Source organism: Alosa sapidissima, chromosome 2, assembly GCF_018492685.1.
Source record: "Alosa sapidissima isolate fAloSap1 chromosome 2, fAloSap1.pri, whole genome shotgun sequence".
Classification (NCBI taxonomy): Eukaryota; Metazoa; Chordata; class Actinopteri; order Clupeiformes; family Clupeidae; genus Alosa; species Alosa sapidissima.
Window position 1 is genome coordinate 34074501 of NC_055958.1, and position 61194 is coordinate 34135694.

At 42.0% G+C, this 61194-nt stretch overlaps 4 protein-coding genes and 1 long non-coding RNA gene across 6 annotated transcripts in view; 1 reads left to right on the forward strand and 4 right to left on the reverse strand.

The window, feature by feature from the left end:
* The window catches only part of LOC121693084 (zinc-binding protein A33-like), a 10715-nt gene extending 5653 nt beyond the window's left edge, over nucleotides 1–5062 (reverse strand). The window contains exons 1-3 of the mRNA XM_042072259.1: nucleotides 4542–5062; nucleotides 3746–3841; nucleotides 3030–3260 (exon numbers count right to left, since the gene is read on the reverse strand). Of these exons, the coding sequence (XP_041928193.1) occupies nucleotides 3030–3260; nucleotides 3746–3841; nucleotides 4542–4946 (732 nt within the window). The 5' untranslated portion in view covers nucleotides 4947–5062. The remainder of the gene's footprint in view (nucleotides 1–3029; nucleotides 3261–3745; nucleotides 3842–4541) is intronic.
* Nucleotides 5063–11159: 6097 nt separating this feature from the next.
* Nucleotides 11160–12789, forward strand: LOC121693412. 2 transcript variants are annotated; one of them, XR_006025495.1, is made up of 3 exons: nucleotides 11160–11348; nucleotides 11984–12247; nucleotides 12726–12789. It is a non-coding gene; the product is annotated as an uncharacterized LOC121693412 (long non-coding RNA). The 2 variants fall into 2 exon arrangements; XR_006025494.1 differs by lacking the exon at nucleotides 11160–11348 and adding an exon at nucleotides 11363–11895.
* Nucleotides 12790–15091: 2302 nt separating this feature from the next.
* Nucleotides 15092–18949, reverse strand: LOC121693156 (E3 ubiquitin-protein ligase TRIM39-like). The gene is made up of 6 exons (XM_042072384.1): nucleotides 18289–18949; nucleotides 17885–17980; nucleotides 17403–17633; nucleotides 16421–16443; nucleotides 16217–16335; nucleotides 15092–15763 (listed from the first exon to the last, which is right to left on the reverse strand). The coding sequence occupies exons 1-6, from the start codon at nucleotides 18667–18669 to the stop codon at nucleotides 15219–15221; spliced, it is 1395 nt and encodes a 464-aa protein (XP_041928318.1). The 5' UTR covers nucleotides 18670–18949; the 3' UTR covers nucleotides 15092–15218.
* A 2799-nt stretch (nucleotides 18950–21748) lies between these two features.
* LOC121697173 (zinc-binding protein A33-like) lies at nucleotides 21749–25660 on the reverse strand. The gene is made up of 5 exons (XM_042078562.1): nucleotides 24976–25660; nucleotides 24774–24869; nucleotides 23392–23622; nucleotides 23216–23225; nucleotides 21749–23090 (listed from the first exon to the last, which is right to left on the reverse strand). The coding sequence occupies exons 1-5, from the start codon at nucleotides 25369–25371 to the stop codon at nucleotides 22492–22494; spliced, it is 1332 nt and encodes a 443-aa protein (XP_041934496.1). The 5' UTR covers nucleotides 25372–25660; the 3' UTR covers nucleotides 21749–22491.
* Nucleotides 25661–33713: 8053 nt separating this feature from the next.
* On the reverse strand, nucleotides 33714–56868 carry LOC121693358 (zinc-binding protein A33-like). Its single transcript, XM_042072736.1, has 7 exons — nucleotides 56549–56868; nucleotides 53420–53845; nucleotides 52476–52562; nucleotides 51497–51727; nucleotides 44887–44909; nucleotides 44683–44801; nucleotides 33714–34517 (listed from the first exon to the last, which is right to left on the reverse strand). Exons 2-7 carry the CDS (start codon nucleotides 53795–53797, stop codon nucleotides 33976–33978), a joined length of 1380 nt encoding a protein of 459 aa, XP_041928670.1. The 5' UTR covers nucleotides 53798–53845; nucleotides 56549–56868; the 3' UTR covers nucleotides 33714–33975.
* Nucleotides 56869–61194: the final 4326 nt, after the last annotated feature.

Consider the following 61194-nt stretch of genomic DNA (forward strand, 5'->3'; position numbering starts at 1 on the left):
AGTGCGTGGCGGGCCGCAGTTTGGACACCCCTAGCCTTAGAACTGCCACAGCGAAATGTCAAATGCTAACTTGTATAACTGTTTTCATTGTTATAGGCTACCTTGCAACACTATCTTTTTGTCAAATCGCAGTTGCGGTAGGCCTAGGTTATTTAGCTCAGCATGATATTGGTGACGTTTGTCTGTCACTGACAGAAAACACGTAGTGTTTTAGTCAGAGAGGACTGTCATCTCGTTTTTTTTAGAACACCAGTGTAACCTTAGGCCTACGCTATCAGTCAAAAATGTTCACAATGTCATGAAAACAAATGCCATTTACCTGCCTGCTAGTTAGATAAGTTAACCTCTATATCGGAAAGTGACCCATTAGGCCTACCACCCGTGCCCTATTCTTGTGTCGGCCTATGAGTCACTTAATATTCATTTAACCAATACGGCGGATTCCTAAGGAAACGCAAGCACCCAGCCCATTTGGGTATCTAACTATATTTGTACCAAAAATAACATTGTAGCCTACAGTGATTTGAAGAGCAGTAGCCTAAACAGTGTTGTAAGGCTGCATGTACAAAACCGCTTCTACAGTAGATCATCAACTGGCTAACGCTGCTTTTGCCAGCTGCCCGTCACGCCATGTCAAATTTTGTAGAATTTTATTCAGACGAGAAAGATGCGTTTAGATTCCCATGTGAACAGTTTAGGAGAAAAGGACCTATTTTGACATTTGCTTTGCCATTTTTCTGCTGTCCCAGAGTTGTCCCAGAGATCAATCTATTGTGTCCCGGAAGCATTTTTTATGGTCCCCGGGACGTCGGGACATTGTTAATTTTGAGCCCTGGCAGGGTAGGGTGGTAGAAGGTCCTTAACCCAGTAGCAGGACCAGTATCTGCTCCTTTATGCAAGGAGGGACAGTAAGAGCCCTGCTTGAGCCCTACAGAATGACCTCCAGCAGGTCACTGGTGTGAATGTCTCTGGCCACACTGTCAGAAACAGACTTCATGAAGGTGGCCTGAGGGCCCGATGGCCTCTAGAGGGACCTGTGCTCACTGCCCAGCACCGTGGAGCTCATTTGACATTTGCCATAGAATACAAAATTGGCAGGTCTGCCACTAGCGCCCTGTGCTTTTCACAGATGAGAGCAGGTTCACCCTGAGCACATGTGACAGACATGAAAGAGTCTGGAGATGTCGTGGAGAACATGATGCTGCCTGCAACATCATTCAGCATGACCGGATTGGTGGTGGCTCAGTGATGGTCTGGGGAGGCATACCCTTGGAGGGATGCATAGACCTCTGTGGGCAGGACAACGGCACCCTCACTGCTCTTAGGTATCGGGATGACATATTCTGACCCTGTATGGTGCAGTGGGCCTTGGGTTTCTCCTGGTGCACAACGATGGCCACATGTGGCAAGATTGTGCAGGCAATTCCTGGAGGATAAATGAATTCATACCATTGACTGTCCCCCACACTTCCCTGACTTAAATGCAATAGAACACCTCTCGGACATTATGTTTTGGTCCATCCAACACCCTCCTTTCATTTCGTAACACATTAACCAGTCCATATCAGCATAGATATCCAGCATGATGTATCTGAAGTGTTCCTTTAATTTTTTTGAGCAGTGTATTTTTGGTTAAATTGTTTGAACTGCCTTATTGGCCTGTGGCTGTCCACAAACTGTTTCCCCTGTCTGAAAATAAATCAGTGAACAGCATCTGCTCTTGGGTCCAGTCTCTGAATCTGACATAACCATGACGATAGACTCATCATCATTATCGTAAAAGCACCAATTACCGCCCCTTTCGTTCGAAAATTCTAAAACAACAACACTTTTTAATACTACTAACATATGACAAATTGACCTTGCATTTTTCAGTAGCCATAGGTGTGTAGATTTGAACAAAATCTGGTTTGGTTCTTACTGGGGCTTTTACTGCCTGAAATATCCGATTTTGTTTACCATGCTCAGACTTTAGTGCTGGGCTGGTGGGTGCTTATTTCCGCCCTTTCACACGGCACATCAACGGTTAGACCGAGAATTCTCGTTACAAAATCAAAATTCCACTGGAGCTCCAACCGGATTTGTACACGCAGCCTTACAACACTGTTTACAGCTCTTCGAGTCACAAATGTGGGTGCTTGTGTTTCTTTAGGAATCCGCCGTCTTGGTTTGTATAGAAATGAATATTAAGGAAATAGGTGAAGGGCGACATCACATACTGTAGACAACACCCTCACAAATCCACACCCAACCAACACCACACTCATGATCACAGCAACAAGTTAGTTAAATGTATGTAGTCCTTTCCTAGGTGCTTTACAGTGAAGGGGGGACTTAACTACAACCACCATGTAGCTCACACCTGGGTGATGCACAGCAGCCGTTTTGCACCAGAATGCTCAACACACGCTGGAGAAACGCACAGGAACTTTCACATCTGTTAGCCAAATTTGGATTTATTCTCCACATACAGTACAACTGTTCTCGCTTCGTAGTACCAAAACATCACACAACCACCACACTCATCAACGATCACCAAACCACACCAACACCACATCAATGATCACCACTCCACACTGTCACCACACTCTCCAAAGATCACCAAACTACACCACCACCATACTCTCCACTACACCACCACCACACTCTCCAAAGACCACCACACCAACACTGTACTCCTCAACGATCTTTAGCAAACAACAGCAACACCACATTCTCCAAAGATTACCAAACCACAACAACACCACACCAATCAACAATCACCACACCAAAACCAACACCACACTTACCAACAATCACCAACACCACACCCTCCCAAGATCACCAACACCACACTCTCCCAAGATCACCAACACCACATCCCCCATGATCACCACACCAACATCACACTCACCAAAGATCACCAAACCCACTGTAGATCATCTAGAGAAACATGAGCAATGTGCAGCTGCGTCTGTGTGTGTGTGTGTGTGTGTGTGTGTGTGTGTGTGTGTGTGTGTGTGTGTCAGATGTGAGGGGAGGGATCTTACCTGCAGGAATGTGATGTCATCAGCATTTATCTGCTCCTCTATGTCTGTGATTGTGATTGAAAGAGATGAGATCTCTATGCTCATCTTCTCAATCTTCTTCTTCATCATCTGACTCTTCTGCTCCTCTTCCTCCATCAGTGCAGCTATCCTGGCTGCCTCTTCATCTCGTAGAAACTTGTGAAGCTTCTCAAACTCCATGTTGATCTGCTTCGCTGTGTGCTGGGCCTGAGTCTTAAAACATTAAATATATCAAGAGATGTTAAATTCCTCATGCTACTATAGGTAGGGGATTTCACACAGCGGCCAATCAACAACCAAATCCTTTGGTATTTGCCGTCAAAACCAAAATCACTAACAAATCACAAATCACTGACAAAAACATCACCAACAGAACAGCCTTCAAGAGCATTTTACTGGGGTTATGAAGCAGATACCTTCCTTCATAGGTGTTTCAATTGAATTAGGCCCACGACACCTCCAGAAGGCTCAACAGTGGTGTCTGGTGTCCCAGACTCACCCCCCTCCACACTTATGATGGGTGGGTCCTCTACCAACAAATACAGACAACGAACCAAACCAGAGAACACAAAATCATCAACCAAGCAGCCTCTGTGTTCAACAAATAGGCGTCAATAGCAAGTGCTAATGTTATTACCATGTTTATGTTAAATAACATTTGCCACTGTAATATTCCCTCTGTGAGGGCTTATCTTTACCTTAATGTGTTTTGCTGTTTTATCACAGGTTAGTTTAGTTTCTTTATGTTTCTTCATCTTCTCCTTCAGCTTGGCCAACTGTGTCCTCAGTTCCTCCTGAAACAAGAAGAATACAACAGTTATGTTGCAACAACTCAAATAAACATTGAATTCAAATTCAGTACATTGTCAAGATGGAAGACAAAGTACAATGACAGCTTACTATTTAGAGAAAGGTAAGAATCAATTGTTTAACTCAAGGGGAGGTGGAAAATGAGTGTAATTCCCCAAATGGTTGAATATCCCTTTACATTTTGATAGTTTCAGTTTTGATATTTTTGTCATGATATTATATTATTGATATTATAAGTGCATGTACATGTGCCTGCATGTGATTACTGTACTTAAAAACATCTCACTTCCACAGCATATGATTGACAGAAAACCTCTAAAGATGCTGCAGCATTAGATTATTTTGTACCTGAATTAAAACATGTATTATCATAGACTACAGTGCTTTACACAGGATTAGTGTTTTCTAGCCTACACTATCTAATCATCTCATGAATTGGGCCAGGTATCACCCAGACAGAATAGCTCATGTTGCCTCATAGTATGATTTAGCACAGAGTGCCATTTGGAAACAGACAATTTAGAGATCACACAAATGTGCAGAGAGTGATAATTCTTTGTTTAGTAATTTTCTTTCTTCTATAAGCCTTATTCATATAAGGTTTCATGAATGAAACCCCCAGTGACATGTAATCCAATATAAAAAGATTAAATATAATAAATAAAACCATGGAACAGATCTTACCTTATAATCACTTGATACCTCAACAACAGGACTAAAGTTGTGATTCTTATGTGCTCTTGAGTCTCTACACACCAGACACACAGGCTGTTTATCCTCCAGACAGAAGAGCTTGAGTGTCTCACTGTGCAGACTGCAGAGCACCTCAGACTCTGCTGAAGCTCTCTGACTTCTCTCCTGTATGTAGCTTTCACACAGGTTCTTTAACGCCAAGTTAAGTTGTGGATTTGAATTTGTGAATCTTTTCCTGCAGATGGGACACTCTTTATGGCCTTTAGTTTTCCAGAACTGCTGCAGACAGACATTACACATGCTGTGACTACACTCCATGATGACAGGATCCTTGAAGATGTCATGGCACACAGGACAAGAGAAATCCTCTTCTGGGAGAGAACGCTTGGAGGCCATTTTCTAAGCTCACTGTAAAGTATGCGATGACCCCTAACAATGATGTCCAGATGGAAAGTAGAATCCTGAGTCCTGATGGAAAGTAGAGTCCTGAGACCTTAAGCAAAATTATTCCTTCAGTCAGATGTTCAGTCTGAGGGGTGGATTGGTCTTCTCTGGAGCACCAAACACAAGTGATTGATTCAAGTGTTTTCCTGAAGTTGAAGAAATTAAACAACAGCAGCTTAACGCTAATTTCCAGTGAAACGAGTTCAGCTTAACTTTCATTTCATCCGTGTACATCCACTCTGAACCAACAGGGTTGCAGAACGACATATGTGTCATACTGAATTTGAAATTAAATGTATCCTGATACTGTGTGACTGCCAAACATATGCAAATTAGGGACGTTCCAGTCACACAGCTTTCCTATAACTTCAAATGGGCACACACACTGTCTAGTTCTCAGGGGATTTTCTACTTCACTTCTGCCCAAACTTGAAAAAGGCCTTGGCCATGAACAGGGTTAAATCAGTTGGAATCAACTCAAACGGCTTCTTTTTTAATCTTTCTTCTTTATTTTATTTAGTTAGCTTCTCGTGTTCAATTACGACTTGTTATTAGTTAGATTTTTAAGTCAGATTAGGTCAGTTTACATCAGATTATGTCAGGTTGAAAGCCTTTACAAGAAAAGAGAAAACAAACCACAAAATACAGCAATTACTTAAAACTGCCTACCATTAAATATACAAACAAATATAAAGTTCTCCTTAACCTTACATTCATTTAATGCAACATTACTGCCATGCTACCACTATCATGCTATTACATGAGCTAACATGAGCACAAGGCAGTTTAGCTATGTTAACTTTAGCTATCTTACCATCAAAATTTGCATTTAACATTAAACTATTGACAAATATTAGCATCAAACCATTATCCTACCAGTAGCATACCTGGAAATGCCCAGCAAGTAAAGCTTTCCCCACTTCACCCTCTACCTTCAACAACAGTTCAACATGTGTTTCACAGCTTCTCACTACATGTGCTTGAAGATAACTCTGCACTTCCTGCTTTCTCAAAGTCAAAGTCAAAGTCAGCTTTATTGTCAATTTCTTCACATGTTCCAGACATACAAAGAGATCGAAATTACGTTTCTCACTATCCCACGGTGAAGACAAGACATATTTTACCAATTTAAGTCCACAGACAAACATAACATTCAAGTAAACAAAAAAGTAAGTAAATAAGAGGGCACATATAATAATGAAAAAATAAGAGCAGCAAAATTTGGTTGAAATTGTGCATAGACAGTCAATAAAATACTAGTGCAAAGTCAGGCCAATAAAAGGCTTGGGTAGTTCTGTTTGACCTAAGTAAGAAAGAAAGTGGCATAGTGGTGCAAGTTATGTAAGAGCAGCAGAAGTGTTGTGTTTTCAGGACAACAACAACAAGTTGTAAAGTGTACAAGTGTGCAAGTGTGCAAGTGGAGTAGTGCAGGCGGCCATTGTGGGTCCAATGTCCAGGATGTTATGTAGCTGAGGGTGGAGGGGGGAGAGGAGGGAGAGAGTTCAGCATCCTTACAGCTTGGTGTATGAAGCTGTTGGTGAGTCTGGTAGTGCGGGAGCGCAGGCTTCTGTACCTCTTCCCAGAGGGCAGTAGATCAAACAGATTGTGAGCGGGGTGACTTGCATCACTCACAATTTTGGTCGCCTTGCGGGTGAGGTGGGTGGTGTAAATGTCCTTCAGGGAGGGGAGTGAAGCACCAATAATCCTTCCAGCTGTGTTCACTATGCGCTGCAGGGCTTTCCTGTTGTATTCAGTGCAGCTTCCGCCCCACACAGCGATACAGCTGGAGAGGATGCTCTCAATGGTGCCTCGGTAGAATGTGGTCATGATGGCTGGTGGAGGACTTGCTCACCTGAGTTTCCGCAGGAAGTACAGGCGGCGCTGAGCTCTCTTCGCCAGTGATGCAGTGTTGGTGGTCCAGGAGAGGTCTTCACTGATGTGCACCCCCAGGAATTTGGTGCTGCTCGCTCTCTCCACCACAGCACCGTCGATGGTCAGTGGCAGGTGTTGGGTGTGACCTCTCCGGAAGTCAACAACAATCTCTTTGGTCTTGCTGACGTTCAGCAGGAGGTTGTTGTCCCTGCACCACGTGGTCAGATGGTCGACCTCCAACCTGTATTGAGTCTCGTCGCCCTTGGTGATGAGACCCACCAGAGTTGTGTCGTCAGCAAATTCCACTATGTGATTGTTGCTGTAGGTTGCAGTGCAGTCATGCGTCAGCAGGGTGAAGAGCAGCGGACTGAGCACGCAGCCTTGGGGGGCCCCTGTGCTCAGTGTGATGCTGCTTGAGGTATTGTTGCCAACACGTACTACTTTCTGTCATAAGGACTGTAAAGTCTCCACTTCCCTCTTCAAAATAAAAGTCCCTTTCCATTTGCGATCCAACAGCAAACACACACTCACACACACACACACACATGCCATGAACCTACAAACAGCTGAGTTTTTTGACTGACTGTTTTAAAGTCAGATGAACCCATGTCATGTCTGTCCTTGTAGTTCAGGGTTCAGTGATGGCCTTCTCATATCGCTGTCCTTGTAGCTCAGGGTTCAGTGAATGGCCATCTGATTTCTGTCCTTGTAGTTCAGGGGTCCGTTCAGAAATCCGTTTAGAATTATATTAATGAATAATGCAACAGAGGATGAAGAATGTAGGCTAAACTATGTTTGTTTATTCAGAATGGAATGGATTGCAAATGAATCCGAATGAAGAAACGTCACAACGTAAAATTATGTCCCTGCAGCAAAACTCAACGCATTTCTCTGTGAGGGCTTGCCTTGCTCTCAGGTGTATGCTTGGAGAAGTGACAAAAGAGGACATTGAAGGCTGGCTATCATTGTTTCTGTCATGGCAAGCCTGCTTCATGTTCATCTTAAAGTCTTTTTGCTGTCATAGGTGAACATCGTGCGCAATTAATGCACGCAACAAAGCATAGCCTACCTGACAAATGCATACCTCCGACTTTTCTCCAAACTTGCTCGAAGTTATTATGACCGCCGTGCAGCGAAGCGGCGGTCATATAGGTTTAGTCAGATTTTTCTTTCTTCTTTTTTTCTTTTTCACATGTCCAAATTTCCGTCAAGGATTTCCGGGACACTGAAAGACCGGGGTAGACGAAACTTGGTGGGCATGTAACCCCATATGGATAGCATGGAACCATCGTTTTTCGTTTTGATCTGTAGCCACCACCACCCCCCCCCCCCCCCGCTGGAGTGCACCCCCCCGCCGAAAGGAGGGTAGGGCAGACACAGTTTTCTGTGAATATCTCGAGAACCGTAAGGTTTAGGAGGACCATTTTTTTTTGTATGTTGATCTCAAGGGGCCATGTCAACCCATTCCATAACCACTCATTTCATGTATAGCGCCACCTAGTTAAACACAAAAAAGTAAAAATGAGGTGTTGTAATCGCAGGTATCTGTGACCTAACATAGTCAAAACTGCACAAAATTGGAAGTGTAGGATCATTATGACACCCTCTGTATGCACGCCAAGTTTTGTGGAATTCCGTTCATGGGGGGCCACACAATAAATTAATTTATGTTACTATACACCAACTGGCCTGTAGGTGGCCGGAGACAGTTTTCTGTGAATATCTCGAGAACCGTAGGGCCTAGGAGGTCCACCTTTTTTATGTATGTTGGTCTTAAGGGGGCATGTCAACCCATCCCATTACCACTTATATATTTAGCCCCCCCACTGGACTGGACCCCCCGAAAGGAGGGTAGGGCAGACACAGTTCTCTGTGAATATCTTGAGAACTGTAGGGCCTAGGATGACCTTTTTTTTCTGTATGTTTGCCTCCAGGGGTCATGTTAACCCATTTCATGTGCACACATGTGCACAAACAGATACACACGCACACACATACATTCACAGTAATCATACGTATGACACATACTCACACAGTAGACATGTACGCATGCATGCACAGGCACATACGCAGGCACACACACACACACACACACACACACACACATAACATAAACATGTACATGCACACATGCACACAATTCAAGAATTTCTCAGGCAAGATGGAGGTGGGGTTGTATAAAAGGAATTTTACATGTGAAATCTATGAACTAATCATGTTTTGGTATACTTGTTGTCTAGCAGATACCAGTGAGAATTGAGTGTGGATAATGCAATTTAGTGAGACAGTTAGAATCCTATAGGCCTTTCAGCGTGATTTAATTTTGTGGAAAAAATGTGCTGGACTGGGCGGCGGTCATAATTTGTACCGCTCTGCTGTACATCTAGTTAACAATGAATTGATAAACTTTTAGAATACTTTGAGCACTGATGCAGTCAGCATAGGCCTCTTACATTGTTTGCAGGTAGGCCTAAGGCGCGTATCAAAGTTGTAAGGTCACGTGACTGATGACGTACGAAGCTTCGGACGTCACTGAAAAGTTTAAATGGGACATTTGACACAGGGCCACCGGTGCTTGTATCTAATCCCTAAAGCGTTACGGGTTCGATAAACCTTTAAAGTCCCCAACACATATGTTTTGTTGCACAAGCACCCTTCTAAAATTGTAGCCCTACACAAGCACTTCCCAATCCCCACTGTACACAATGCCCATGTTTTCACAACCCCCACTGTTCACAATGCCCTTTATATGTTTTTTGTTATCTGACACTGCTGTGGTCATCTGCAGCAATTAGCCTACGTTATTTTGCAAAACATCAAATGAAGTCTTAAACACAACCACTATAGAGAAGCATGCAATATCAAATAATGCTAACGCATGGCAATTATGAACATGGCAGGATTTGAACCCCGGGCGCGCGTGCAGTATACGAACACGCTACCACCCTCCCAAGGCCATTTTGAGATTTTCATGGAAACATAGCATTATTTAAAACCAAGCACATTACATTTTCAATTCGAATCAATAGAAGCATATCAAAACTATAATGTTTATTCCAATGACTGTAGGCCTAATAGTTTTTACTCAAAAGGGAACAGAACACGTTGTCTCTCCGCTCTGTTTTACCAGTTTCAGAGAAGGGCCATTTGGTCGGCATGTGGCTTCGTCTGTGATTGTTTAATCTCTAATGAGAGCCGCCGTTATGTCTGCTAACCACCAGATGTCACTGTTTTGTATTCGATGCTTTGACACTTCGAAACACTTACGATACAATCAGGAAGAACCTTCCAAAGCCTCGTGGGCAAAGATGGTTGATTACGAAGATACTTCATGAGAGGCCATTTCCTGTCCCTGGAAATTTATGCAAATAGGGTAGCAGTACACGCCCCCATACATTTATGCAGTGATCGGGCTCTCTTTTTAACATTGAGGTCTATGGCAGAATCCAAGAATTTCCCAGAATTTGTCAAAGCCTTATTTTTCTGTGGATGTTGCAATGGATGCACATTTCTGACACAGTATCATGATCTCCAAACCCTCCTCCCTATTTCAGTAGAATGTCGTGATAGTATGACCCTCCAGTCGGGAGAAAATCAACATTAATGAAGGTGTACACCAAGTTTATTTTGTACTCCGGCTTGTCTGGCGTGGAACCGAGGCGTTCAAATGTAAGTCATACGTCAGTGACACGCCCCTGTGCAGGCGGGAACTGAACCAGAGCCCGTCTCTGACTGAACTCCACTTTGCCCTCATAGACATGAACTAGGATGACCCATCTTGCTACGCATTCATTATCTTTGTCGTGGGGCTTCATTCGCCCAACCCTACTCACAGGTCAGAGAAGAGTGTAGTTACACAAGAATCACCACTAGATGGCAGTAATCATATTTCAGACCCTTCAGGGAAGTGACATCACTAAATGTAACTCATATGACATTATATACAGATGTGCACAGAACAGGTGATACATATACATACCCAATTTGCAAATAATTAACAAAGAAAACGAAATGTATTTTATTTTAATGTATATAGCCATTTAAGAAATGCTTTTCAGCATATGTAGCCTACACTGTAAACATTCACAGTTGTTGAAGCCTATATGCCATCAAAGGGCAGAACTGACTACTAATTGTATTATGTGTAGTTTGTCAAAATCTTCAAATAGCCTATTATGTTTATTATTGTCATTTATTGTGGTTATACTGCCTGTATTTTGGTGAAAAACAGCATACTGCATGGTGAACAAATGTAGAGCAAATCATGACTGTAGTAATTGATGTGCTTTTAAAACAGAAACATAGCATGCTCTACCTATTATTTATTTATTTTTTTCTTCCTTGCTTTCTGTCTTTCAGGGAACTCTATGTCTCCAACAGTATCAGAGCTCCTCCTTAAAGCTAAGGAGAGAGAGGGTGTCCTGATAAGGAAGAACAAGAAGCTGAAAAAGGAATGGGACTCTCTTCGCAAACAAGGGGCTGGTAAGTCAATACTTTATCTCAATATGACACTTAACAACAAACACCACTTGGATTAAAACATTTTATTATTCCTTGTCTTCACAATGTAAGTAGAACGCTCCATTCACGTTCGGCTGTTAATTCTTTATGCTAAGCATAATTGACCGCTGTCAAGGATAGTGGCCTTTTTGCCACTGATTCACATCTACAGACAGTTGTTCAGCTGCTAAAGAATGTATTCAAGTTCAGTGAGTTTGGTGAAGTTTGTTTCTCATCATTTGCCAATGAAAACAGTAAAAAAATACATTTAAAGACCCATCAGGTGAAGTGTCTTCTCTTATGTTAGGTAGCCGTATAATAAGCGGGGTCCGGGTCGCCCTGTTTGGGCTTATTTTTTCGATAATGACTGGCATTCTATACATTAACCCTTAGACAGTAGAGCCCTTTGAAGACTCCATCGATAATATCAAATATCAAGTATAACTTGTTTTTCATGTTGTCACCATGTTGGTCTTGAGGATGGACACACATACACCTTTGTACCTGTGCTGTACCTGACAAATGTTATGTGAGTACTGAAGCTTCTCACTTAAACTTGATTCTTGATTAAACTTGATTAAACTTTCCCGTCACCTTTTCTTATTGTTTCTTTTCAGACAAGATATGCCATACCACAACTTCTGACCACACCACTTCATCTGAGTCATCATCTGAGTCCTCTTCCACCAGTAATTCATCTTCCTCTTCTTCCTTCAATTCATTCATTGTCATCAGACGATGAAAGTCATAAGGCGTTACAAAAAAAAAGCATACAAGGAAAGACAAAAGGCATCGGAAGGAAAAGAAGTCAGCAAAAGCAAGGCATCGCAAAAAGCACAAGAAGGAACAGAAGTCCGCAAAACCTGAATGTGGACAAAGAGGTGAGTCATAAAGGAGGGCTCCTGTTTACAAAAACAATTACATTAATACACAGGATTAAAGTTAAAATCCCTTGTGCCAAAATCCAAGGTAAAGAAGCCCCTACTCAAAATTAACTTTAAAAAGCACGCACAAATCCACCAAGAAATGGTCACAAACACAAGACAAATGACCCATCCAACAGCAGTATATAGTATGTGGCATGTCATTGGGGTTATTAAGTGGGCACCCTCATTCACCGATGTTTCGTTAAGTTAGGCCCACGACACCTCATGAAGGCTTAACAGTGAAACCAGCGTCCTGGAGACACTCCCCTCCATGCTGCCACCATATTACCACATTGAAATATCCAATACCCAAAATACTCTTAACCAGCCTAGGCATGGTCAAGTTATGGGTGATGCATGTTAATGTCAACAATATTTTGTCTCATCTCACAGTCCAGTTAATCTCTATTTGTTTTATTTCTTACTGATGCAGCTTCCAGTCCAAAAGACATCGTTGCAAGGTACAAGAAGGTTCTGCGGGCTTACAACCGTGGAAACCGTTCTGACCGTTCGATCAAAAGCAGCTATCCCAGAGTTGGCTATAGCTTCACCAGAAAAATTTGAGGAGCTATTGGCAGGCTACAACAAAAGTGGACAAATGTCTGATTTTCTAAGTAAATGTGAAGACCTTATTGAGAAAGATACACAGGTCAGAGCTGAGATAGCAAAACTCAAAAATGAGGGCAATCTCATACCCTACATTAAGAGGGTAAGCCCCCCGCCAACAACCCTTGTATGTTTAAGCAGTGTTCGTTCATGTTGCGTTCATGTTTACTGTATGCACTGTATGTCTGATTGTCTGAAGAGGCAGCAGAAGTAAGTGCCCCTCGCCCCACCACCCTGTTTTGTTTACGCTGTGGTGTTGCAATGAAGGATTGATAGCCTTTTAAGCTATTATGTTTTTTGTTTGATTTTTATTTGCTTATTGCCCTGCTCTGATGGATCAGAAGTTTTGATTTCAATAAATATCTCTTGATATTAAAGCCAATTGTGATGTGTGACAATGCTTTACAATATGTTAATCATCTGTAATTGCAGTGTATGTAAAGTGTTATTGCTTTCATTATCACTATTGTCATTTAACAATATTTGACTTTAATTGGCAAAGTCATATGTTAAGTACTTGCTGAACTATGAACACCAATGTGTTTATTGTTTGCTCCAGATATATCCCATCAGTTTGTAATATAGCATTTTTAGATCATTTGCAAATTGTTCATTAAAATATAAAAGACTAGATGTAACTTCATAATAGCCATTAAAAAAAAGTTTTGATGCAATCATTTCCCATCAATTAATTATAAAATGTACATTTTTAGATAGTTTACAAATTATTTACTACCAAATAAAAGACTACGACCCAGCTTTATCATAGCCATCTGAAAAACAAATATTGTAATTGTTTTTCTAACTAACTATTAATCAATAGAACATAATTTATAGTTCAATAGTTAATCAACGTATATATGCATAGGCGTTGTGTATATTGTAGCGGACCGCTCCATATTCTTTATAATAAAAATGTATATATTACTTTAGGCTTATCCAACCGGGTTGCTTAAACGCAATTGGGGTTGTTAACGTCACGCAGTCAGCTGACGATAAAAGGCTGCTTGGCCTACCCTGCGGGAGGAGAGCGCTAATTACAGGAAGCGCTATCGGAGAGTTGTTACCGAGGCCATGTGAGACATGGCGGGAGCATTTTAAACAGAACATTCACTTGGATAGTTACATTGGATTCCTCTGGATCGTACCCTTGTGGATTAATCCCTTTGAGGAATTGCTATGAAGCAGCGCGGATCCTGAGCAAAATAGGACCGGCTCAAACTACTTTGTTGCGCACGACGGAATGGATTGGCAGCATGGCAAGATGTTTCCCTTTCTCTTGTCGGGGTGTTGCGAAGATCCCTGGTTCAAGTCGTAGGCCTACTCTGCAGTTCGTAGTGACCACTCGAATAGCCCAGGCTACTTTGGACTTTCAAGAGGCTTTGACTAAAACGACAATTCCGACTGCAAGGTCCCAAATTGAAATGAGCGATAGACTAATGCCACATGGCTAACGGTTGCAACGTGATCTCACGAGATGGCGTAAAATAGCACGCCACTTTTAAAGCAATTTAGCGTGTCATGTAACGGCCCTCAGTCTTTTAGCGTGTCTTTTCACGCCCATTGTGGATCAATGACGGCCTGTTACGGCGTGTCATTTGACGAACTAGTAAAAAGATATCAACCCAGCTTCCATCCAGCTTGGAGGGAAATTTCAAGGTAAGACGTCAATCGGTTGTAATGATTACAATTATAATTGTAATCATTACAACCGATAATTTACGCCATCTCGTGAGATCACGTTGTTTCCGGAAATGTTGCTGCTGCTGCAGCTGGCGTCTTTAGGGGAAAGTCCGTAGGAGTCGATTGCCGAGTGTGGAGTAACACGCTCTGGAAATTCACAATTTCGTTGCCGTTTTTAAAAAAAAAAATAAAATAGTCCAGTCCATACAATTTCATTTCAATTTCGAAAGAAATACTGGACGATGTTTTTTTGTTTTTTTTACAAAAAAAAAAACGGCAACGAAATTGTGAATTTCCAGAGCGTGTTAATCCACACTCGGCAATCGCAATTAATCTCTATTGTCTACACAACCATGTACTCTATCTGCACTTGGTATTTAATGCTTCTTTGCACTTCTGGTTGGATGTCAACTGCATTTCATTGGCTCTGTACCTGTACTCTGCTAAATGACAAAGTTGAAATCTAATCTAAAAACAGCAAAACAACAAATAAAAGGGCAACTTACATAGTCACATGGTAGTGGTTTCTGATTTATTAAGTCACATGATCACATACATGTAGTGGTTACTGATTTATTAAATCATCCAGCACAATAGTTCAGCTTTAAATGATTCTGGTTAAGAGGCAGAATGGGCTCTAACTATGCTGCTTTACTGTTATTGAGGCCTTCACTGGTAGGATCCTTAGAGGAGCGATATTACAGGGAATGTTAAAGTATGGAAACACTCTCTCAGTGAAAGTGTGTGTGAGAGTGTGTAGGTGTATGTTATTATCAGGGTTAGAGAATGCCAGCTCTCCTCTGTCCCAGTCCAGCTGCACTCTGATCCTCTGGAGTTTCTGCTGCACTGGGAGGAGAGTGTCAGACTGTGGAGTAGCACGTGCCCTGTATTTACCATCTATACGACACACACGCCACACTCCACTCACATAGTCATATTGTCCCTTCCTCTGGGTCGACGCTGTCTTCACACCCACATCCCACTCTGTGATCTCTCCAACCTCCACATCCCAGCAGTGAGTCCCTGAGTTAAAGCCCTCAGAGCCCAGGACATTGCCATAGTAATCAAATCTCTCTGGGTTATCAGGAAGCTGCTGCTTCTCATCAACACGTCTCACACTGATCAGATCCTCAGACAAGATGAGTTGTGGGTGTGCAGTGTTGGGATCCAGAGTCACAGGAGCTGCAGAGAGAAAGAACACACACATGAGCTGAACACTGAGTGATGTGTGATGAGGATGTGAATGATGGTCATTATCAATAGGGCTGAGTGATGTGTGATGAGGATGTGAATGATGGTCGTTATCAATAGGGCTGGTACCAAGTATAATGACACCTGTAACTGGGCAGTTGTAGTTTATTTCTGTAACTTACATGAAATTGATTATCTCTAGTAGGGAGTGTGAGTACAAGCTTCTTTATGAGAGGGGGATCATAGAGATGTGGAGTAGATGTTCCCACTGAACTGGGAATGCCCTCCATCCATCCATCATCCATCCATCCATCCATCAGGCCTACCATGCACTGTAGTTATCATGTGATGTTTGTGTGTGTGTGTCACTGTGTACTCAATGTACTGAACAATCTCCTGCATCTTCTCTTCGTGTGGTGTGTGTGTGTGTGTGTGTGTACTTACTGTATTGAACAATGTCCTGCATCTTCTCCCAGACTCTGAACTTCAGGTTGCCCAGGTGCTTTGCCACATTGATCAGAGCTCCTGAAACCCTCTCTGGATCCTGCAGTGTGCACTGGGCTCTGGAATAACATTCAGGAGTCAGTGCTGCTGTGGGTTTGGGTTCAGAACCACAGAGAAGAGAGAGACAGGAGGCAGATCACTCACCTTTCCACTGTGCTCTTGTAGTTCTGGAAAATAAGAAAAGAGAAAGTAGGTTAAACGTTGTTGCTATAATAAGGTCTAAGGTCTTTTGCTACATCTTTGTCAATTTTGAATGTTCCTATAGCACTGTTTTTAGGAGACTGACCAATTGACAATACCGAAAAGATTTTAATTTTAAGTGCCTTCTGAGAAAGGTTATTCCTTCATCAGAACCCCCCCCCCCCCACTTCCTAGGACAATAAACAGAGTTTTGATCAACTCGCCACTGACATCCATAAACGCTGCCAACAGAGACTGTCTGTCGTCCCCAAACTCAAAACCCTTTCTGTTGTCCCAGTAGAACTACAGCAGCCTGATATCACCAGACTCACTCAGGGGCTACAGAACTACAGCAGCCTGATATCACCAGACTCACTCAGGGGCTACAGAACTACAGCAGCCTGATATCACCAGACTCACTCAGGGGCTACAGTAGAACTACAGCAGCCTGATATCACCAGACTCACTCGGGGGCTTGGCCTCGAAAGAGCTACACTACAGTAGAAGTGTTCTGCCTTATGCCATAGCATGCCTAAATGAGCTTCCTGGTTGTACCTGATGTGTGTGTGCGTGTTGCTCTTCTCCCATCTTATTGTGTTCCTGCTCTACTCTCTAGAATCATCTCACATCATATCAACAGCACACTCAATCAGAGACCACTGACACAAACCCGGCAGAATGAGACCAAAGATGACATCACACATCAGGATAATGCAATGGGGTGGGTGGCATGGGCAGGTCACCTCAACAAAACAGCCAGATGTGCTATTGTTAAATTATCACTGGTATTAGAGTTAGAGCTCTAACACCCTTACAGCCACATGTGCTATTGTTAAATTATCACTGGAATTAGACTTGTAGATCTAACACCCTTACAGCCAGATGTGCTATTGTTAAATTATCACTGGACAGATCCAACACCCTTACAGACAGTGGATGTTCCTACCTGCAGGAATGTGATGTCATCAGCTCCCATCTTCTCTTCTATGTCTCTGATTGAGTCTGAAAGAGATGAGATCTCTCTGCTCATCTTCTCAATCTTCTCCTTCATCATCTGACTCTTCTGCTTCTCTTCCTCCCTCAGTGCAGCAATCCTGGCTGCCTCTTCATCTTGTAGAAACTGGTGAAGCTTCTCAAACTCCTCCTTGATCTGCTTTTCTGTGTTCTGGGCTTGAGTCTGAATCAAATTACATCAGCTACATGAGTGAAGTTTCACACATTGATAAAATACAGAAAATATCATTGATTAATATGACTTAAATATGATTGGGGGAGGTGGCAGATAGGTAGGAAACAAAGCACCTGATGATTCACCAGCAATATGTCACCTGACAATATGGTCTCCAGGTCATGGCATTATGAAATGACTGCCAGAAGCATCCTTGGATGTGTACAAACAGTGAACTCATATGACACTAGAACACTGACCTTAATATACTCAGCTGTTTCATCACAGGTCACTTTAGCTTCTTCAAACTCCTCCAGCTTCTCCTGTAGAGGCTGCAGCTTGTTCTTGAGCTCCTCCTGAAATGAACGGATCACTTTAGCAAACTCACTCCATTATCAAACTCAACAACCACATGTTATTAATCACATACTGTATGTGCACACATGTTTGTAAGGATACTGTGAGACGCTTAACAAACATGTACTTTTCTATGTACAGTATGGGCTTGAGGTGCACACATCCCATAATGTTAAAACTGTGAGTGCTTCATTAGGGCTCAACAGTAAAGTGTAATTTGTATGTGTACAGTTATAGTGAGCAGCAGTATCTTCTCTATAGAAGGACAAGCAAGGAGGTGCTGCTATACTGATACAAAAGGCCTTACCTTCATCTCACAGGCAGCTTCCACAGTAGGACTGAAGTTGTGATGTTTGTGTAATTTTGAGCACAGACACAGCAGGCACACAAGCTGTTTGTGGTCTTGGCAGAAGAGCTCCAGTTTTCTTTTGTGCTCTTTGCAGAGTGCGTCCGTATGATCTCTCTCTTGTAAGTAAACCTCACAGAGGTTCTTTAAAGTCAGATTTGGGAGGGGAGAATCTTTCAGCGATGTATTCCTGCAGACCGGACATTCTCTGGATCCTTTGGTGTCCCAGAACTGCTGCAGACAGACTCTACACACACTGTGACTACAGGTCAGGATGACAGGATCCTTGAAGATCTCCGTGCACACAGGACAAGATATCTCCTCTTCTAGTTTAGAGGCCATTTTCAAAGAATAAATGCAATCCAAGTAAAAGTTTCCCTCTGGTTATGACTGGTTGACAATCTGTACTTTCACTTTCACAGGTTTGATCAATCTACTGAGTCTCTGAGTCCCGTTTGTGTTTTAGTTGTCAATCTGCAAACTTATCCAAATGTCTGTAAGGTTCTGAACAGAAGCAATGTAACTCTTCCTTGATATTTCCCCCAGAAAAGTCCGCATGCCTGACGAGTTCTACAGGAGTAATGTTGAGCAGAGCAGCAGTCTGTGCCTGAGTTTCACTTCCTCATTCAGGAAACGAGAGTTACAGGGAGGGATCTAGAGGAGCAGGAAGCTGATTGGTCGGTCTCACAGCATTTCCTTTTTTTCCAGATTTAAATTCAAAATACCAGAATGTGTGAATGTATTTGGCAGAACAAAAGGCAAGTTCTATTTTTTACACTGCAGCAATTAGGGATTATGGGTAACTTCTTGGTTGATTATGGGTGTACTTTCTATTTATAATGTTTGAGGTGTAAAAGTCTGGCTTCACATGTTTGTTCAAACCATTCACTTAATCAGCTGATTCTAATTAGCACAACTCTTAAGCCAGGTAGATCAGCTAATTTGTGATATCACCCGTGTTGGCAGTACTTTCTACTTTTACATCTCTGAATGTTTCAACAGATTCAAACAAGTAAAATATGCTTTTCCTCTGCTGTTTACACAATGATCTCAATCCACCTGAAGTGTATGTGAATGCATATTCTACTAAACCTCATATGAAGAGTGAAACTGTGTTTTGCATGTTCTGCTGTCTATCAGTGAATACATATTATCTGTGGAGTTTAGTCATTTACAAGCCTGAACACCGTGCTAAAGTATACATTGCACATGGTTTATCAGACTGTTACAACATACACTGTTTCTGGTTTTTAATCACACCGCAACCATTTTAGAATAATATTCATTCAGTCTGGCTGCTGTATCAGTGTGTATGTGGCTCATTTTATTTGCATATGATGCAGCGACGAGGGACCAGGTGTGAGTCTGTAGAGGTCAGCTGCAGAGTTTTGACTGTCCAGTCCCTCTGCAGGGCCCACAGCATGCTGGTCATCACAGGTCTGCCCTGCAGGTCAAAGGTCATCCAGCTGGACACACACAGAGGAAGCTGGGGGTCAGGAGGGGCAGCGCTACCTGGACACAGCGCAGTATGGACACTGCTCACCTGGACACAGCGCAGTATGGACACTGCTCACCTGGACACAGTGCAGTATGGACACTGGTCACCTGGACACAGTGCAGTATGGTCACTGCTCACCTGGACACAGCGCAGTATGGACACTGGTCACCTGGACACAGTGCAGTATGGACACTGGTCACTGCTCACCTGGACACAGTGCAGTATGGACACTGGTCATTGGTCACCTGGACACAGCGCAGTATGGACACTGGTCACCTGGACACAGCGCAGAATGGACACTGGTCACCTGGACACAGCGCAGTATGGACACTGCTCACCTGGACACAGCGCAGTATGGACACTGGTCACTGCTCACCTGGACACAGTGCAGTATGGACACTGCTCACCTGGACACAGCGCAGTATGGACACTGCTCACCTGGACACAGCGCAGTATGGACACTGCTCACCTGGACAAAGTGCAGTATGGACATTGGTCACCTGGACACAGCGCAGTATGGTCACTGGTCACTGTGTACACTAACAGATCCAACAAATGTGATGGGCACAGGCTGGGGCCTCACCAACCTCAGTCAGGTCATCTGATGATGAAGTCCTGAAACACCAACTAACCACAGGTGTGAATTACTGACCCCAGATAAGAACAGCTGACCCACCCCAGGTAAGAACAGCTTACAAGTCCAGAGTGCTAACCACAGGTAATAACCACTGACCCCAGGTAAGAACTTCTTACTCCAGGTAAGAATTACTGACTCCAGGTAAGAATTACTGACCCCAGGTAAGAACAGCTGATTCTCTCAACTGTCATGTTCAGTATTTTGAATGTGTGTATTTGCATTAAGGTCACACCATCTTCAACAGAAATCTGTCCTGAACAGCCTAGAGTCACACACAGCTCCTGGTGATGTGTGTGAATATGCACTGCAGTGAGTCTCCACACAACACCTGTGTGTGTGTGTGTGTGTGTGTGTGTGTGTGTGTGTGTGTGTGTGTGGTGTGTGCTCCCTGTACCCATTCAGTTACTGCATTTCTCTTTTTACTTCCAGTGAGCTACCTGTTAGGCAGGTAGGGTATGAAAAGGGATGAATATGAAACAGCATTATTGAGTCCTGTTGATATTTCCATAAGGGATTCATTAATGCAACTGTAATGATGTGGGTTGTAGTGTCATTATTGAGTCCTGTTGATATTTCCATAAGGGATTCATTAATGCAATTGTAATGATGTGGGTTGTATCATTAGAGCTGTTTTATCTGTCTGTGGAAATCACACAGTTCTGACTGTTTATTCCTCCTTCTCATTGTGTTCAAACTCAGCAAAGCCCAAAGCTCCCTGGTGTAGATTAGACCTTCCATCTGGTTATGAAGGACAGAGACAGAGACTCTGTCCCTGTGCTGTGTTGCTGCTCTGCTACTGGAAACTGTCCTCTGACTCTGTCCCTGTGCTGTGTTGCTGCTCTGCTACTGGAAACCTCACATGTGAGAGAAGAGTGTAGTTACACAATAACCACCACTAGATGGCAGTATACATCTTTAAATGTAACTCATATGAAATGATGTACAAGTGTGCACAGCATACTGTAGGCGTTATATATACATAACCAATTTGCCAATAATTAAAAAAGAAAACTAAATTAATTGTATTTTAATGTATATAGCCAATAATCACTTGCAAAGTTCTAAAAAGGAGAGACCAAGCAGAAAAATCCACATCATTTATTGAACTGATATTTTGATGTGCTTGTGGCAGCAGTGTAAAAACACAGACCTGGATAACAAACCATCATAGTGTAATAAATTATATAAAATCAGCAATTATTTCAGAGGATTCTAAACACAGAACATCAGAAATGCAATTCAAGTACCCAGAAGACAATGCCTCATAGAACAGAACAGCTATTAGATTCACTGCAGTGGTGATATTTTAATGTGCTTGTTGCAGCAGTGCAGAAAAACATAGATCCAAAAACATCATCAAAATGCCTGCATGCAACAAATCTGCAACATAGAAACACTGTCATAGAGTAATAAATGGCAAAACACCAGCAATTATTTTAGAGGATATTCAACATATCAGACAATTCTGAACAAAATTAAAGTAGCCAGAAGACGATGCCTTAGCAAGGAATTACCACTGCATCTGTCAACACTAGAGGATAGGAGAGCCTACTTTATACATACTAATACAGTGTGGTAGGAGGAGAAAGTGGTAGAGGAAGGAGGTAGAGAGGGGAAGAGAAGGAAGTGGAGAAAAAGGAAGTTGAGGAGGGGAGAGAGAGGGAAGAGCACGGCAAGTGTGCATCAGGTGTGTATAAGGTTGTCAGAAGTGCTAGGAGAGGAGGTATTGGAAGAGTTGCATCTTCAAGAGTTTTTCGAAGAGAGAGACGAATGCCCCTGCTCTGATGACACTTGGCCGATCGCTCCACCGCCGGGGGACCAGACGTCTTATCAAGACAAAGTTGGCTAATATACTGGCAACCAAGTTGGCTTGTTTTTAAGACAAATTTGCTTAAAGCACTGGCAGCCAAATTTCCTTGTTTTCATGATGAGACGTCTTAAAATAACTCTTTTTAAATGGAGTCAAATGATTTAACGAGAAATTGCTAAATTTCTTTATACTAAAACAAAACAAACTAGATTTTTTTGTTTATCTTAATAGAAAATGAATAATTCTCATGGTTTTTAGATAACTAGTTTTAGCAATGTGACTGGGCTGCTCTACTGTTACTGAAACCTTCACTGGTAAGATCCTCAGAGGAGACATCCGACAGCCATTAAAGTACGGAAACACTCTTTCAGTGAAAGTGTGTGTGAGAGTGTGTAGGTGGGTGTTATTATCAGGGTCAGAGAATGACAGCTCTCCTCTGTCCCAGTCCAGCTGCACTCTGATCCTCTGGAGTTTCTGCTTCACTGTGAGGAGAGTGAGGGTCTGTGGTGTAGCACATGCTCCATATATATCATCATTACACCCAACACACCACCATCCACTTGTGGAGGTGTAGTCTCCCTTCCTCTGGAGAGACTCTGTCATCACACCCACACTCCACTGTGTGTTCTCTCCAACCTCCACATCCCAGCAGTGAGTCCCTGAGTTAAAGCCCTCAGAGCCCAGGGCACTGGCAAAGTGATCAAATCTCTCTGGGTTATCAGGAAGCTGCTGCCTCTCATCACCCCATTTCACACTGGTCAGATCCTCAGACAGGATGAGATTGGATTTTGCAGTGTTGGGATCCAGAGTCACAGGAGCTGCAGAGAGAAAGAACACAGAGATTTGTGATGAGAATGTGACTCGTTATCAATAGGGCTGTTTGATTCAGAAACAATACATTTGAATACATAACGTTTAGGTGTGATTCGATTTGATGTGATACATGTGTAGCTCTGGAAAATTATAAATAATTAAATGTCAATCAGTGTTGCACCGTCTTTTCAAATTCAAATACATGTAGTACATGTATATGAGTACATGAGTATATGATACATATAACCATAAAATCAGTAATCCAATGTTTACATAACTCACTTCATGAGAGTGGATGGTTCTTACCTGCAGTAATGTGATGTCATCAGCTCCAATCTCTTCTTCCATGGCTCTGATTGTGTATGAAAGAGATAAGATCTCTCTGCTCATCTTCTCAATCTTCTCCTTCATCATCTGACTCTTCTGCTCCTCTTCCTCCCTCAGTGCAGCTATCCTGGCTGCCTCTTCATCTCGTAGAAACTGGTGAAGCTTCACAAACTCCTCCTTGATCTGCTTCTCTGTGTGATGGGCCTGAGTCTAGATCAAATCAATTTATGTTCATTCATTGCTCCAGTGCACTGTCACTTTAAGAAGAGTCTCAATGGTTCTTATAAGGCCCTTTTGCCAGCTCTTGGTAGAGTCTCTTGCTCAACAGTCTCACCAATTCTAGCCTTGTTTGATTGCACCACATTGATATCACAATATTAAGTTAATACAAGCACCCTTCACTCGTTGCTTTGGAAATGGAAGCATGTAATGTAGGAAGCTTTACATTTCTGTTTGCAATTAAATGAGAATTTTGAGCCTGGTAGCCACTTAGCGTTTCAACAGGCAAATTGTCTTTGTTGCCTTTATAATTTATTTTCTCTTGACGTTTCTTATATTTAACAGGAGATGTCAACCATGACAAGCTACGTGGAACCTGCCTCTTACTCTCTGTCTCTTCTGCATGCTCATGATTTGTTCCAAATTACGCTTTAGTGTGTAGTAGACTAACGTTCAAGCTAGAGCTGCGGAATGGAGAGGCAAGACCCAAAAATATCATCCTTGAATATTGAACATCCTTGATAACTCATTTCTGAAGGTTTTAATGCACTACTGGAATAAAAACTATAAATAAATGCTGTGTTGTTTGCGTTAGTCTTTTAAACGTAAGAATGATCCAGGGCTGATGCTTGGCATAAGAGCAAGATACACCAGGCATGTGCTATACATCATTCACTAGTCAGTGCAGTCGCAATTTGATGACGTTCATGGATCCTCCAGATATCGTACCCATCATGCACTGCAGTTGTCGGCCTCATTTAAATGCTGGGGGAGGGCCCAGAGGCAGTGGCCCCACCTATAGCCCCTTTCAACAAGGTAAACAAAAACAATGCTTGAACGTTCTATTTGGGCCCCAATCTACTTCCTCTGCATTAAGATAACATATGGAATGTTAAAACGGAAGTCTTGTGGGGCCAACTAAGATGCTGATAATGGAACTCTCTTGAAAGGGTCTATAGCCCCGCCCCTGGCTTTAGCTGTAGACCTTTGTGAAAATCGCCTGAATTCTCCATTAAAGCTGTTGTCAAGGTTATCCAATTAGCAGCAAACTTTGTTCCTTTAAAAACATATTTTGAGTGATAGGTACATCTGACTTGATTCACATCTCCACCTATGTTATGTAACATGTGCCTGGTCCGCACCTTGATGTGTTTTGCTGTTTTATCACAGGTCACTTTAGCCTCCTCCAAAGTCTTCTTGTTCTCCAGTAAGAGCTGCAGTTTGATCTTGAGCTCCTCCTGAAATTAATAACAGACTTCACTGCAGACTGCAGCATCTCTACATCAACAGTGACGTTCATTCATATCCAAGGTGATCACCATAATTAAGAGAAATCATTCTTACCTTACAGTCAAGAGTTGCTTCATCTATAGGATGGAATTTATGGCCAGTGTGGTTTTTGGAGTCTCTACACACCAAACACACAGGCTGTTTATCATCCAGACAGAAGAGCTTGAGTTTCTCACTGTGCAGACTGCAGAGCACCTCAGACCCTGCTGAAGCTCTCTGACTTCTCTCCTGTAAGAAGGTCTCACACAGGTTCCTTAATGCCTTGCTAGGAGGATATAAATCTTTTGAGCACTTTCTCCTGCAGTAGGGACATTCTCTGGATCCTTTGCTCTCCCAGAACTGCTGCAGACAGGCTTTACACACACTGTGAGCACAGGATAAAATGACGGGATCCTTGAAGATGTCACAGCACACAGGACACGTGAGATCCTCTTCATGTTTAGAAGCCATTTCGTCTTTTCTGTAAAGTCTCTCCTCAGTCGCCAGCTTCACTTTCACTTTCAGCAGTCACAGCGCACGCGTCATTCCCAAACTCAGATTCTTCTGTTTCACACTTTCATCCAGCCAACTTTCAGCCTCACCAGCTTCAGACCCAAACTGTTCCCCTCATTACTTTTAAAAACTGTGTTTAAGTAAGAAGGTTCTAGCTAAAGTATCCCACATTAAGGTGTCTAGTGGAGGGAACAAATCAACCTGTCACTTAACTTCACTTCCTGCTCCTGCACGAGTCAGGCAGAGGGAGGGACTATGGTAAGAAAAGGATTCTGATTGGCCAGCCGTAGTTGCCGGGCCAGTTCCCTGGTCTCTGCTGCCACCAACTGGAGTTCAGTTCAACGTTCCAGTTGTGGGTGTGAACTGTATAGGGTGACCTAGAACTCAGCCTAGAACTGTAGCTGCTAGAGGCACAGGGACAGGACAGGCAAGACTTTCCCTGATGCCTGATGAGGCAATTAAGATGTTTTTGAATACATATTAAAAATGAACGTAAATGTAAGAAATTGAAAAAGAGCAAGAAGTCTGTAAGTCCCACATAGTCACATGGATAACATGTGCAACATAATGTTGTGTATAGGTTAATTTAGCATGGATAACATTGTGTACATTTATATATGGATAACATAGTGTACATATGGGTTCATTTAGCTGCACACTGAGGCTGGCCCCAGATCAGTGGATTACACACTCTCTCCAACACAGACACTGATCCTGGTGTTCAGGTTCCAAATAGGCAGATGAGATTCTCAACGTGTGGTCTGTACAGATGAATGTCCTACATAATGAAGAGAATAAAGTGTTTTGTAGTACAGGTACATATACACAATACAATTAAGTGTGTGCTCAAGAATCTGTAAAGTAAAGTGAGAGGTGCGTAATCACATGTGATATTGTGTGGAGCCACATACAGCTGTGATCTCCTCTCTTAATCTGATCGTAAGCAACACTATGCACAGTTGTATGAATGTGGTCAGCAGTGGGCAATCAATATTAAAAAATGTTGCTTTAAATAAACCAATTAAATAAATAAACATATGTGTGGTGTGCTGCTCCTTACTCTTATGTGGCCTCCAGCTCTTAAAGGTGCAGGCCACCATTCTAATCCAGTCAAGTACTACAGCATACTTCAGATAGCTCTTCACAGTCCTCACAAGGTCCATTAATTATAGTCTTTTTGTTTTTATTTTGTCTTTTTTTATTTTGTCTTTATTTTATTTTATATATTATATCTTTATCATGCTGCACCTGTCTGAATGATGGATAATTTCCCAGAACTGATTCATCAGGCAAGTGTTAGTGATTTGAATTTGTTGCGGGCAGCCATAGGTAGTGTAGATGGGTGAGCAGTGGGGTTACCTCAGGATGACCAGAAGGCCAAGAGCAACACATTCAGCACTCCCTGATCTGCAGCTTAAACATACCAAACCCTTCCACAGGGTGGAGTTACTGCTGTTCAGCAGGGGCCTCATTTATAAAACGCTCTTATATGCACAGATTTGATCTTAGCCCGTACGTACGCTCAAATGCACGCCAATGCTCAGATTTATTAAAAAAAACGTCTGACGTGGAAAAGTGGCTTGCTCCACGTCAGGTTCCTACTTTACGTACGACCATTATCTTGTGGTAATGTTGGGGTACTGCAGGCAAGATGAGGTCCAAGAGCGAAGCATTTTCAGATATCCAAAACCAACAATCTAACGTCTTTCTTTGCCATATGTATGATCAAGATCAGAGGTGCTTGAAGTATTTTTTAAAGATTGTTGGCAACTTAATGTTTCATGATTTGATATGAAACTGGCACTGAAAACTAGCCCAAGAAAGTGGAAAAATGTGGGCTTACTTATTTTATGATATAAGTTAAAAACACTAAGACACATCATAGCTTTTGTGTAAGGTTGGGTCCCATGTTGTGACATGTCACCCTTTTTGTTTTTTCAAGAAGTGTGTGCATGCCAGTGCCGATAGGGTTGATTGAATGACGTTGAACAGTTGTACCATTGAGAGCATACTCACTAACTGCATATCTATGGTACGGCAACTGCAACGCATGAAATCTGCCCAAAGGACTATTGGCTCCCAACTCCCCTCCATCCACAACACATATCATAAAAGCTGTACAAACAAAGCCAAATCCATTGTCAAGGATGCCACCCACCCAAACATGGTCTTTTCTACTCCCATCTGGCAGGTGGCAGAGGAGCCTGCGCTCCCGTAACAGCAGGCCCAGGTACAGCTTCATTCCAGAGGCTGTAACAAAACTACACCTCCTGTCTAGTATTTGCACAGCTGTTACTAGTTTACATGTTTACTTTTTACTACTGCATTGTTTACCTGTTTACATTGACTGTATTGCACTGTTTACCTGTTTACATTTACTCCTACACTGTTTCACTTATGGCCTTGCACTGCTATTTTTTATATTCCATAGCCTGCCCATAAACCTGTGCAATATACTGCAATACACTGTACATATATGTGTGTGTGTGTGTGTGTGTACAGTATATATACAGTATATATACACAGTACCCTCCAGAATTATTAGTTAAAGTAAAAATGGGTATAAAAAAGAATCTGTTGGTGATTCATTGTAATCTCACAATGGAACAAATAGGAAAAATCCAACCTTGAAGGGAAGCAAATTTATTTTGAGAAAAAGGAAAATCTCAAAAATAAATAAATATTTTGAACAAAAACACATTGCTCACAATTATTGGCACCCCTGCTTATAATACCATTTTAAGCCTCCCTTTGCCAATAAAACAGCTTGTAATATTCACCTATGACACCCCATAAAGTTGGAGAATACAAACCAAGAGATTTAAGACTGTTAATCTTTATAAAATCTCCCCAGATCGTCCAGATTCCTAGGTCCACACTTGTGCATTCTCCTCTTTGACTCACCCCACTGTTTTTCTATGGAGTTTAGATCAGGGGACTGAGATGGCAATGGCCGAAGCTTGATTTTGTGTATTTGTTTTGATCTGGACGTTTGTTTTGGTTCATTGACCTGATGAATGATCCAATCATTACCAACTTTTAGTGTCTTGTCAGAGATTGACAGAATTCCTTTGAAAATGTTCAGGTTCTTCTTGTTGATCAGGATACCATGCACCTTAACTAGATTCCCAAGGCCTTTGGAAATAAAAACAGCCCCACAATAGCACAGCCCCTCCACCATAATTCTCATTAGGTATGGGGTTCTTTTCAGTATAGTTATTCTTCTATATATGCCAAACACACCTAACATGTTTCTAGCCAAAGAGTGCAATTTTCATTTCATCTGACAATAGACCACACTTCCAGACAAAGCCACTGTACCATTCAGTAACTCCTGCCATTTACATTGGTAATTAAATGACTAGACAGGCTGTTACCAGCATGCCCTCTAAATAAGCTATTAGCAATGAGGTCACTTTTGAAGATTTTTTGGTGGACTTGGTGACCCCAAGATGACACCTCTGTCTGTAACTCTCCAATAGTGGTTCTTATGGAATTTTTTGCCTATATTACCATCCTCCATACTGTACGTGTGGGCAAGATAACCTTGGATCTTTGTCCAAGCATGTTTGTCACATTTCCAGTTGATTAGAACCATTTAATCATTGTTTTAACTGCAAATATAGGCATTTTCAACAAAGTACCTAGTTGGTATAGACATTTCCTGACTTATAAAAATTTCAACACACTTTCTTTTTATTTAAATTTAGTGTATTCTCTTGTCTTTCTGATGTTGAAAAATGACTAGAGGATTTAGCCTCTGTGTCACTTTACTTTCATACCTTAGTGAAAAAGAAAGTCATGAACTACTTCTGAAAGTTCACAGGCACTCTAATTAACTTAAATAATTTGAAATTAGATAGGAAAATGCTTCTGTTAGGTTCTGTATATAAGCTTTTTCTAGGGGTGCCAATTATTGTGAGCAACGTGTTTTCATTAAAAATATTTACTTCTTTATGAGATTTTCCTTTTTCTCAGAATACATTTTCTTCCCTTCAAGGGTGGATTTTCCTCATTGTTTTCATTGTGAGAGTACAATGAATCTTCAAAAGATTTTGTATACCTGTTTTTAGTCAACTTTACCCAAGGTGCCAATAATTCTGGAGGGTACTGTATACAGTATATATAAACATGTCATCTGGAATCTTTATCCATACACTGTACATTATTAATCTCTATTGTCTACACAACCATACTCTATCTGCATTTGGTATTTAATGCTTCTTTGCACTTCTGGTTGGATGTCAACTGCATTTCATTGGCTCTGTACCTGTACTCTGCTAAATGACATTATCACCCTGACGTGTTGCCTGAACACGATCCATATGGACCACAGAGCGGTAGCACAAAACCAATACGTCTTACAAGGCGAAAACGCATAAAGGCTAGATTCAGCGCTAGCTATCAAGGTAATCTCTCTGATCTAGAAAATATGATTAGACAAATTAGGAAAGAAACTGACCAGGAATTGAATCGTAATGTTAAACCAATGACCTTGCAACCTACTCTTGAATTAAGTTTACCTGAAAGCGTGGAAGTGAATGAATGTGTTGAAGCAGATGTTGAACAATGTGCAGGATTACTAAACCAAATCACCCTGACCTCAGAAAGAGTTGATGATTATTGAATGTGAATAAAAGAATGGAAAATGAACCATAACTGCAAACAATGACCTCATAATACATAATAAAGTGCGATGAATGAAATGAATCAATACAAGTACTTTAGTAGCCTGATATTGTAAAGTTTAGGGAATTATGTACTTAGAGAATTGTATGTCTCAAAACTGTTTAAATGAATGTATTCAGATTGCATTGTAATGTCATAAGTGTTTGTAACCTGTAAGAATGTAACCGAACTCTCTTGATGACTGTAAGTGTAGGCTACGTTGTTAAATGTAATGTCACATTGTTATAATTGTCATTGAATGTAAACTGTTTGTGTAACTTCTGAAACTATCTAAACCATAATTAGCCTACTGAATGTAATGTTGCATCTCCGAAATGTAACCCGGAGATAAGTGACTTCTAGAATGTATTAGCTATCGTGAGAATTTTCCCAGCTACCGTGAGAATATTCCCAGCTATCGTGGGAACTTCTAGAAGGTTCTAAACTGTCGTGGGAAAGTAGGATGGATTTGCCTTAGGAATGTGTGGGGGAGGTCAAGTCTACCTAGTATAAATAGGGGTCGAACCAAATGATCGGGGCTGCTTCTTCTTTTTTTCCTTCCTTCAACTCGTTGGGTTTTTGCTTTATGATGTCGCGTGCGGTTGTTAGAATTCGTCCTCCGAAATTCGTTGAGAAGCAAAGTGTTGGACGTCGTGCCAGGCTGAGTCGCGGACCGAAACTCTGTGGAACCTGTTGCAGATATCAGACCTGCTACTCCGACAGAGAGTGACTGCAGAAGATAATCAGATAAAAACTTTTTCCCCTTTTTGAGGACTTACTTTTTTCCTTATATTCTTTTTCTCCATTTGTGGATTTACCATTTTTATTGTAATCTCTTCTTCATTTCTGGATTTACTATTTTCCTATTTTGTGGATTTACTCTTTTTCCATTTTCTACAACATTGTAACCTGCAAGTGGATATTACGCCGCATTTTGTAACATCACCAAAGTGCTGAAAAGTAAAAAACTCATTTAACCTTGGCATCCAATTCTTCAAGCAGTATTTGTCTTTTCTTGGTTTTTCTACGAATTCCAGCAGGAGGGTAAGATAACTGGTTTAAGATGGTTATTCATCTGCTCTGTCTAAGACTTGGGTTAGTTGGACTTTAGTACTGCTGAACGGTAATAAAATCTCCATCCTTATAAAACGTGAGCAAGAAGTAGCCTATAACCTGTGTCTCTAGATAAACTCTAGGGTCAAACATCTTTGCACGTTAGCCAACTGTTCGAGACCTAGGCGTAGTCGCTCCTTTTTTCATAAACATCTCAATAAATCCACCACGGAAGCCCGATCAACTTCCAAGGGGTATATTTAAAAATAGGAGTAATAGGTTATCTGCGCCGCAGAGGGAAGACGTGCAACTTCGCTCGACAGTAGGTCCCTGCTATCTACAATAACCTCTAGGGGGTATCGTGGGTCTTAACTGCCTAGGCCCGGGGTTACGTCTGAGAAACGGCTGACGTTGACTAGGTTCTGGGGTTACCTGCAGGGGGCAACACAAGTTATATGCCATCTTGATGGTGTGCAGTGGGCGGATCAACTACGAGATAGGAAGGTGTTAATATGCAGTGACTCTGTGTCTGCAGTCAAAAGCCTTGGAAAGGGAATGTCAAAGGGGCGGCAGGATATTGTTTATGAGATAGGCCTACTATTGGCATTCAATAATGTAGGCAAAAAGGGAGTGAAGGTGTCATTTTTATGGGTACCTGCACATGTGGGAATCAGATGGAATGAGAAGGTGGATGCGTTGGCCAAGGAGGCGACTCGAAAAGAAGCCATAGATGTTCCTCTGACACTGTCTAAGTCTGAAGGAAAGAGTATCATATGGCAGAATTCTCTTATTAAATGGCAACATCTTTGGGATCAAGACACAAAGGGCAGACATCATTCTCTATTCCATTATTGTATGTAATGTCATTATGTCATTATAGTAGTGTTTCTGACTCAGTTACGGCCTGTGCTAGTGGTAAGCGTAAGGAGGATGTTATCATTACAAGACTGAGAATAGGCCATACATGTCTGAATAGCACACTGTGTATTTTAGGAAAGCATCAGGACGGACTGTGTTCTTGCCAGCAGAGGGAGACTGTTGAACACGTATTGCTATTTTGCAGGAAATATGAATCACATAGGCAAGACTTGTTCAGGTGCCTAAAGCGGTGTGGGCTGAAGGAAGTGTCACTAAAAAGTGTGCTTGATGTGGGCACAAGTGTAAAGGGAAAGCGCCACTTCTTTAAGTTTGTATCTGATACTGGGCTGTATGGGAGAATTTAATTTTGTAGAGCATTAGTCCAGCAGGAGGCAGCAATGCAACATTGTGGATGCCAGCTGCCGTAAAACCTAGTAGAAGAAGAAGAAGAAGAAGAATGTTGTGCTGGCTGTCGGAATCAGCAGCACAAATGAGTTCGCTAAAATATTGGTGGGGACAATTTTGTCATCTTAAAATATTGATTAGGACTAGTCCTTAGCGTCCCACCCTAAATCTACGCCCATGGTAGTATCATTAGAGCTGTTTTATCTGTCTGTGGAAATCACACAGTTCTGACTCTGTTTATTCCTCCTTCTCATCGTGTTCAAACTCAGCAAAGCCCAAAGCTCCCTGGTGTAGATTAGACCTGCCATCTGGTTATGAAGGACAGAGACAGAGACACTAACACTGCCAATGCATCAGATTAATATGATTCTTTATTTCATGTGCATGATGATCAAGAGTTCAGTAGTGCAGGAGTTTGTGTTTACTGCAGTGCTCTCAGTCTCTATAGTGCTGTTTAATCTCCAGCATTTCTGACCTCAGATCAGACAGCAGCAGAATTAGCTGGACCTGTGCTGTGTTGCTGCTCTGCTACTGGGAACCTCACAGGTGAGAGAGGAGAGTGTAGTTACACAATAATCACCACTAGATGGCAGAGGCTTTCATCTCTCAGTGACATCTTTAATTAAATGTAACTCATATGAAATTATTTACAAGTGTGCACAGCACAGGTGTTACATATACATTACCAATTTGCAAATAATTAAAATTAAAATAAAATTTTATTGTAATGTATATAGCCAAATGTCACTGTTGCAATGTGTATACAGTGTTCATTGTCTTCCAAAAATGGCCACCAAATTAACCCTCTAATTGAGCTAACTTCTAAAAAGCAGAAATGTCCACATAGTTTACTGAACTGATATTTTGATGTGCTTGTGGCAGTGTGGTCAAAATTAATCCAAGACAAATGGTGTGAGACTGCAGCTTTATTCACGACGCCGGGAGCATGTTACCCACGTGAAATGTCAAAGTAACAAGCCCACACATCTGTGGGTGAAGCCAACTCTTATACCCTTAAAGCAACACCAAAGAGTTTTTTGCACCTTAAAAAAATGTTTCCAAAATTTTTTCTGCGGTTCATCAACTCGTAACAGGGTGAACGGCACTTCTGCATTCGCTTCGCGGCCCTCTATCGGCTATAACCGCACTATGTAAGTTTGCCAGATCGGGTAGCGGATCTGTAGTTCGATGGAATGAGACATAAGAAACTACAAATTTGACTTGCATGATGTCACAATACATCATAGCCTACTTTCATAAAATCATGCAACAAATTCTACCTTGTGTATGGACATTGTTATTTACAAAGCCGCTGGATAAACAAAGCGTGCATGCGACAGAGGAAAAGTTCTTTGGTGCTGCTTTAACACACACCCACGGAAATCACAAGTTGTCACCCACCAGTGATCACCTAACCATGTTTGTTTTACAGAGATAAGAAATGTTTACCACCCCTCATCCTGAGGGTCACCCCTAGTTCAGTGACACAGGGGTTATCTTTCCTAAGTCAAAACATTCCAACATAGGGGTTTCAGATGCTGCATGTGGGCTCTTGTTCAGACAGAGACAGTTTCTGCTCTAACTGGGCTGCTCTACTGACACAGAGGCCTTCACTGCTACAATACTCAGAGGAGACACCCTACCACCATTAAAGTATGGAAACACTCTCTCAGTGAAAGTGTGTGTGAGAGTGTGTATGTGAGTGTTATTATCAGGGTCAGAGAATGACAGCTCTCCTCTGTCCCAGTCCAGCTGCACTCTGATCCTCTGGGGTTTCTTCTCCACTGTGAGGAGAGTGGAGGGCTGTGGTAGAGACCATGTTATATATTTACCATTATTATTAAACAGAGTCCACTTTCCACTCACATTGCCATATTGTCCCTTCCTCTGGAGGGACTCTGTCATCAAACCCACCCACCACCAGGTACTGTCCCCAACCTCCACGTCCCAGCAGTGAGTCCCTGAGTTAAAGCCCTCAGAGCCCAGAACACTGAGATACTTATCAAATCTCTCTGGGTTATCAGGAAGCTGCTGCCTCTCATCACCGCGTGTCATACTGGTCAGATTCTCAGACAGGATGAGTCGTGGGTGTGCAGTGTTAGGATCCAGAGTCACAGGAGCTGCAGAGAGAAAGAACACACACATGAGCTGAACACTGAGTGATGTGTGATGAGGATGTGAATGATGGTCATTATTAATAGTGGTGTTACCAAGTGTAATGGCAGGAGAAGTAGTAACAGTACCAACATACCTAGAGATTGGGATGGTTTTATTTCAGTTAGCCTAATAGCTGGTTTGATATGCATTGAGAGATGATCTTATGGAAAATACCCCATGCCAATCGTGAGATATGTGACCCTGCAAGGCAAAACCAGTCGTCTTGCGCACAGTGCTATTTTGAGGATATCCACGATAAACAAACGTACAGGTTAAAATGTCGAATTTCAGGTTTTTGCATAATTCAACAGTATACAGTCTACACTTTCATATTGTGAACAAATTTCAAATTTCTTTCTTCTTTCATCTTGGCAGATGTAACCGAATATCAATGTGAAAGACTTGCCTTTCAGGGCACGAACGGTCAAAAGCACAAAGTTTTAGAAATATCCTGGCGTCATTTTACAGACTAGGAAAAGTCCATTGTCGAAGCAGTAGCACATTTTAAAAGTGGGCCTGTAGCCTAGCTAGCCTACACAATCTGTGTACATAAAACTTCTTCTCCCCTTACTTCCCCCGAAACACATTAATTATATTCTATAGTGACACCTTATGACTGTCCCAGGTATTAACTAGGGGGCAGAAAATGACACCAGAGAATAGACCTCTCCAGAATAAGTCCCGCCTCCGTAACTTCCGTATCCATCCAACTTCCAAGCGTCGATTGTCTATGGGAAATAACATGGCGTTTCGAAATATCATACCGGTAAAACATCTGTAGGTAGCAAAGTTGAAAAAGCTGGTGGGCAGATTGGCCTACACACTTCTGCCATCTAGTTTCCACTGGATTTTTGGATTGTCGGTGCCGTTTAAGTAGTATACTATAGACTATACTACTTAAACGGCACCGAAAATCAAAAAATCCAGTGGAAACTAGATGGCAGAAGTGTGTAGGCCAATCGGCCCAGCAGCTTTTTCTACTTTGTCACCTACAGAGTTTGACAGGTACGATCTTTCAAAACGCCATGTTATTTCCCATAGACATTTGACGACCGAAGGTTGGATGGATACGGAAGTTAGGAGGCGGGACTTATTCTGGAGAGGTCTATGTCTAATAAGGGGAGAACCTAACCTGACCCTAGCCAGATAAATTTCGTTCCGCTTAGCTCTGCCTAGCTTCACTCACATCCATCTGGGACCTCTTCCATTGAGAGTGATTTTTGCAACCGATTTTATGGTACAGCCAATCAGGACGCAGGGCGGGAGTTTCATAGATGTGACATAGCGTAGAAGCGACTGTGAGACTGTTATTAGCGTCACGGGTTGGCTTCGATGTGAGTGGTTGAAGTAGCACGTCAATAGATGACAGACAAGTGGCTTATTCAATCATATGCAAGCATTTTTTGATTAGGCCCAGCCTTCTGAAGCAACACTTCAATGGATCGGTTCCAGATGGATGAGTGGAGCTAGGCGGAGCGAAATTCATCTGGCTAGGGTCAGGTTAGGGAGAACCGCCACTCTGGGGAAACTTCCGGTTTCTGAACTGGTTGCAGTTCCTGTTCTGGTTCCACATGAGGGCGCTCACGAATAAGTGCAGAATGAATGGAGGTCTATGGAGCTGTACCCCTCAAATCCACTTTTCTCGTGATATCATTTTTTGCCCAGAAATTTAAATGTTGCATGCAAAAGAGGGGGCAGAGAAAATACAAACTGCTGAGTATTAAATTTTTTGAGTCACTTATTTGTTCTAAAAAGCCTTTCAAATGCGTCAATGACGTCATTCATTAGCAGAAAGCTAGTGTGTTGTGGGCAACAACGACCCAACCTGTAAGAAATCGAAAGGACGTAAGTACTCGTTCATTCAACTTTTGACCTATAATGACCATTGATCTTGCAGAAACCACAATCCAATCTTCGATTTTTCAACGACAACCAGGTGAAAGAGACACATTTAGCCGTCTAGCTCCATAGACCCCCATTGTTTTTGCACTTATTCGTGATCGCCCCTAGCGGAACTGCAGCAGATTGCAGTTACAATGGAGTTAATAGGGAGTGATCCGGCTCTCCGTAAATGGGCTCTGAAGACACTCACTCGGTTGATAAAACTTGACATAGTAAGTCATCTGCTTCAAAGTCACGCTACCGTAAGGCTGATAATAGCTGTGTCCTCACACTATCGCACGTTACAATTTACTTAAAAGGTGATTTTCTCCCCTTTTGGCGTATCGCGACAGGAGAACCATGCCAATTTTGGATGCGGTTATCTTAGCGATACTTTTTGCAATACCCTCAATATACATATCGTTTGAAAGCTTAGCCAATGGCCGTTCATGTGAGCACATTAACTTAATTTTGTAAATTTTACCAAAACGACTGGTTTCGCTGGGTCACATATGGTAAAGGGTATGTGATGATCTGGGGTTATTTTAATTCCAAAGGCCAAGGGAAATTGATCAGGATGTAAATAACTGGCCTTTAAAAATAAAAATCTGCCTGCCTCTATGGAAATTCAACATAGGTTTAACATAGAGGTATGCACCCTGTATTTAATGAAGAACATTTATTTATTTATGATACATTATTCATTCACAAAAAAAATGGTGTCCTTAAAGGTAAGATTAAGATCCATTTCCAATTTTTTTTTTTTTATTCCCCTTTTTAGTCAACTTTAGCATGGGGTTGAAGACTTTTTATAGGCACTGTATCTGTCAGAACTTTTAAAACCACTTGCTCCATCAAGGTCAGTCTGCTGACCAAGGCCGCCTTGTAGTCCCACCATCAAGGTTAAAGAGCAGTGACGATCGGGCTTTTGCAGTAACTGGCCCTAAACTATGGAAGGAGCTCCCACTACATATAAGACTGGCTCCGTCTTTGCCTGTTTTTAAATCACATCTTAAAACTTACTTTTACTTCCTGGCTTTTAACTTAGTATAAGTGCTTATTTGATCTATGTTATTTTCTATTTTGTTTGTTCTACTGTTTGTCTTTTACATAACTTACTGATATGTTTATTTGTACCACTCCCCCTGCTCTTGTGTGTTGATCATTCATTATCTGTCTATCAGATTTCAACTTTTTGTTATTATGACCGCCGCGCAGAAAAGCGACGGTCATATAGTTTTCTTTTCGTATGAGCAATTTTCCGTCAAGGATTCCCGGGACACTGAAAGACCGGGGTGCACGAAACTTGGTGGGCATGTAGCCCCATAAGGATAGCATGGAACCATTTTTCCATTGTGAAAACATTGTTCCATGCTTGTTTTCCATTTCATTTCCTTTAATGGTTATTTATGGAGTTTATTTCCTCAAAAAACCCTGACGGATAACCATGGTCAAAGTTTTACTCCTCCATAGCATAATTAAGTCCCTTTGATTGCTTCTGGCGAAAATTAAATCCTTAATCAACCAAAACTGATTGATATACACAATGCTAGTAGAATGCTCCATTTACCTGATTGGGATTTATCAACGTTCTACGGTAAAATATTTACATGTAATTCGCTGTAAACATATAATTACCGCTGTCAATGGCAACAGGTTTTGTGCTGCTGATTTAGACACTCTGAATAAGGTATTCTGTTTGCATCAATGTATAGTTAGAAGTGGATGCTATTCGTACCCTGGTGTATATAGTACTGTTATATCTCAACTTTACTGATGAATTAAGGAGATATTGCCGAATTTAATCTAAATAATATGGACCACAGATAGACACGTCTGTTGCTTACTGAGTACGAATTTAATGAACTCCACCTTATCCGCTCTACTCATAATACCCCTGAACATTCTGATGGGGTGTGTTACACATGGACATGACATCCCCCCTTTTCTTAGAATTAAACTCTTTCAGTTACAGAAAAGAAAACTCACAGTTCACAGATCACAATTCACATTTCAGGAATTCTTAAATCATATACTTTCTGGGCAGCCAGATCTGTAACATAACATCTTCACAAAATGAACATGCCAAGCGCCGCTGTAGCAAGGCAGCTCAGTTAAATAAGTGGATGGTGAAAGGCAACAGGTAGGATTTAAAGTGATGACGTCTGTACTTGGAGGCTTGCAAATATGAATGTTAACAGACTAACTAGCGTTTGTTAAGCATAATGCTGATTGAAACATAGCCGACTTGACTTGACTTGACTATTCCATTCAGATAGCTAGGTGGCTACCATGCTCATACTGCACTTTTAATGGCCAACTGCAAACAGAAATGTCATGCTAGCAACAACTCATTACGTGTTTCCATATCCTAACAATGAAGGCTCCTTGTAATAACTTAATATTGTGTTGTCAATGTGGTGCAAACAAACAAGGCTAGAGTGCCTATCAGCCTTATTCATTGTGAGCCATAGCTGGCAAAAGGACGTTATGAGAACCGTTTAGACTCTCTTAAAGTGGCAATGCACCATTTATCAATACTTATCAAGTATAACATCAAGTTAAACATCAAATTGGCAGCATTTCTTTAAAAACATATTCAATAGACACTAATGCACAGTAATAGTGTAAATTATTGGCCTTTTGTTTTGCTTTAGTGGTTTGTGTTTTTTTTTTTGTTTTTTTTTTGGGGGGGGGGGGGCGGGCGCCAATATTGTTGTTGCATACCCCTCAAAAATGGGTAGCTGCGCCCCTGTGTGTGTGTGTGTGTGTGTGTGTGAGAGGCTAATTGGGAAAAAGAACACCTGCCCTCACCTTTGAGATACATATTTAGTGTTGCTGTGTTGACGTACTGGCTATAATATCACCATGCTGGGCTACCTCTCCCTCTACCTCTATCCAGTGCCGGTTCAGACCTCCATGGGGCCCTAAGCAAAATCCTGCTAAGGGGCCCTCCTACCTGAACTCTGAGCGCCAAAATGTAACCATTTTTTTATAGTACCATCTGACACCTTAGTGCTCCAAATACAATCATCCCAGCCCATTTTTGGATGTCTATGGAAGTTACCAAATATAGTGTTTTTCCCAATAAAGGGTCTGGGCTATTTGCTTTTGATGCTTGCTGTACATATCTCCTTGCAAAAAATAACTGCAGTTTTTTTAAAGTAGCCTAAAGGGTTCTCAAACCTTTGTGGGCCGGGGGCCCCTCATGGAGTGGAAAATTCTCCAAGGACCCCATCATTGCAACATATAAAACTTAAGTTAATCATGTAGCTGTATAGTCTTTTTTCTGTTAGATGCTTATGTTATATATATTTACAAAAAAACATAGAGTGCTAATAGAGCGAAGCGGCGGTCATATAGGTTTAGTCAGATTTTTAAAAAAAATTTTTTTATTTTGCATGCCCAAATTTATAGCTGTACCCGGGACACTGAAAGATCGGGGTACACGAAACTTGGTGGCCATGTAACCCCACATGGATATTATGGAACCATCGTTTTTTGTTTTGATCTGTAGCACCCCCGCTGGACTGGACCCCCCGAAAGGAGGGTAGGGCAGACACAGTTTTCTGTGAATATCTCGAGAACCGTAGGGTTTAGGAGGACCATTTTTTTTTGTATGTTGATCTCAAGGGGCCATGTCAACCCATTCCATAACCACTCATTTCATGTATAGCGCCACCTAGTTAAACACAAAAAAGCAAAAAACAAATTAGGTGTTTTCATCACAATATCTCTGGCAGACAAGGTCAAAACTGCACGAAATTAAAAGTGTACGATCATTATGACACCCTCCGAATGCATGCCAAGTTTTGTGTACTTTCGTTCATGGGGGGGCCTTACAATAAAATAATTTATGTGTACATTTAGTGACGTACACCAACAAGGATTCCCGGGACACTGAAAGACCGGGGTACACAAAACTTGGTGGGCATGTAACCCCACATGGATAGCATGGAACCGTCGTTTTTAGTTTTGATCTGTAGCCCCCCCGCTGAACTGGACCCCCGAAAGGAGGGTAGGGCAGACACAGTTTTCTATGAATATCTTGAGAACCGTAGGGCCTAGAATGACCAATTTTTTGCGTATGTTTGCCTCCAGGGGTCATCTTAACCCATTCCATATGCACACATGTGCATAAACAGATGCACACGCACACACATACATTCACAGTAATCCTACGTATGACACATACTCACACAGTTGACATATACGCATGCATGCACATGCACACACACAGGCACATAAACAGGCAAACACACAAGCACATGCACGCACACACACACACACCCACACACACATAAACATAAACATGTACATGCACACATGCACACAATTCAAGAATTTCTCAGAATTATGAACAGGCAAGATGGGGGTGGGGTTGTATAAAATGTATATTACATGTGAAATCTATGAACTAATCATGTTTTGGTACTTGTTGTCTAGCAGATACCAGTGAGAATTGAGTGTGCATAATGCAATTCAGTGAGACAGTTAGACTTATTTTTGTGGAAAACATGTGCTGGACTGGGCGGTGGTCCTATTTTGGTCCTATTTTACATCTAGGTGCTTGCTCAGATTTGAGGTGGAGTTTTTCCGCTGTAGACAACATTTTTCTTCCCACGTGTGTACAGCATTAATGTTTTTTTTTCGTAATGTCTGAACTGCAATGAATTAAATGCTCCATGTTCGCACTCTCTCCTGCACGCCATGTCTTGCACACGTGTGTCTCTTGTTTACATCTATGTCGCGCAGCTATAGCCTACATCATTGTCACGAGTTAGTCACAAAATCCCAAATTCTTTTACTGTCTATGGCAAAATCACGGTTTAGTAACGCAGTAACGCAGGCTGCTTGCAAGAAAGTAAACGTAATCTAATTACTGTTTTTGCAATTGTAATCCCTTACTTTACTTGTTACTTGAAAAAAGTAATTGGATTACAGTAACGCATTACTTCTAACGCATTACTGCCCATCACTGGTCAAATGTAGGCCTATTGTGTTGAACACAATAGTGTTTGCTTCACATAACTTTCATTTTGTTGGCGGTTAATTAATAGTAAAGTGTTTTGACGCACAGTATTGATGTAACAGCAGATCAATTGGGCAAATACTGATATTGTAGCATTTTTTGCCATATAAGACAATTTCATATTGCCCGCTTGCTTACGACGAGACTCATTCCTTATTTGGGTTTTGGGTTGCCAGGTTTTAGCCTATGACAAAATGGTTGAAATTGAAGTGATCGTGTATGTGTAGGGTGTATTTCATACACAATCTGGCAACCTGAATGGATCAATGATTCAAAAATTAAGTTTGATGGCCATGCAAATTACGGGAGTTTTCCGGGAGAAATAACAGGGAGGGTGCTGGGAGATGACCTTGAAATACGGGAGAAACCCGGGAAAAACGGGAGTATTGACAGGTATGAGTGACACCCTCAGTGTGTTTGAAATGTCCAGTCGATTGTGCAATTTGGTCTTAGTTGCAGTCATTGCCGAAAACCTGACCTCGCATAGATACGTGGTGGGAAATGGTAGCAACGTTTTCAGCGCTTTTACGGCTATCTCGGGATATTCTGCTTTGGTTTTCACCCAAAAACCCGCCAGAGAGGTTTCCTCATAGCCTACACACTCTTAAGACCACCGTCATTTGCAATTTCGATGAACTGCTCTTCCTCCTGCGCTGACAAGTTAGGACTATTCGGGATATTGACAAATGGGTTGCGGACCCACTCATTGGTTTGCCGTGGATCTTTGGAGGATGGGAAGTAACGCTCAAACTCATTTGAAAGCACAACAAGGTGATCGCGCACCAGCTGCGAGAGAAAGGGCCTTGCCTCAGTCTCTCCCAAAACCCCCACTACTGTTTGGAACATATCAAATACACCCCGGTCCACTCGTCGTCCCCACAAATCAAGCTTGGCTTTAAATGCAGCGACTTTATCTGCCAGTTTAAAGACAGTCGTCATTCTCCCCTGCAGTGACAGGTTGAGGTCATTAAGCAACCCGAATATGTCACACAGGTAACCGAGTTTTGACACCCAGCCCTCATCACTAAAATATGCAGCTAACGGTGACTTCTTTTCTGTAAGAAATCTCTGCAGCGGCCCTCGCAACTCAAACACTCTGGCCAGTGACCTGCAACCAACCAACTTGGATAGCGTACCACGGTGACCCATTCACCCTCTCTAACAACTGTGCCTCAATATCCTCTGACATATCATCAATTCGCCTATGGACAGTGCTTGCAGAAAGCGGTACCTGAGCTATTTTTTTAGCTGCAGCCTCCTCAAGGACTTCATTGCACATGCCTTTACCAGCAGGCAGAATGAACTCTTCCCCAATAGTAAAGGGCTTCTTAGATTTAGCAACTATGTAAACTATAGTAAAGGGTTTCTTAGATTTAGCCACTATGAGGCTTTTAGCGCAGCCACGTTCACTACTAAATGTACACATAAATTATTTTATTGTAAGGCCCCCCATGAACGAAAGTTCACAAAACTTGGCATGCATTCGGAGGGTGTCATAATGATCCTACACGGGGATCCTACATAAGTGGTAATGGGATGGGTTGACATGTCCCCTTAAGACCAACATACAAAAAATGTGGACCTCCTAGGCCCTACTGTTCTCGAGATATTCACAGAAAACTGTCTCTGGCCACCTACAGGCCAGTTGGTGTATAGTAACATAAATTAATTTATTGTATGGCCCCCCATGAACGGAATTCCACAAAACTTGGCGTGCATTGAGAGGGTGTCATAATGATCCTACACTTCCAATTTCGTGCAGTTTTGACCATGTTAGGTCACAGATACCTGTGATTACAACACCTCATTTTTACTTTTTGTTTATAACTAGGTGGCGCTATACATGAAATGAGTGGTTATGGAATGGGTTGACATGCCCCCTTAAGATCAAAATACAAAAAAAAGGTGGTCCTCCTAAACCCTACGGTTCTCGAGATATTCACAGAAAACTGTGTCTGCCCTACCCTCCTTTCGGAGGGTCCAGTCCAGCAGGGGGGCTACAGATCAAAACGAAAAACGATGGTTCCATGCTATCCATGTGGGGCTACATATAAGCAACGGCAGCGGCGGACTGATATTACCTAGGATTGGAGTGTGCTAACCTAGCACCTGCAAACTCTGCAACTAGAAGGACTGGATGAAACGTGTTGAAAACCACTGATAAATATCACACTTGCTAACTTGGAAATGAGGTCCTATGTCCAAAATCCTGAACCACCCCTTTAATTCTCTGACTCATGGTATTTTCATCGGCAAGGGAAGCTCAAGTAAGACCTGTTGCTGCATGCTTGTACAATCCAGTGTGGCTGTGTGAATGGGCTAGTGTCACTAGTGCGACTGATGGGTTTGTAGTTGTTGGAATTACGATCTGTCACAATGTTGTAATTCAATAGTTACGAAACAAACTGCAAATGTTTTACATGATAAAATTGTCTTTAAAATTGACAAACATCATATGGGTAATTCAAGGCACAAGTCGATCGGGACCAGAAAATAATTTCTTTCACCATTGACTGCTGTTCATAATTTTTTTAAAGATAAGTCCCATGGTGACTAACGGAAGGGGTGTGACTTCGGCTTTCTATATGTGATATCTTTAAGAACTTGTTGACTGGGGCTGTTGCAGTCTGGGAACAAACTTCCGCTAATTGTTTTTGTAAGTTGTACCAACTTAAGTGTGATTTACTGAGAATTCTGAGTCCGTGTTAGTTGTGCCATTATGTCCTCCTTACAATACTTAGTCCTTAGATTAGTTGGTAGTTAGGATTTGATGATTTAACCTATTATTATATTTGAGTTCTTCACTGTCAATTTCAAATGTTTGTGTGCATCATGTACACGTATGCTTATCTGCTTCTCCAGACACATGAACAAACTCATCTGGCACGTCTCTCTCTACAATGCCGGCCCCAAGCACATAATCCCACCCAGTCTCCTGCTCAAGGTGTCTTCCTGTTTAAAGGGACTTTTTCTCCCATTTTTTCTCCCAAGGTCCCATTTCCACATCTGTATCACAGGGGCAGTGTGTAGGATGTGTTTGATTAATGGAAGTTGGTTCTGCTCTGTTTGTTTGTTTGATATGTGGATTTTATCTGCTATATCCCCTAGACAAATAGACCTACTACTGTGCTATATGTTTAGGTAGCACAGTCTATCCAAGTACTCCTAAGATTGATTGTGTGTGTTTATTTATTTTTAAACAGTAGACTACTTACTGTACTGAACAGTCTCCTGCATCTTCTCCCAGACTCTGAACTTGAGGTTGCCCAGGTGCTTTGCCACATTGATCAGAGCTCCTGAAACCCTCTCTGGATCCTGCAGTGTGCACTGGGCTCTGGAATAACATTCAGGAGTCAGTGCTGCTGTGGGTTTGGGTTCAGAACCACAGAGAAGAGAGAGACAGGAGGCAGATCACTCACCTTTCCACTGTGCTCTTGTAGTTCTGGAAAATAAAAAAGAGAGTAGGTTGAACATTATTGGTACAATAAGGTCTTTTTGTAGAGTGGACACATCCTACACATAAGTATTTTTGTTTTGTTACTGACTGACCAGTTGGTGCATAGCAGGCATAATGAAAAGATGGACGCCTTGCTTAAGGGCACAACGGTGGAAGCCAGGAATCAAACCGACAATTTGAAGGCTATTGCACACTAGCCCAGCTCCTAACAACTACACCACTACCACCTAGTTCAACACACCCCTGATATCCATAAATGCTGCCAGCAGAGACTCTCTTCTGTCTCAAACTCAAAGCCCTTTCTGTTGCCCCCCCGTCACCTGCTACTGCTGTACCAGATCATATCCAACCCATTCTACTCTACTGCTCCCCCTGCTGCTTCAATATGATAACTACATCCTACTGCCTCCACCTCATACTCTACGTGTCACCCACACTGCATCCAAAATAACTGGCCTCCTCACCCCCAACCTGTCAGACCTCAACAGTAAAGCCACCAAACACAGAGCAGAGACAATGGTGCTGAATCCCAAAGTGAGCCCTGAGGACTAAGGACTAAAGACTCACAAACTTAATTGATAGGTGCCAAGTGAGTGAGTGTGTGAGGCCACATGGGCTCAGATGGGTATAAATGGGTTTGGGACAGCACTTCACAAGATCACATGTTACCTTGGCGACATTTCATAACAAAGATTTTGCAGACACTTGCCGGTTTGTGAGTTTTCATTTTAAGTTTGTTGCTTTTCACACAACCTGGGCACAGGAGCCGGCTGCCTTATTCCACATTCTTCCAAACTCTTGTTTTACAAGCTGGTTGTGTGTTGTGCAGTTGTTTACCTTTGTAATTTTCGGATTTCCCTATGGTCTCTGCGGTAAATGTCACACCGCTTTGATATTTATGGGTAATTCCCTTTGGTGAAGTCTGCACTGACGCAGACTCACGGAAAGGGCTCAGACCCAAACCCTCACACCCTTTGAAATGAGACATTGGGATAGCCCTTACGAATTTCACAAGAACACGCAGCAAAGTTTTTGAGTCTGTGAGTCCAGACTTTAGAATAGGGCCACTCACTTAGCACCTGAGATCAATTAAGTCTGTGAGTCTTTAGTCCTTAGTCCTCAGGGCTCACTTTGGGATTCAGCCCATATCTGCATAATGAGTCATGGTGGAGCTGGAGCTGGTGAAGCGCGTCTCATCTACAAAAACTCAAAAAAGGAAAACAATACACCAAGAATTTGAAATTATTTGCTTTAACTCTACAGTTGTATTAATCAAAAGCTTATGTATTTGTTTTAACCTAACCCTTCCACATCAATCACAAATTAGGTGCTGATACAGCAAAATTCCAGCAGAACCGAGATTTACAGAGCCACCCTTCCTAGCCCTTGCTGCCAAGGTGAAGGAAGCAGAACATTTGGGAAGAAAAGTTATTTGCTCACTTAGGTTAGACGAGGCAGTTATCAAGGCACATGTCCTGGGATGGAACTCGCTACTCGGAACTCGCCACTTGGAACTGGCTTTGTCGACATTGGGAATGGAGGGGATGATGATGACTCTTCCCCGGTAGCAAAAGATGCTTTGGTGCTGATGGTGGGTTTCTGTGAATGGCTCCTGGAAGGTACCATGTGCCTATTTCTTCATTGATGGCCTAATAGTCCAGTGGACAGAAAGGTGAACCCGGAAATGTTGAGTACACCAAACTTTTATGATGGAAATATATAGTATGGGTTCCCAGCATGCAGAAACTGCCGGATGCTAATTTGCATATGTTGGCAATTTGTGTAATTGAGCTAATTAGCATAAATGAGCATAATCACCTATATTGATCATATTATAAAAGCTGCTTGGCCAAAATGGACCATGTTAGTATGTTTTTAGGGGTTACTGGAGATGCTGATGCTGACATTTTCAAGATTCAAAATCACTATTTAAACTTGGTTTGGTCACGTTTTTACTCTCATTAAGCTGATTTTGCTGAATTTTTGGGGGCGATTTTGACAGATTTTTGGAGGATAAAAATGTGCAGTGTTTAGGAATAATTTGGATCCTCAAGTTATTTCTGAATTCCACAATAATTTTGGAAATAGCTATTCACTGGCCCTCTGCTGTGACTCACAATTGAGTAACAAAGGGAAGAACTAGCCTCTACTACTCCTCACTGTCCTCTTCCGTTGTCCTGTCGCCATCTTCTCCAGACTCTTCATCCCTGTCCTTCTGCTGTTTTTGCTGTGTAATTATATTGCCACATGTAACATCACTGCCTTTGCAGAAACAATAATTAGTACAGGCCAGGCCTGCAGCTGCACAGCTGCACTTTCCAGATACATGTATACACAGTTTTAACCCAGCTTTGCAGTTACAGCTGATGACATCTAACAAATCAGGAGGAGCAACAGGACTTGAATCGAGCAAGGTGGGCAAGTTCCTCTCCTTTCTTCATACCCGTCTTCTAACTCCCTCCAAATGCGGTTATATCAACAGCCGGTGGATCAGGACGGTCTGCTGCTTTCCAAAGCAGCACCTGTAGATGGGCACGTTTTCCATGGAGGAGCAAGTTGCATTCTGTAGGAGACAGTGTCTTCAGTGCTGGAGGAGCCGGGAGTGGGAGACCTCACCGCCAGGGATGAATTACTGCACGGGCCTACCGGGCCCTGCCCAGGGGCCCAAGGGGTCAGGGGGCCCTGAAGCCCAAGCCTTTGCATGAAATCATTGCCTCAATATCAACACATCAGGATGTAGGCTATGAATCTGATTGAATTTAGTATTGGCCATCCCCAAAATGCACCAGAATACAGGAAATCACATCAAACAAATTAAAACATTTCTGAGGAAGGACCTCTAAACCCCCCTTCCACATATGCGACAATTGATGGGGGGCCCTTAATACATCTGGGCCCAGGGGCCCGAAAGTTCATAATCCGTCCATGCTCACCGCTAGGTGGAGGCCCAAGCAAAAGGATCCGTAAGGGGTACTAAAAAGCTTAGAGAAGCCTTCAGTAGAAGCCGGAGACCAGCTGTCGCCTGGACCTAGCTACGGGAGAAATGCTTGCCTGAAGAGGGTTTTGATGCAGTGGCCACGGCGGAGAAGGACTTCACGCTACTGGGAGAGCGGTCTGAGGAAGCGGCCTTGGAAAATAAGGTAGTGACGCTGGCCTGGGCGCTGACTTCACCGAGAGAAGACCTTGAGCCCCTGCCCCCGCCGGACAGCTTTAGGCTGGTGTTGGCAGTGGCCCTGGCTGCAGAGCAGAGGTGGAGCGGCAAGGAGGTGGTGCCTTGAGGACGGACGGTTGGCGGAGCCTGTTCGAGTCGGCCTGTTCGCCGGTGCTCTTTAGAAAAATAAGGGGGGAAAAAGTTTGTTGTGTGAAATCCGATGGCACGAGCCAGAGAGAAGGTCTAGGCCTTGGCGCGATCGTGGCGATGTGGAGTGGCCGGAACAGCGGAGGACAGCTCTGCGACAAGGCAGCAGAGGAGGGACGCCAGCGTCGGTAGCTGTAGCTGTGTGCAGCGTTGCCGGCTGCGATGGAACTGGAGTCTGCTACCCCGACTGGTGAGACGACGGAGTGGAGCATCGGAGGTGCAGTGCCAGTTACGGTGCTCAGCGCCGGGGAGTCTGTGGCAGTGGAGGCCCCGCCAGGTGTTGGAGGAACGTTGCAGTGGTGCACACTGCGAAAGTGCGACCTGAGGGCGTTCTCTGAAGGGAGCTGGGGACGAGAGGCGACAGACCAGGTGACTGCTAGCACGCCCCGCATTGGGCCGCTGGTGGTTGTGGTTCCCCAGGGTGAGTAGGGCTCTTGCGGTGTGTGCACCCCACCTGCTGTGTGGCAGTGCCAGAGACTAATTGCTGGACTGAATGTGGGAACGCCCGCGCCGAGGATGGCAATGGCTTGTTGGGGGAGCTGTGCAACGCCAGCGTGCTGGACTGTGCTTGAGATTCCCACGATGTTTCGCGCTGGGGATTCTGGGAGAACTGAATGATCATTTCAATACCAACTTTCCCAAAAGGCTTGTCCCAAGGAGAACAGTATTACCTTAAACACACATGAGGAAACGGAACAGTCCAATCAGTAGACTAGGATAAGCTAGCTAACTATGCTACTTTGTTTACAATATTTCCAGGCTTCAACCAGACAGCTGAATGTGGTAGAGTTGTAATAGAAATAGTAGGCCTAAGCTATAGGCTAATCTGCATAAAGTGTGCTGTCATAAATATCAGATATTCAGTATTCTCTCTTTTTATATCAAGATATAAAATAATACAGATATATTACATTGTAATCCTCTGGTATTCTAAGGTAGGCTATTGAAATGTCTAGCCCCCCCCCATCCAAAAAAAGAAAATTCGAGGTTTGTATCAAACCGTGGGTCAAAAATCGTGATACGAATCGAATTGTTAGGTTCGTGTATCGTTACAGCCCTAATGTATATCGCTACAGCCCTATCCTCCAAAAATCTGTCTAAATTGTACCAAAAAACTCAGCAAAATCAGCTTAATGAGAGTAAAATGTGACCAAACTAAGTTTAAATAGTGATTTTGAATCTTGAAAATGTCAGATATGGACTCAGCATCTCCAGTAACCCCTAAAAACATACTAACATTGTCCATTTTGGCCAAGCAGCTCATGCTCACCATGCTGGGAACCCATACTATATATTTCCATCATAAAACTTTGGTGTACTCAACATTTCCGGGTCCACAATGGGGCTCTATGGGCTGTCCACCGGACTATAAGTGGTGCAGAGCAGGCAAATCTTGTCAACATCTGCATTAAAAAACTGACAGATGGAAACAACTGGAATCCATGCCTTTCCATGGAATTATTTTTGGAATCTGATCCCTTATCATACCTGTTCATTCATACTCGTCGCCCGACTTATCGTGACTAAATTCAAGATGGCGGCGAACGGTAAACTTCCTGAAGGAACTGTCTGTATAAATCGTCTTGTAAATAAACTACCAGTGCTTTTTCAAAGTTCTCAATGTCTCGTCATAGCCGAGATGAGCTATGAGACAAAAGTTTACACTCACTTTACGTCAATTTCACAGAACTTCTCCTTTAAGGAAAGACTTGATGATTCTTCCAGTGAACTTTGGGATTCTTGAACTGATACAGATAAATAAATATTTAAGTTGAACCAACTGAATTTTACAAGTTTGCAAGATGAAATAGCAAAAAAGTGGAGATAACTTTTTTTCTATTTTACCACGTCTTGCTGATTATTTGAGTTATATTCGAGGTGTAAAAGTCCGGCTCACATTTTTGTTCCAACCATTCACTTAATGAGCTGATTCTAATTAGCGCAACTCTTAAGCCAAGTGGATCAGCTCATTAGTGAAATCACCTGTATTGTTTCTACTTTCTACTTTCTACTTTCTACTTTGACACGAACACCTCTGATTACTAACATGAATTCTCCTGATTCTCCCGATTTCCCATTTAGGCCACATTTACATCAACCCACATAAATACACTGTCAAGCGCCATAATAACTATGCCAAACCTATGGGTGGCAGTGTAGGGAAAGGAATAAAGCCATGCTGGTCAATCAAAATCCACAGAAACGACTAACACGAGCAGGAAAAATGCTGACCTCCGTGCGATCCTTCGCCTCTGCTCCTCCATGTAGAGCAGTTGTTGCAAATGCAAACAGGCCAGAAGCGTTTGCACAAAAGTAAAAATTAGTAGCACCTTAACAGCATCCATGATAATCCTGATCAGTAGCCAAAGAAACTGTAAACATCAGGCGCTCACATGACGTTAAGGATTTTCTGGCGCATAATGTGACGTTTAAGAAGCTAAAACGCCGTTTATCCCTGTTGACACGGCAGCACATAACCGGCGTTATCAGAAATCTCCACTTTGGCCGGAGGTTTTAGAAATAATCGTTTTCTGTGATAAAAACGGGGTTTTGGTGTAAACGAGAGGCCAAACGGCAGGGGAATATCTGCGTTTTCCCTTCGTGTAAACGGGGTCTTATTATTGGGATAAATGCAGAGACCGAATTTCCCTCACAGGATCAAAAGAGTATATATACCCACTCTGGGCCTTGTCCCTCCACCCCTTCTTCACACGGCTCCCATCAGGGGAAGATACAGTGGCCTGATACTTAAATGATGCTCCCCGGCAGTGCCTTATATGTGTGTGTGTGTGTGTGTGTGTGTGTGTGTGTGTCTGTGTGTGCACACGTTTCACTCTTCTCCCATCTTATTGTGTTCCTGCTCTCCTCTCTAGAATCATCTCACACCATATCAACAGCACACTTATCAAAGCCCAGTGAGTCAAACATGACAGAATGAGACCAAAGATCACATCACACATCAGGATAATGCAATGGGGTAGGTGGCATGGGCAGGTCACCTCAACAAAACAGCCAGTTGTGCTATTGTTAAATTATCACTGGTATTAGAGTTAGAGATCTAACACCCTTACAGCCAGATGTGCTATTGTTAAATTATCACTGGAATTAGAGTTAGACATCCAACACCCTTACAGCCAGACATGCTTTTGTTAAATTATCACTGGACTTAAGAGTTTGAGATCTAACACCCTTACAGACAGTGGATGGTTCCTACCTGCAGGAATGTGATGTCATCAGCTCCCATCTCCTTTTCCATGCCTCTGATTGAGTCTGAAAGAGATGAGATCTCTCTGCTCATCTTCTCAATCTTCTCCTTCATCATCTGACTCTTCTGCTCCTCTTCCTCCCTCAGTGCAGCTATCCTGGCTGCCTCTTCATCTTGTAGAAACTGGTGAAGCTCCAAAAACTGCTTCTTGATCTGTGTCTCTGTGTATTTGGCCTGAGTCTGGATAACATTAAGGTGCATGTCAACATGAGTAAGATTAGGGTCTTCATCATTATGCATAAGAAATAGCATCAGTAAATAAAGCAACCCAATGGAAGAACACAAATGAAGTAAATAATAACAGTCTTTACAATCTAAAATTAGGATTAATTAAAAGGTAAAAAGTGAATATATATTTAATACTGGCATATTTCTTAATATAATTTTCTTTTTTAAACTAAAATCATTGAATTCAGCTGAAGTATACATAATCCATTACTTATCAAATCATACAAATCATAAGTAAGGAATAATGCCCGACGAGGTGTCCATTATCAGAAATAAATGGACGAATTTATTTCTGATAATGGACGCATCGAAGGGCATTATCCCATGTATACCATGGTCACTTACGAAATAAATAAATATGAAATCAATTATTAATACTAAATGAGTTTTAGAGCTAAAATCGTTCGTTTTTTCAGCTGTTTATCGCAACGCTATGGAATGTTGATAAGTCATAAGTTGTAATGTATTTAGTCTCCGTTGCCTTGGTTACCAACTAGTGTTTGAGCCAGCGCAGTGATTTAGAACTGTCATCAGGCAATTCGAATGGAACGTCTTTTTATAGGTGTAGTATATCACTTTTTAAATGACACCCTTTTCAACCTAGACCATGGCATAAACACCCAATAATTAATTCCTATTCTACTTACATTTCACGGACATATGTGGATATGGGTTGGCATCATCATAGTAATCCACTCACCTTAATATACTGAGCTGATTCATGACAGGTGTCTTTAGCCTTCTTAAAAGCCTTCAGCTTGTCCTGCAGTTTGACTGTGAGTTCTTCCTGAAATGAATAGCACTATAATGTGTCTGTGTCTCTTTCAGATTACACTGACCACTGACCTGAATAGAGCCGTGCTACATTCTTTTTAAGACACATGTGGATCTTGTCACGATACTTATCTGTCTTGTTAATCCACATTAAAAAATAAATAAATGTGTGTATGTGTGTGTGAGAGAGAGAGCAAGAGAGAGAGAGAGTGTGTGACAGAGAGAGACAGTAATATGAGCATACTTCCAGGTGGCAACATTAAATAAATGAATCATCTAAGTAAAGCATAGCTGTATCAGCAGTAGTTCAGAAACAAACAGTCTAACTCTCTGTGCCTGTATGTGTGTGTGTGTGTGTCCTTGCCTATATGTCTCTCTCTTCCTCTGTGTGTGTGTGTGTGTGTGTGTGTGTGTGTGTGTGTGTGTGTGTGTGTGTGTGTGTCCTTGCTTGTATGTGTCTCTATGTGTGTGTTGCTTCACATAAACATTACACAATGATAGAGTAAATAAGTACAGGATAATGGATGACACAGTGTTCAGACATCAGAAGTTAAAGTCCCGTTAAAGAGCAGCCATAGGAAGATGGGTGTTCTGGTAGGAACACTGCACTGATTGTCTGCACTGATTGTCTGCCAGATCGCTAATCTGTTGCAATGTGTCAAGCATAATGCGGCCAAAAAACTTGAACTACTTCATAGGTGTGTAAATATAGAACAATAATTGAAGCTCTAAAGACCGCACCACAATAGGAAATTAAACCAAGCAGTGGCATCTACAGCAGTACCGGTAGTTCAGAAGCAAACAGTCTAATGGATGTGAATGTCTACTGTATTTGTACAGGGACATGTGGAGTCCCGATAGTGTACTTACCTTCACATCAACTGCTGCTTTGTCAATGGGACTGAACTTGTGATGTTTGTGTAATTCGTCTTGACACATAAGACACACAAGCTGCTGATCCTCTTGACAGAAGAACTCAAGTTTTCTTTTGTGTAGACTGCAAGACACGTGTGTCTGACTCCTCTCTAGTAAGAAGGTCTCACACAGGTTCTTTAATGCCAGATTTGGGGGTGTCCCCTCCTTTGATGATCTCCTCCTGCAGACTGGACATTCTTTGGTTTCTTTGCTCTCCCAGCACTCCTGCAGACATTCTTTACACACATTGTGACTACACGACAGAATAACAGGATCCTTGAAGATATCCGTGCAAACAGGACAGGTAAGATCCTCCTCTAGACTTGAAGCCATTCTCTCCTTCAGTAAAAGAAAAGAAAACTTTGCTTTGACTTCAGATATCTGCAGAGGTGGAAAAAGTATGAAAATATTGTAGTCAAGTAAAAGTACCAATACCTTGATGAAATATTACTCAAGTACAAGTTAAAATACCGATCTGAAAATGTACTCAAGTAAAAGTAAAAAGTAGTTCATTTAAAATGTACTTTAAGTAAAAGTTACTTAGTTACTTTTTTTTTGGGGGGGGGGGGGGGGGGGGCGTACCAGAACAACTAGTTTTACCAGAGACTTTCTAATGAGGAGATACAGCACTCAAAAAATCCTCCATAGTAATGCATGGGGTTAGTTTGTAACGGCAATATGGCAGTTGTCTACACATATCACAACCCTTCCGCATCACAACGATGACATGTGAATACATTGAGCCAATCATGTGGTGTGTTGTAAAATACATTGAGCCAATCATGTGGTGTCCTGTGAAGACATCGTGCCAATCATCTGTTGTGATCTCGCTGCTGGAGCAAGATTGGTGTCGTGAAGCCTTACGCACACGCATTTCTGCCGAAATAGATGCACGATAAGTGCCCAAAAAGTGTTGCAATATGGCCGCCGAGTGGAGGTACTTGCCTGATAAGGATGTTGAGAAATGGAGATCTATGTGAAAAATCACCGGAGTTCTCCTTTAAGTTTGCAACTAACTTTGAAAATCAACTACTGCTCACTCATCCTTGGGTCGCTTTGCAGTGAACAGTAATCCAGCACAACTAAAAAGCCCCTCACAGGCAGCTGAGGCAGGCAGGCCAATGTTGAGTTGCAGAGAGTTTTTTTATATTTGGAAACGAGCAGAAGGTTCAGCAGATTAAAGGGCGTCAAACTGGGGGGGGAAAGTGGGAAGTATAGGGCAATAGAGGAGAGGGCCCTTGAAAAGTGGAATACAGGGGGCACAACATTTTCATCAGGCATTAGTAATAACTCAGGTAATCCACACATAAAAAATCCAAACAACTCCATAAGTAGAGTCATGTGTAATGAAGTGGAATAACACAGGGAAAAAGTATTGAACACGCTAAGAAAAAGCACTAAGGCAAGGAAAGGGAAGGAACGAGCTGGAATATGTAAGTAGTTAGAGAGTAGTTATCCTTTCTATCTGTGCAAATTAATATAAGCTTGGTTAGTAGCTTACATATTGATGGGCTATAAAAAGGTTTTTCATTACCAAGGTGTCACACAAGAAACATTTCATGATGGATAAAAGCAAAAAGCTCTCCCAAGACCTTTGCAACCTTATTGTTGCAAAACATATCAATGAAACTGGTTACAGATGCATTTCAAAACTTCAGTCTTCCAAATCTTCCAGTAAGCAGCATGGGAGCCATTATCTCCAAGTGGAAGAAACATCACTGTATCATCAACCGGCACAGGGCACAGGATCACCTCGCAATATTTCTGACCAGGGAGTCAGAAGGATAGTCAATTCCAAGAGCCAAGGACCACTCGGAGAAAGCTCCAGAAAGACTTGAAGGCAGCCAATTCAATTAAATTCAATTAAACAGTTCTGGAAGTAATCTGGAACTAAAGATCAGGATTCACAAGAGGGACCCATGGAATCTGTTTAGAACAATGGACCAAAATCACACCTGATATGGCGACTAATACGTTTTGTCATACAGGAAATGTCTTGAAGCTGTCTTTACAAACAAAGGCTTTTCCACAAAGTATTGAAGAAATTTCAGTAGGCACGTTCAATACTTTTTTCCTGTGTCATTCCACTTTAATACATAAAACTCTTATGTTTGGATTTTTTAGGCCTATATGTGTGTTAATATAATGTGTGGTGAAAATTTCGAATAGACTCAATGGAAGTTTAGGCTAATTACTGAAAAAAAAAATTAAGCGTTCAATACTTATTTCCACCATATATTTATTTTACCTGAATATTTTAACTTCAAAATTAAATGTAAAAATGAATGTCAGACAAAATGTAAAGTTTGACTGACTGGATTTTGTATACAAAACATAGTGAAAACTGTCTAAGGTCACTCTCACTCTCCCTTGCTAAAGAGTTAAATGGTTTAGTCCGCCCGCACGATTCATAAGGTAGTCTATCTTTTGTTTATTTAGTTGAGCATCGCTAGTAGTGGACCGCTAATTGTTGTGCTGCTGGTGCAATGTCTTTCTCCAAGAAAGCCAAGTCAGGTTACTAAAAACAAAGGCCAAAACAGGAAAAAGAGAGACAACAAAATGAGGGGAAACAACTGCTAATAAACTTCTTTCCAAAGAAAGGTGAGCACAAACGTCAAAACACGAAATCCCATGGTGTTTGCTTGAATATCTCCGCAATCATTGGTGCTAAAACGAACTGAGACAACCCATTGGAATAGCGGAAAATACACTTTCATAGGTTAGGCTAATCTGATGCATCTCGTGATCCAGCTCCATCTCCATCACTTTCAGAAAGACTGCATGGCGCCAGCTTGATTCATGTCCTGTTGTAGGCTACATGCTGATCATTATCACTAGGCTAGGGGTTTAGGGCGCGATTTTCTTTCTCTCCCTTTCTGTTTTCGTTAGTCTTAACTTTTTTTTTACTCAAGTAACGGATGGGATTTTTGATGTAGCGAAGTACAATACTTCACTCAAAAAGTAATCAAGTAAAATTTAAAATACCGATTTTATAAACTACTTAAAAAATACAAAATACACAGAAAAACTACTCAATACAGTAACGTGAGTAAATGTATTTCGTTACTTTCCACCTCTGGATATCTGACCTTTTAATGGTTTCCAAAGCACTGGTGTGCGTTAAGTCTCTCCTTTTAAGGCTGATTTGTTGACTTTACTTTCACTTTCATGAGAGTGAAAATTGTAGTCAGTCTCTGAATACTCTCCGTGTTTTTACATTTCTTCTGCAAAGTTTAAACTGCTTCAACTTGTTTTCACAAACAATGATGCTCTATAAATCTACTTATAAAATGACTTTTCCACTAAAATTCCTCACATACCAGAGTAATTGCTCAGCTGTAATGGAGAACAGAGCAGCCGTCTGTCACTGAGCTTCACTTCCTCCTTCAGGACAGGTGAGTTAGAGGGCGGGATCTAGAGGAGCAGAGAACTCGTTGGTCAGTCTCAACATTCCATCACAGAACCAGTAGCCTATCTAAGCACTATCTGAACTTGATGTTGCCCAAGCTCAGGTTCAAAGTCCCAGGATGAGTGAACTCTAGCTGGGGCGAGAACAGGAATATTGTGCATGTTTAACTCTGCTGTCAACACAGTACTCTTGTGATGGAGTGTTCATACAGACCCTCAGCCAACTGCTGTGAACTACACCTCAGCATTCCCAACTGCTGTGAACTACACCTCAGCATTCCCTATTGCTGTGAACTACACCTCAGCATTCCCTACTGCTGTGAACTACACCTCAGCATTCCCAACTGCTGTGAACTACACCTCAGCATTCCCTACTGCTTACTCAGCTGTGCTGCGCTCTTTTACTCCAGTCTGGAATTATGTGTTGGATTCAGGTGGAGTTTTTTTGTTGTTTATTTCTTTTCTGTTGTGGCTTTAATTTGGCTTGCTTCAGGGTGGATTTTTATTATAACTTTCAGTTCTTTATTTTATTGTGATGTTATTATCGAAGCTAATCACTCACCTTTTCGCTGTGCTCTTGTCATTGGCTGCTAGTGGTTGGGGTTTAGAACCACAGAAAAGAAAAATATGCGGAATGTCCTTTCCACTGATGCGTTTATCTGTCTGTATATAGACACATGCCATCAACCTAAAATAAATAAATCATAAAATCAACAACCCCAACATTATGTTACTTTAATATGATTTTGACAGTACAGAGTAAATCAGGAACATCTGGCATGATTCACATCACTACAGATGTTGCATAGAGTGGATTCTTCTGAATGTGAGTGGAGTGGACTCATCTGAATGTGTGTGGAGTGGAGTGGACTCCTCTGAATGTGTGTGTAGTGGACTCATCTGAATGTGTGTGGAGTGGACTCATCTGAATGTGTGTGGAGTGGAGTGGACTCATCTGACTGTGTGTGGAGTGGAGTGGACTAATCTGAATGTGTGTGGAGTGGAGTGGACTCATCTGACTGTGTGTGGAGTGGAGTGGACTCATCTGAATGTGTGTGGAGTGGACTCATCTGAATGTGTGTGGAGTGGACTCATCTGAATGAGGTGTGGAGTGGAGTGGACTCATCTGAATGAGGTGTGGAGTGGACTCATCTGAATGTGTGTGGAGTGGACTCATCTGAATGTGTGTGGAGTGGACTCATCTGAATGAGGTGTGGAGTGGACTCATCTGAATGTGTGTGGAGTGGACTCATCTGAATGTGTGTGGAGTGGACTCATCTGAATGAGGTGTGGAGTGGACTCATCTGAATGAGGTGTGGAGTGGAGTGGACTCATCTGAATGTGTGTGGAGTGGACTCATCTGAATGAGGTTTGCTGTTTGATCCAAGTTGACTTTAGTCCTCAGTTTTTGAGTTTCTTTCCACCAGAATTCTTCTACACAACTGGAACGTCATACCAAGACGTATGCAGCTCTGGCCCAAATGTTATCACTGATATTGAAATTAATTTTAAATCAGCATGCTGAAACACATAGGTCTGCTGTTTCAGTGAAAGGCCGGCCAGCAAAGGAATCAGACGAGATTAACATTCCCCAAAATAGTAGAAAAACAAACAAACAGAGACATATCTTGCAAATCAGTGTTTATTGCATCATATGTCATGTGATACAAACAAGACAAATGTAATGTAAGTAAAATATAAAAGCACAAACAAAATGAATGTAAACATGTCGATCAATATAATAATGCTGTATGTGTATAATCTGGGGTTATTAGCAGGGTGGTGTTTTCATGAGTCTCAGTTAGTAGCAATTAGAAACAAATTAATCATGGATACCTAGGACATTCACCTGACCATACCTAAAAAAATAACACATTTTTACATGAAACTGAGAGTAGGACTGCAGGAAAGCTCTCCAAAGATCAGCACAGACAGAATCAGCTACAGGAAATCTACAGGTGAGAGGAGAGCATGCAGTTACACAATAATCACCACTAGATGGCAGTATTCATAGTGGAGATTTACATATTTCACCTCTCTAGGAATTTTTAACCCTTTTGAGGTCTAGACTATTTTCAATGTAATTTTACAATCTTTACTTCTGAGCTCATGTTGGTCATTGTAAGGGCCATCTGTACATGCTATATCGTGTCCAGGTCAGGGTTTCTCAAACTGGGTGCTTTGACGCCAGTCCTGGGGTGCTGAGGAATTCCTTGATCATATATTGAATTCATCAGTATCACTTTGAAAACTATTGTATATCAGTTTAAATGATGTCCAACATTATTTCCAGCGAAAAATTTAACCGATATAGACAGTTTTCCTTTTCTTCACGTTACACTACACTACGCAACACCAATAAATATTAGAGTCATTTCAATATTGATTCAATCTGACAGTGTAAGACACATTTTATTCACATATAATATTGGTATAAGGACCAGGTGTGAGTCTGTAGACGTCAGCTGCAGAGTTTTGACATTTTTGCTGGGCCCTGGACACCTGGACACAGCGCAGTATGGACACTGGTCACCTGGACACAGCGCAGTATGGACACTGCTCAACTGGACACAGCGCAGTATGGACACTGGTCACTGCTCACCTGGACACAGCGCAGTATGGACACTGCTCACCTGGACACAGTGCAGTATGGACACTGGACACCTGGACACAGCGCAGTATGGACACTGGACACTGCTCACCTGGACACAGCGCAGTATGGACACTGCTCACCTGGACACAGTGCAGTATGGACACTGGTCACTGCTCACACTGACAGACCCACATGTGATGGACTACAAATATATGAACGGACCTCAGGTAAAAACTGCTAACCCAAGATCAGATCTGCTGACCCCAGATAAGATCATTAGAGCTGTTTTATCTGTTTATGTGGGTTGTAGTATCATTATTGTGTCCTGTTGATATTTCCATAAGGGATTCATTAATGCAACTGTATTGATGTGGGTTGTAGTATCATTATTGATTCCTGTTGATATTTCCATAAGGGATTCATTAATGCAATTGTAATGATGTGGGTTGTATCATTAGAGCTGTTTTATCTGTCTGTGGAAATCACACAGTTCTGACTCTGTTTATTCCTCCTTCTCATTGTGTTCAAACTCAGCAAAGCCCAAAGCTACCTGGTATAGATTAGACCTTCCATCTGGTTATGAAGGACAGAGACAGAGACACTAACACTGCCAATGCATCTTTATTTCATGTGCATGATGACCAGAGTTCAGTGGTGCAGGAGTTTGTGTTTACTGCAGTGCTCTCAGTCTCTATAGTGCTGTTTAATCTCCAGCATTTCTGACCTCAGATCAGACAGCAGCAGAACCAGCTGCACCTGTGCTGTGTTGCTGCTCTGCTACTGGAAACCTCACAGGTGAGAGGAAAGTGTAGTTACACAATAATCACCACTAGATGGCACTATTCATCTCTCATGAATATCTTTAAATGTATCTTTGAATGACATCTTTAAATGTAACTCGTATGAAATTATGTACAAGTGTGCACAGCACAGGTGTTACATATACATAACCAATTTGCAAATAATTAAAAAAGAAAACTAAATTAATTTGAATTTAACGTATATAGCCAAATATCACTGTTGCAATGTGTATACAGTGTTCATTGTCTTCCAACAATGGCCACCAAATGACCCTCTAAATGAGCTAAGTTCTAAAAAGGAGAGACCCAGCAGAAATGTCGACATCATTTATTGAACTGATATTTTGATGTGCTTGTGACAGCAATGTAGAAACTGTCGTGGCAGATATTCAGACTCGGGCCAGAAATTAAGTCCAAACATCTTGCCTACAACGTAACAAAAATACACCATTATAAGTGCTGAAGTCAAAAGCTTGTCCCAAAAAGAAGGCTCAAAAGTCCGGCAGAGTTCCGTGCAAAAATTCCTTTAATGACTACATAGCGCAAAGCCTGAGTGGATCGCATGATCGCACTCCCGAACAAAGGTAGAACTCTCTTACTTATACCCCTCCAAAATGCTGACACAACACTACCCCGAACGAACTTTTCACCTTAAGTTTATGGAAAGTTCAGGGGTGTACAGTATAGAGTGATCACAGGTCATACATTGTGCATGGGTTAAATATCGTTCGCCCCCCTGCACTCTCCTACTGGTTGTTATGAGTAGAGCTCGCCCTGTGTACGCGTTATCTTGCAGCTTCAAGGCCGACTTAGGTTTCTTCAAAAGGCCTAGGCTAAGGCAGCATGAGACACAGTGCAACAAAATGAGACACAGGGCAGCAAAAAGAGACATAGGGATACAGAGCGCACGTAGGGGGAATTCTGGTAGA

Bases quoted from the DNA above. Each gene is read 5' to 3' on its own strand.
- LOC121693156 (XM_042072384.1), bottom strand. From the start codon at position 18,669: ATGGCCTCTAAACTAGAAGAGGAGATATCTTGTCCTGTGTGCACGGAG. The intron at 17,634-17,884 runs GTCAGTGTTCTA...AATTTGATTCAG, and splicing joins AAACAGCTGAGTATATTAAG to ACTCAAGCCCAGAACACAGA. The intron at 16,336-16,420 runs GTGAGTGATCTG...ATGTTATTCCAG, and splicing joins TACAAGAGCACAGTGGAAAG to AGCCCAGTGCACACTGCAGG.
- LOC121697173 (XM_042078562.1), bottom strand. From the start codon at position 25,371: ATGGCTTCTAAACATGAAGAGGATCTCACGTGTCCTGTGTGCTGTGAC. The intron at 24,870-24,975 runs GTAAGAATGATT...TATTAATTTCAG, and splicing joins AAGCAACTCTTGACTGTAAG to GAGGAGCTCAAGATCAAACT. The intron at 23,623-24,773 runs GTGCGGACCAGG...GATTTGATCTAG, and splicing joins AAACAGCAAAACACATCAAG to ACTCAGGCCCATCACACAGA.
- LOC121693358 (XM_042072736.1), bottom strand. From the start codon at position 53,797: ATGGCTTCAAGTCTAGAGGAGGATCTTACCTGTCCTGTTTGCACGGAT. The intron at 44,910-51,496 runs GTAGGAACCATC...TTTATTTTCCAG, and splicing joins ATGACATCACATTCCTGCAG to AACTACAAGAGCACAGTGGA. The intron at 34,518-44,682 runs GTAAGTAGTCTA...TTCTCTCTGCAG, and splicing joins GCAGGAGACTGTTCAGTACA to CTCCTGTGACTCTGGATCCT.